Genomic DNA, 72,089 nt, shown 5'->3' with positions numbered 1-72,089 from the left:
CTTTGTAATCATTCATTTTCTTCTGAATATCAGAATACAACTTTCTATAATGCTCAACATCAACATCCAAGGGATCAAGAAGCATGGTTTTGGGCAAAGGTGGCAATGGAAATCCAAATCTGCATACAGATCTACCACCTTTTTTGCAAGTTTTTGAGTGCTTATGTACTTGAAGCTCTACGAGCTGCTTCATTTGAGAATCATTTTCCTGCAAACCACATGTGACATATTTATCTACGAAAGCTTCAATTTCCTCATTGCTATTTTCCTTATGCTTTGGAGCATCACTTGTCCATACCAGCATATGAATATGTGGTGATCCTCGATTTTGGAATTCTACCCTTCGAAACACGTCAGTGACAACACCCAGAGGATTGTGAGGACTCTTAAGAACAGTATTAATGAAAAGTTGAACTCTGTTATCAAAGAATCTTGCACATGTCACTGGATCTTGTTTTACTAGTTTTGATTTTTCATTCCAGCTCATAGCCTCTAATTCCTCTTGTGACATGGATTTTCCATCTAGCATTGCCAGTGTTTTAAGCAAATCTTGCCATCTGGTATCAGCTGATGAAAGAGAAATAAACCAGGTTGGAAGACCTAACTGCCTTATCATGGCAAATACATCCTTTTTCTTTGATGAAAGATATGCAGGAGAATTTCTAAGTGTTCTGAATATATAATACCCTTCATTTAATCTTACAATTTTTTCTGCAGAGGCTGGATTTAAAACTTGTTCTGCAGTGATTCTTTTGCCCTCTGATTTACATCTTCTTAGTGCCAAGTTTACTTTGTCACTAACTTGCTTAATTTGAATTTTCTTCAATTTAAAAAAGATGTTCGGTACAGATTGTGCTGCTCGTCTATCAACACTGCGCAACTCCCATTTTGCAATATCACTGTAGTGTACTGGAACTACTCTTTCCTCACTTTCAGTTCTACGATGACCACAAAATATTGTCGGAAAACAGAGATATTCTGCATCTTTATCTGTAAATAAACTTACTGGTTTCTGATTTTCACCAGGAGCAAACACATAAAGTTTATTTGTATCAATGTCTGCTTCATCAACAAGTGTATCAGAATTGCCCTGGATACAGTCATCTGAAGCAACTTCACAAAAACCATCATCATTACCTTCAGTTTCACGATCATCACTATCATTTGAAGATCCTATCAGTTCTTGTACTGTTTCCTCATTACTTTTTTCAATTTCATCTCTCCACGAATGGTCTATCACTATACCTGAATTCTTATACAATTCAGAATTTGTCATAAGCCATTGTAAGGCATTTAACACAACATTTGGACGAACATTTTCTGTGAAGCATGCTGACTTGTGAGATAATCTCTTCTTCAGTTTTACAGCTATGGTTACATGCTCATCCATTTGTCGTGGAAGGGCATTCACAGTTGGCTGAATATCAACTGGTACATTTACAATATTTCCTTTGACTGACATCTGACCTCCTCTTGGTAATTCTCTTATTTGCATAAAAGGTATCCGTTGAGATACTAATCTCTCTTCCAGTGGGTGTAAATTTAAAGCATCAGGTTTTTCAGGCCATTTCATACCATTTTTAACTGAAAGTTTTGGAATTTTCTCATCTTTCAGAGCTGAACAGCAGGTTAAGCATAGCCATTCTATACCATTCACGGATCTAAATCCAGTACAGATACTTTTACTACTAGCACTTAGACAAGTTGAATCTAGCTTTACAACACTTTTCAAAAACCAAGTCTGATGACAACATGTGCACACATAAATTGGACCAAATTTCACTTGTTCATGAAATTTCTCTATGCAATCTTCTAAAGAATTACCATAACACCTTTTTTTCAATAATTTGTTTTCATGGTCTTTAAATTCTGCATCAAGTCTCTTTTTACCTTTAGAAACTCTTTCATTTTCTCTTTCTTTATCTCGGTAATTTCTTCTACTTTGCTGTTTACATAGTCGTTCCTTCTCCAGCTCCTCTACATTGTCTCTTTTCCTTTTCTTTGCTTCTCTTTCTTTTGAACAAAATTCTGTATTTAGTCTTGCTTTACTTTTACTTTTCAAAGAACTTTCTTTGTCTTTCTGCTTTGTCTCTGGATTTTCTCTGGATTTTTTTTTGGAAGCAAGTTCTTTCTCTCTGAACTCTTTACTTTGTCTTGCTTTACTTATACTTTTCAAAGAACGTTCTTTGTCTTTCTGCTTTGTCTCTGGATTTTCTCTGGTTTTTTGTTTGGAAGCTAGTTCTTTCTCTCTGAACTCTTTACTTTGTCTTGCTTTACTTTTACTTTTCACTGAACTTTCTTTGTCTTTCTGCTTTGTCTCTGGATTATCTCTTGATTTTTGTTTGGAAGCAAGTTCTTTCTCTCTGAACTCTTTACTTTGTCTTGCTTTACTTTTACTTTTCAAAGAACTTTCTTTGTCTTTCTGCTTTGTCTCTGGATTATCTCTTGATTTTTGTTTGGAAGCAAGTTCTTTCTCTCTGAACTCTTTACTTTGTCTTGCTTTACTTACACTTTTCAAAGAACTTTCTTTGTCTTTCTGCTTTGTCTCTGGATTTTCTCTGGTTTTTTGTTTGGAAGCAAGTTCTTTCTCTCTGAACTCTTTACTTTGTCTTGCTCTACTTTTACTTTTCAAAGAACTTTCTCTGTCTTTCTGCTTTCTCTCTGGATTTTCTCTGACTATTTTCTTTGAGGCAAGTTCCTTCTCTTTAAATTCTTTACTCTGCCTTGCTTTGGTCATACTTCTAAGGTTACTTTCTCTGTCCTTCTGTTTTATCTGTGATTTTTCTCTCCTTTTTCGCATATAATTTCTCATATATTCATTTCGATTTCCTTGTGATGATTCAGAAATGATACACTTTCTTGACATGTTCTCTTGGAACTCAAAGTACTTATCCATTAAAGCAAGTCTTTGGCTTCCTGAATTGGACACACTTGTTTTTTGTGTAATAGACATTGGTTGAATCTCAAACTGGCTTATCATTGAAATATTGCAACTTTGATAAAATGCAAACATGTAGTCCACAAGTTGATGAATATCACTAAAAGTGATTCTAACAGCCCTACCATCTGCACATGAAAGACCGTCCTCTCCATGGGAATGCGAATCAAAAAATACAGGACAGTTCTTGTCATCCACATATATTGCTGAGCAAATTCCTCCAACTATAATTAATCCTTGTTTGTATCTTGCAAAAAGCAGCTCGACACCTTCCTTCAAATTATTACTTTGACATGACTGTTCCCAATCTATGTGAGTCATTGTTCCATAGATCTGTTCAAAATAGCTTATTTCATACTGGTTATCATGAACAAAAACAGACTTGGGAAGTTCTTGAAATTGTAGCATTTTCGATACAAATTGAACAGTTGACTGTAATTCTGCAACTCTGACTCTAAATAAATCATCCCCGGCAAAGAGCACCTCATCAAGTTCTGCTGAAGTAGATGCATTTTGCAAAATGGTGGACATCAAAGCATTACATGTGCACTGAACACCTCTAGAAAAAGATGGAAATAAATTACTAGCTTGATTAATTGTTCCAAATAATTTTGTCACAAACAAAGGCATTTTGGCAGAGTTCAAAGCGCCCAAAGGCAAATTTTCAATGTTACTGACGCCCGAAGGCAAATTTTCAATGTTTCTGGTGCCCGTTTCTGGCAAAAATGTTTCTAGCGCCCGAAGGCAAATCTGCAATGTTACTAGCGCCCGAAGGCAAATCTGCACTGTTATTCGTGCCCGAAGGCAAATCTTGTACTCTTTTTAAGGAGGCAGTATCCCCCCGGTCTTTAGCACTATTTTTTACGTGGCTAGCTTCCACGAGTCTAAAAGGTCCGTCAACTGTTGCGTTAATCGTTGGGTCTTTCGTACTATTTTTTACGTGGCTAGTATCCACGAGTCTACTGTCAGTGCTGCCACGACTCTGGTTCCCCATCTTGGCCGCTGCAACCCGCCAGTTCTTCTTACGTGGCATTCTCAAGTTTCTACAAAACATAAAAAAAAATTATTCAGTATTCCGTAGGGAATACTGACTTACTTACCTGGTATTTTAGCTATATCTCTAAAATAACATAAGATAGTTGAGATTTAGGACTTAAGTTGAGAAGTGAATTTAAGTTCTAAATATTAAACTAGAAGTACGTTTATAGGACACGAATGCACCGCTGAGTATATATCAGTAATACAACATTAAAATTTGTATTTGATTATGAAGTTTGATTAGAATATCTTAAATAGTTTTGTTTAAACTGAATTAAAAGTAGAACTAAACTGTCCAAAAGGGACAAAATATCCCCCAGTGGTTTTTTTTAGAGGTGCCAAATCATAAATATTTTACAGATCTAAGAGACAAAAGAAATGCTAAAACATTTTAAGGGCAAATGTAATTGATCATTATATTTTTTATGAATAAAACCAATGCAGCCTAATGAAAAAAATAAAGACTAAAGATATAGACCAGAGAAGAATTATAATTTTTTTCTGTCAGTGACCTTGCATTGATGACCTTGGTTCAAAATCATGACACACCCTCTGGTATTAAGCAATCTTTGTGTAAATGAGGATCCCTCAAAGATTATCCATATGAAAGATATGAACCAGGCACAAATTATGAACTTTTTTCTTTCATTGCCCTTAAACTTGCACAAATGACCTTGGGTCAAGGTCATGACTTACCCTCAAGACATATGAAATCTTTGTGTAAATCAGGAACTTACCATGTGTATCAAACATAAATTTTTTCGGTGACCTTGAACTTGCAGAGATGACGTTGCGTCGAAGTCATGACACACCCTTATGTCATTGAGGAATCTATGTGTGAAATTGGAACTTACCAAGTTTATCCATAAGCAAGGTATGGACTGTATACGGATTATGAATTTTTTTTCTTTCAATAACCTTAACCTTAAATGACCTTGGCTCAAGGTCATAACACACCCTAAGGTCATGAGCCAGCTTTGTGGTAAGTTGTAGATTTGAGTTTTTCTATGATAAAGATATATACCAAACATGAATTATGAAATTTTCGTTCAGTGACCTTGAACTTTCACAGATGACCTTAGGTTAAGGTCATGACACACCAAAAGGTCATGACCAATCTTTGCATGAAGTAGTTGATTCCAATGTTCCTCTGTATAAATGATATGGACCAGTCACGTTTGCACAGACAGACAAACAGACAAGCTGATTCCTATATACCCCCCCCCCCCCAAACTTCGTTTGCAGGGGGTATAATGATACATGCATAGATAATAAAATCTCATCAAATCATGAACAAGTGCATAAACTTACATAAATATATTTTAAAACTAAGTGAAATGCAAATTAAAGAAAATTGAGCTCAAGGTCACAGAAAAGTGCAGGGTCAAAAGTTTTTTTAAGCTATTGAACAACTCTCACTAAAACCTATCAGCATGTGTAATAGAAGTATCACCCATACAATTTTGGTCCAGGTAGGGGCAATAGTTAGGTACCTGCTCCAAAAAATTTAACCTGGTCATTTATCTTGAAAACCCTAGGCAGATTTTATCATCTGAAGCAAGTGTGGTAGTATAATTCATCCTTAGGTGTATAAAGTTTGGTCCAGGTAGGCTTAAAGTTACATGGGAATCCAAAAAGTTTGACCTGGTCTTTCATCTGGAAAAACTAGGTCAGATCCAGCATCCAAAGCAAGTGTGGTAGTGTCCATATCTAGATGTGTCACTTGTGCAAGTTTGGCCCAGTCGGCACTTATTATTACTTGGAAATGGACCTGCTCCTAAAACTTTAACCTGGATACTTACACTGACAATTCATCATAAAGGTATAGCAAAAAGCTTATCTCGACTTCCTGGAGGTGAGCCAAAGAAATCATCATTATGATGTAAACTGTTGCCAAGGAAAGGTCAAGGTAAAAAAAAATGTTGGTGCAGTTGATTAACTCTAATCAACATATAAAGTTTAATGAAAATAACTTGGATGATTTCTTTAAAATTGAACTAAACACTAATTTAAGAAAATGAGGTCAAGGTCAAAGTAAAGGTCTAGGTAAAAATCAAAACCGTGAATGGCTTCAAAGGCGTCGAACAAGAAATACAATTTCAAACAAGATGTGTTTGTGAAACACTATGCGCCCAGCGTCAACAAAGTTCGAAAAAGCTATTTTTAGTATATAGGTCACAGTCAAGGTCACAAGGTCATTGACCTTGGTGTTGTTTGTAACAACTTAATTAGTCGGGTATGCATACTAAATATGAAGTCCCTTTCTCCTATGGTTCAAAAGTTATGGCAAAAAGTGGAAAAAGCTATTTTTAGCATATAGGTCACAGTCAAGGTCACATGGTCATTGACCTTGGTGTTGTTTGAAAGAACTTTATTAGTGGAGTATGCATACTAAATATGAAGCCCCTATCTCCTATGGTTCAAAAGTTATGGCAAAAAGTGGAAAAAGCTATTTTTAGCATATACCATAGGTCACAGTCAAGGTCACAAGGTCATTGACCTTGATGTCATTTGAAGGAACTTTATTAGTGGAGTATGCATACTAAATATGAAGTTTCTATGTCTTATGGTTCAAAAGTTATGACAAACAGTTGAAAAAGCTATTTTTAGCATATAGGTCACAGTCAAGGTCACAAGGTCATTGACCTTGATGTCATTTGAAAGAACTTAATTAGTGGAGTATGCATACCAAATATGAAGTCTCTATCTCTTATGATTCAAAAGTTATTACAAACAGTTGAAAAAGCTATTTTTAGCATATAGCTCAGTCAAGGTCACAAGGTCATTGACCTTGATGTCATTTGAAAGAACTTTATTAGAGGAGTATGCATACCAAATATGAAGTCTCTATCTCTTACGGTTCAAAAGTTTTGGTGAAGGTTAAAGTTGACAACAGACAGACAGACAAACAGACAAACAGACAGGACAAACAATATGCGCCCCGAAAAAATTTCGGGCGCATTGGATACAATTTGACGTAATCTTATATTCAAGCTATTATTCACTGTGAGCGTTTTCAAAGAAATTGATTTACAGCTGTTGCTATTTTCTATTGCGGATGCATATGCATCCACTGACACATTCGATAGCGTAAATCTTACCGATCACTAGATCATGCTTGAGCTTCGCTCGACGCCATAAAAATGTTGATACAGTTGAATAGCTCTCATTAGTATGTATCAACATATGAAGTTTGATAACACCACCTTAAATATTGGATGTCACATTCCAGCAAATCAATGTAATCTATTTGCATACATATGAAAAAGTTCAACAAATAGTATTTTTCCCATAAATGATCAAAATTCCAAATCCAATTGGCAAGTACCATGCGAATCTCTGATATATGTACAATTGATTTGTCTAATATATACTACTTAAAAAATTGTAGAAGTTATCTGGACAATGGTGTTCTCTATATGCAATATTTTGCAATAATGACTGTCAACAACTGGTAATTTTCTCATAATTAAACACAATATCAGAATCCAAGTACAGTGGAGTCGCAAATTCCGGGTTGTCTCCTATTCTGGGTCACTCATGTGCATTTAATGCCATATTGTTAAAATTAAAGCGTAAAAACTTAATAAATACATTGGTCATGTAGAATTGCCTTTCTGTCTGTAATTAATTACAAAATTTTAAAAATCAACTTAAAGAGAGCATTCCACCAACAAAATTATGAAACGCGCACATTGAAGTCGGCGATGTTTCTGCATTGTTGACAGGCTACTTTCTTTTTGCTCGGTACAGCAAAGCTGACATAAGAGTTCTAGATAAACAATAATAGCACGAAAGTATATCACACACATTTAGTTCTAAATTCAGAAATCAATCATAATGATCACTGCTAAAATAAAATTACACCGATCATGCTGATTAATAAATCAAATTGTAGTAGTTTCTCCAATTGCAGTTCATGTGATCAATACTTTTGGATGACTCACTATTTGTACTTTCAATGCATATATTGCATAAAATATAAATCTGACGTTACAAAATATTAATGAAACACCTTGATGTGACCCGGAATTGGCGACTTCACTGTAGTAGTCAAATCTTTTCATATATGTGCAACTCATCTTTAAAATGAAAAACATTGAAAATTTAAGTGATCTGGATTGAGTGGTCATGTTGATGGCCGGCTGGTCTGGGGCCAATGAATTTTTAATCTACCTAATATGTATCTAAAATTACCTAGGGTAGCTTTATTTATCCCATGTTTACCCCTTTATCCCATGGATATAGCTCATTGGATATCGTTTTCATATCCCACACTCAAGTGCAGTTATGATGTCACAATGGTTTTTGCGTTAGCGTGATGAAGTAAAAAATATATCCGAGTCCTACATAAAGGGAATAAAAATCACACAACTCGTTGGATAAAATCAGTTCTACAAACCATGGGAGATCCTATATTTACCTACCCCAGGTAGATTTATTCCCCAGGTAGATTTATTTAGCTATGTAAAGCAACTTTTTACAATTTCGCTTTTTATCTTAAAAAGGCAAAAATTCACAAGTAAATGTCTACTAATATTTATTTATGCACAGAAAAAGAAACATCACCAAGTATTATTTTTTTCATGAATTGTTTTCAGATGAGTTCAAAGTTAAAAATTATCACTGAATCAAAGTACATTCTCCTGTTGTTTCTGGATAAAAATGCTTAATACTGTAGGCCTAATACAAGCTACCAGGTACGTATCTAAATCTAGTGATTGAACCAAACCTGCCTCTCATTGTGCCTATAAACTAATCAACGCCATTGTTTTCTCTAGAGAAAATTCGAACTTAACATTTCATAACATTGCAACTTCTTTATACATTTTCGACATAATTATACAAAAACAAAATATAAATACACAGTAAGATAGTTTATTAGAACATTCACATATTGCTCGAACCAACTTTCCTTCATTATCGTTCATGTGAAACCAAGCTAAAATCCAAAAAGATATTCGCAATAGCACGTTATATATTCCATGCTGTTTAAACTAAAAAAAACTGCAACAATCATACCCACCGTTCGTTATACAAACTCTAAGACCTAAAAAAAAAAGACTAAATCGTATTATGACAACTTGAAAGTTGAATGTTCCCAAGACTAGACTTCTCGACTTGTCGGAAGATGCTGGATTGTTCTACGCATGCGCGAGCCTCCATTAGATATTCTAATGCACGAAGTGAATATAGTAAGCAAGCAAATTTCCGAATTTATTTTAAATCGATTGAAAAAAAGTTTTCTTCTCCCGAGTGCATAAATTTCATAATTTTTTTTATAAACAACAATATTACACACATATTTCTCAGTGCAAGTTTAATAGGTATTTTTTTTTTTAAAGATTCTCAATGCTTAATTGCATTTTCAACAATGACAAGTATTAACTGCCCCACCCCCTCCAACAGACAGAACCTCTCACCCCAGGGCCACAAATTTCACAATTTGGGAAGGGGCATCCTTGATCATCATAACCATGCACAAAGTTTGTCTGTTTCATACACAGAAGAATAGAAGAAGATTTCTAAAGAATTTATGTAATTTTGTCTATGATCAACAGAGCCCCACCCTAACTCCAGAACCCCTGACCCTGGGGCCATGAATTTCACAATTTTGGTTGAGGACTCAATGCTGATTACAATCATGCCAACATTTTGACTGCTTGATGTCCAGGAGTAAAAAAGAAGATTTTTAAAGATTGCATTAAATTTAGTGGTTTTGGCCCCACCCCTCAGGCCCCAGGGGGGCAGGGATCATGAAATTCACAATTTTTGTCCCCCTTCACCCATAAATGTTTTGTGCCAAATTTGGTTGAAATTGGTTCAGTGGTTGCAGAGAAGAAGCTGAAAATGTTCAAATGTTAACACACGACGGACGACGAACGACGGACGACGGACGACAAACGACGGACGACGACGGACGAAAACAGATAGCAATAGGTCACCTGAGTTTACTCAGGTGACCTAAAAAGATAATAAATGCATACAAGAATAAATATATAATAAATATGAAAATAAATATAAGGTGAATAGCAAATAATGTTGCAAAATGATAATTACCATACCACCCAGACCAATACAGAGGTCAGAAGCATCTGTTTATTCCTGAAAATATCTGATACAGACAACTTCTCTTCCGTTTTATAGGAGTTAAACCGCACAGTTCCGGGTCCGGTTGGTTCGCCATTAGCCTCAGGTATACATGTAGTTAGCTCATTGTTTTCATCAACTAGCATCTGCCGTTCCCTACTCTGCAGTTCCGAGTCAAACCCGGCTAGTATTTGGGAGGGGTCCATCCTGTTCCACCTGGCAGCTCGTTGGATCCACTCCTTTGCTTCTTTATTTCTGCCATTCACGATGAGCCAACGCAGGGACTCTTGTAGAATCCTTAAAAAAATAAGTTGAATTCAATAGAGGACTCAATTTGGAAGGCGTAGTAAAATGTAGGAAAATGTAGAAAATATTTGACAATCATTCCTGAAGTAATAAAAATAAATATAAATCATACAGAGAAATGTTAAGAAAGAATCTGGGTGGATTAGGCGAGTCATATGCCTACACAAGGGCAGGTAAAATATCGATTAAAAAAATTCTTGCAAATTCCACTTTTTGTTAGATTTGGGAGTTATTTATAACCATATGCATACAGTAAAGATAAAACCTGAATCAAATTACTTACAAATTAATTGTAATTAACCTACCAAAATGGTAACACGCTTTAGTAACCGTAAAAATGATAGAAATTGAATGTTAAAATTCTGTTTTTTATGTAGAGTGGGTCTTCGTACCATTTTTTTGTAAACAAATATTGAAAGTGTATTGAGGAATGTATCTTTCGCCATTTTAAAAAAAATGGTACGAAGACCCACTCTATATAAAAAAGTTAGGTTTCCTACTTAAGTTTCGCAACATATTCTCAAAAACTCCAAGTCAAATTGTGCGTTCACTATACATATAGAACTATATGCTATTTAAAGGGCAATGTATGTGCGACTTCGTGGCTCAGTAGTCATAGCGGCGGTGTTGAAGCACCCAGTTATTTGTCGCGAGTGTTCGAATCACAATTTCTTTAAAGTTTAGGTTGAAATTTACATAAATTTATTTTTTCATTAAAAACAGAATGAAAAGATAAGATGATGAATTTATTTACGGTCAATTAATATATTTCCTTTAATAAACAAGTTTTCTAGCTACATGTGTTTATAACATTTTGAATGCATTCAGTTCAAGACTACATTACACGATTGAAATGTAAACTGTCATGGGTAGACCAGCGCGCTATGGCTGTTCTGTATGCAAAAAAACAGTTATTACGAAAGGTAGAGCGTACTATCTCCCAAACCCTAAAACATATTTGATAGAATAACTAACATGCATATGAAAAGCATCAAGTAACGATAACCGTAAGGTTTTAAAAATAGATACTAGTATTGTCATTTGGACAGCGCTGTACAAAGTTTAAATGTCTAGGTAAATCGTACAACTGTGAAAATCCGAAATGCTTACAGAGCGACAAAATCCGTGTGGGCATATGACTCGCCTTATCCCCCCAGATTCTTTAAATAAACCTTGTACAAGAGAAGGAAATGCCGCTTATAACTGAATACATTTTTTATGTTATGCAATGTCTACATACATCATTCCAAAAACATTACATAGCTAAATGAAATTATAATAATGCACATACCAGCGTGAAGCCAGGCTATGGGAGCCTATTATTCCGGCAGCAAGCATAGTGTATCTCCAGGATAGGTTCCTGAGAAGGTAGGCTACTAGAGATATTGACGTGATAGAAAAAGTAAAAACAATGCTAGCCGCAAAGAGGATAAAACCACGTGACTCAGCAGGGAACAACTCTAAGGCCAATGTTCCGGTCGTCATTAATGCACCCTAAAGCGAAAGTAACAAGATACGGGTAATTCAGAGAGTTTGTGTCCCTTACATAGGGATAAAATACACCATACGCAGTTAGGGGGAAGGGGGGGTATCGGATCCCCCTGACTGACTTTGTAGAATTGTTAAATGTATACTTGTATACTGAAGCAAACAAAATAAGCCAATATGGATATAAAGATTTGATTGCTTATTCTTTATTATGTGGATAGAAGATTCTTTTTAGATGGAATATTTATCAGACTGTAATGATGATTTTATGAGTTTGTAAAAGCCAGACCTAATAAATTTTTCATTTCACATGTTGAATACTATCATTAAGTAAAACAAAAAGTATTTCGGAACAAAAAAGAAAAGGATTGATCAAAATTCGAATCCGGGACATCTCGCACTTGAAGCGAGAGACATACCACTACACCACGGAACCGCGTAAATCCGACAAAAATTATATGCAAAGATGAAGTCACATACGTGTACAGTGTATATATTCACGTTCGATATTGTTAAAATGTTATAGATTTGCATGGTGTCTAATTTAACCTTTATTAAACAGTTCCTATTGATGTAATAAGAATATAAGGTCCGTTGAGAACCTGCTTTACACACAATAACTGTTCTAAGAATAGCGACACGTAATATAATAAATACTATTTAAACAAACGGGTGGGACACTTTGAGAGGGGTGAGAGAGATCCTAGGGAGTTTTGGTAAAAAATTATATTGCAAAAGCTCAAAATCTTGAAATATCGCCCGGAAAGGATACTGTTACACAAAGACATAATTTATAAATTTACAACCTTAAACTTTGAACCTTTGACCTCAATAGGGGTCTTTCTTAGGCCACAGGGAGTTGTTATGTAAAATTTCATCGCAAAAGCTCAAAGGGTTCTCGAGATATCGCGCGGAAACGGAAGTGTTATAACAAACACAATTTGCGAATTTATGACCCTGACCTTTGACCTCAAAATCAATAGGGTTCTTTAATATTCCATAGGAAGTTGCTATGCAAAATTTCATTGCCAAAGCTCAAGGGGTTCTTGGAGATATCGTATGGAAACGAAAGCGTTACAGACAGACAGAAAGACGGACGGACGGAAGAATAGACGGACGGATAGGCCCATATTAATATCCCCCACTTTTTCAAGTGGGGATCAAAAATAGATATATTACATGTAAATTACTACCTTTATTTACTTTCGACAAATTTTCATCTTTGTGTTTACTGTTGAAAAACTCCTCAAAAATTTTAAAACGAATTTCAATAACACTTCTACTAGATGTATTTTAGACGAGAATTGGGGGATTGGGTGCAGATGTAGATTTATCATTCAATTCATTTATAAATAATTTAATAAGTTTTAGCCTTTCATAATTATTAATTGATTTCTGAGAATGGCCAAAATTTGTAATTTTACGTTTGATCTTTGTAACTCACAACCTTTGATTCAAAATAAACAAATACATAAGTTTTATTTTTTAGATCGTGGGCTGTGCTCATATTTTAATTCTTTACTGAAGGAAGTCAAATACACGTTTTCTTCAAATTTCAAGAACATTGTAATTTCTCGAGGCCTGTTTTGCAATATCTAGATTCTCAAAAAGAAATTAATTATACGATATAAAGGCACCAAGTGTCTACTTTATATTTATATATGAAACGGAAAAGAGGGTGATAGTTAATTAATTTATAAGTAAAGGGCCATTTTTGCACAAAGTAAACCTAGCTCTTTAGACCTTTACTAGGCACTCAGGGCCTTTTAACAGTGAGGGATTTTTTTTTAATAATCATGTTTTCATATTAAATTTGAGTTCGGAATTATGTTTTGTCTACCTAATCAATACCAAGGTCTCAGGGTTACAGAATGTTATATATCTGTCTGATCCATACCTAGGGTTCACGGCGGTTTTGACCTAAGGAGAGGATGCTGAGTCCCCCTAGGCAGCTAATTGGAACTTTGAAAAAAATCCTGGGCTTCTGTTATTTGCTCTGTTTTCAGATTTTAAATTTGAGGGTTTTTATACATCGATCCCTGTTTGTTATCCTTCATTTTTGCCACGTTCTTTGCACTTTGATTTTTCAGCTTCTGTTACAGGCATATTAATAAATATTATCTAGAAATAACCTCAGAAAAAGCGCCAATGAGTAATCTAAGGAAGACGAAGGCACTGAACCAAGGAACAGCAGCCGCTAAGATGTAACACAAAGCCGCTGCGATTAGGTTCGTGTAGGTTATCAGCAGACGACCGTATTTATCTGCCAGGGCGGGAATCAATGCAGCCCCTATCATCTGACCAATCACTGACATTGTGGTGGACATGCTTCCTAGACCCTCGGCTCCACAAACAAGATTCCACTAAAATAGGTTTTGAGAAAAAAAAATCAGTTTTATTTACCATTTGCTTGCTTTCATTATTATTTCAGGAAATCTTTGCCTTTTTTTTTTTTTTACCTCTGATGCAGTAGTTTCCTGTCCAAAAAATTCATATCCATCTTGACATGGAATAGTCTCTTGTGTTAGAATACTGGATATGTTAGTTTCTAGGATGACGTCACATTGTTTCGAATGCATTGTGACGTTATATGACCGATGGGTGTTGTTGAAATAACTCGAGACGTTTTCGCCTGAAATCTTGCACAAGAACTCAGGAACGTGACCTGAAGAAAAAAACAAACAACATTTAACTGTATTGACAATATTGCAATGACCTGACAAAAATTGCTTTGTTTTATTAGGTCATCTGAGTAAACTCAGGTGACCTATTGCTATCACTTTTCGTTCGTCGTCGTGCGTTAACATTTGAACATTTTCAGCTTCTTCTCTGAAACCACTGAACCAATTTCAACCAAATTTGGCATATAGCATCTATGGGTGAAGGGGAAAAAATTGTGAATTTCACGGTCCCTGCCCCCCTGGGGCCTTGGGGGTGGGACAAAAACCACTAAAATTAGTGCAATATTTAAAAATCTTCTTCTTTACACCTGGGCATCAAGCAGTCAAACTGTTTGCATGATTGTAATCAGCATTGAGTCTTCTACCCAAGTTGTGAAATTCATGGCCCCAGGGTCACGGGTTCTAGAGCTAGGGCGGGGCTAAATTAGTATATAGTGAAAATGCATTATTTCTTTGAAAATCTTCTCCTCTGCTACTGGGTATTAAATAAACCTACTAAGTACATAGTTATGATGAGCAAGAGTGCCTCTACCAAAATTGTGAATTTTATGGCCCCAGGGTCAGGGGTTCTGGTGTTAGAGTGGGGCTCTATAGATTATATTGTGAAATTACATGAATTCTTTGAAAATCTTCTTCTCTGCTCCTGGGTATTAAATAAACTAGATAAGTGCATAGTTATGATGAGCAAGAGTGCCTCTACCAAAATTGTGAATTTTATGGCCCCAGGGTCAGGGGTTCTGGTGTAAGGGGGGGGGGGCTCTATAGATTATATAGTAAAATTACTTGAATTCTTTGAAAATCTTCTTCTCTGCTCCTGGGTATTAAATAAACTAACTAAGTTCTTAGTTATGATGAGCAAGAGTGCCTCTTCCAAAATTGTGAATTTTATGGCCCCAGGGTCAGGGGTTCTGGTGTAAGGGGGAGGGGGCTCTATATATTATATATAGTGAAATTACATGAATTCTTTGAAAATCTTCTTCTCTGCTCCTGGGTATTAAATAAACTAACTAAGTGCATAGTTATGATGAGCAAGAGTGCCTCTACCAAAATTGTGAATTTTATGTCCCCAGGGGTTCTGGTGTTAGGGCAGGGCTCTATTGATTATATATTGAAAATACATGAATTCTTTGAAAAAATTCTTTTCTGCTCCCAGGAATGAAATAAACTAATTACATAGTTATGATGAGCAAGAATACCTCTTCCAAAATTGTGAATTTTATGGCCCTAGGGTCAGGGGTTCTAGTGATAGGGCGGGGCTCTATTGGTTACATTGTGAAAATACATTAAATCTTTGAAAGTTTTCTTCTCTGCTCCTTGGTATTAAGCAGATAAACTACCTATATAGTTTTGATGAGCAAGGGTCCTAATCTTCCAGAATTGTAAATTTATGTCCATAAAGGAGGGGGGCTGTACTTATATACTGAAACTGGATGAATTGTTTGAAAACTGCTCCTTGGTATTAATCAAATATTTTTGAAAAACAAAAATTGTGCAATGTGTGGATCTAGGCCTAAGGGTCAGAGGTTCATATGTGATTGGGGCATTACTGATCATGCTGAATATTACTGATTACTTGAAATGCATTTTTCCCCTACCCTGCCTATGGGTATTAAGTAAACAAACTAAGCAACTGCTAAGTGTATTTTTATGATGATCAATGGTGCCTCTTTCAAAATTGTGAATGCCATAGCATCTTGATTAAAACATGAATCAAATTCAATCACTGGAAAGTTGATGCATAATGCTCAGGTGACCTATAAGGCCCATGGGCCTCTTGTTTTCTAATAAATATTCTTAAGATCCTGCGTAAACTCGATATTCCATTTTTTTTTCATTTTGATGATAAAAGGAGATCTCCATTCATTTTGTTATTTGTTAAACTCTCTGTCGGGGATATATGGGTATATCTTGATGTCATCCACAGTTGATAACTCTTGACGCTGGCTTTGATTTACAACAACATGCAACTATAATGAACGATACTGTCTTAAAAGATTTAGGTAGATTACATAAACAGCTCGTACTGGTCCCTGCTGAAAAAGCAGGTAATAACATTGTCTTTGTATGTAAGACACATTATGTAAAATCTTATTTAGGGGAACTTGGATTTAATTTTACATATGATAATCAAACTGATACTCATATTTCCTTTTCTAGGGGATAATTCTTCAAAATTCTTCAAAATCATATGTCAGATTTGAATATCCTTAATATTCCAAACAACCAAAATAAATTTGAATTACCATATCTATATTGTTTATTGAAGCTTCATCAAAATCCTTACAAGCAAATAAACATAGCTGGTTCCAGTAAATGAACAATCAAGCTTCTTTCTTTTCTCCGCACTAAGATATTAACAGAAGTGAAGGAGAAACTTCAAGAGTAATGTTCAACCATATATTGGACAAGAGGCCCACGGGCCTTATAGGTAACCTGAGTATTGTGTAACAACTTTCAAACAATTAAATTTGGTTCGTGTTTAAACCGGAGGCCATGAAAGTCACAATTTACAATTTTGAAAGAGGCACCATTGCTTATCTTCTGTAGTTTTAACGAGTGTAAAATGTTAACATCACCACGAAATAAAATAACAGAAAACCTATGGTTTAATAGTTTCATTACACAAAATAACAAACCATTATACTTAAAAAATTGGGCAAAAAGTGGTATTTTATATGTAAAAGATATGTTTACAACAGAAGGTATGAAAAATGTTATGGAAGTAAAAGAGATCATTGAATCAAAGAGTAATTACTTGTGTGAATATCTTATCATGAAAAAAGCGATTAAAAAACTACATATAGATTATTGTAATGTAAAGAACACTAATATACAAAACCCGTATTTTTATTTTCAAGGGAAAAGTATAAACCCAAAATTTGAAAAATCGGGATTTTATTATAAAATTTTACTTTCTAAAAAGAAACAAAAACCAATAATGGAAGCTAAATGGTCAAAAGAATTCAATATAATGAATGGTCAATGGAAAGATATCTATACAGCTAAGATATTAAATATTTTTGATAAACAGATAGCAGAATTCAATTTTAAACTTTTACACAACCAACTGAATTGTAATTATCATGTTAGTAAATGGAATAAAGAAGTGGCAAAAAATTGTACATCTTGCAGACAAGTAGAATATATTAAACACTTAATTTTTGAATGTACGGACTCAAAAGGAGTATGGGAAAAAATATCTCAAATATTGAATTTAAATCTATCCTGGAAACATATTGTTGTAGGATTTTATAATGAGTTCAATAACAAAACATTGATTTTTAATAATGTCATATCAATTGTGGGATACAAAATATATAAATATAAAATGAAATGTAGGTTGCAAAACGAAATAGTAAATCAAAATGCAATGTTATTTTTTTTTAAATCGTCTTTATATCAGTATTATGTAATAGCAAAGAGTGCAAAAAGTGTTAAATCTAACTACTATCTTTTGAAAAAGTTAGCAGACGAATTATAATCTTTATTTTTCTATATACGTTGTAATTAAATTGATATTTTATCTATATATCTATTAAATATGAATTTTTTTTTTTACTGAAATATTTATGTCTTTTTGAAATGAAATATTAGTTCTTCTCTATTGTAAACTTTTGTAAATTGAAAATTGAAAAATATACCGATCCAGGGAGCTCCTGGCACCCCAGGTGAGGTATTAACCGAGGGCTTCTGAGGAAGTTTTACCTCAAAATATGTTGTTTGTTATTGGAAATAAATGTATATATAAAAAAAAAAAAAAAAAAAAAAAACTTAGCATGCTTACTCTATTTTCTTAATACCCAGAGGTAGATCAGAGTAACAAAGAGAAAATGCACTTCCACTTTATAACCAGTTGTGCACCTCATCCCAAAGGAACCACTGACCCAGGGCCATATATTTCAAAATTTTGCAAATTTTATCATAAAATGATTGATTAATAACAAAGAGCAGACTTCAAAGCATTAATTTATTTTCAGGCTATATAACCACCCCCCCCTTTGACCCTGGGGGCATTAAAAACCACTTCGCTAGATGCACCTTTCTTCATCATAAATATATATATACTTGGACCATTGGCTTAGAACCCAGAAGCAAAGAAAAATATTTACAAAGAATAAATGTATTTTTACTATATAATCAAAAGAGCCCCGACTTAACACCAGAACCCCTGACCCTGGGGCCATAAAATTCACAATTTTGGAAGAGGCACTCTTGCTCATCATAACTATGTGCTTATTTAGTTAATCTAATACCCAGGAGCAGAGAAGAAGATTTTCAAAGAAATAATGCATTTTCACTATATAATCTATAGAGCCCCGCCCTAACACCAGAACCCCTGACCCTGGGGCCATAAAATTCACAATTTTGGAAGAGGCACTCTTGCTCATCATAACTATGTGCTTAGTTAGTTTATCTAATACCCAGGAGCAGAGAAGAAGATTTTCAAAGAAATAATGCATTTTCACTATATAATCTATAGAGCCCCGCCATATCACTAGAATCCCTGACCCTGGGGCTATAAAATTCACAAATCTGGAAGAGGCACTCTTGCTCATCATAACTATGTACATATTTAGTGTATTTAATACCCAGGAGCACAGAAGAAGATTTTAAAGAAATAATGCATCTTCACAATATAATATATAGAGCCCCGCCCTAACACCAGAACCCCTGACCCTGGGGCCATAAAATTCACAATTTTGGAAGAGGCACTCTTGCTCATCATAACTATGTGCTTAGTTAGTGTATGTAATACCCAGGAGCAGAGAAGAAGATTTTCAAAGAAATAATGCATTTTCACTATATAATCTATAGAGCCCCGCCCTAACACCAGAACCCCCTGACCCTGGAGCCATAAACTTCAAAAATCTGGAAGAGGCGCTCTTGCTCATCATAACTATGTGCTTAGTTAGTTTATCTAATACCCAGGAGCAGAGAAGAAGATTTTCAAAGAAATAATGCATTTTCACTAGTATATAATCTATAGAGCCCCGCCCTAACACCAGAACCCCTGACCCTGGGGCCATAAAATTCACAATTTTGGAAGAGGCACTCTTGCTCATCATAACTATGTGCTTAGTTAGTGTATTTAATACCCAGGAGCACAGAAGAAGATTTTCAAAGAAATAGTTCATTTTCACTATATAATCTATAGAGCCCCGCCCTAACACCAGAACCCCTGACCCTGGGGCCATAAAATTCACAAATCTGGAAGAGGCACTCTTGCTCATCATAAGTATTTGCTTAATTTGTTTATTAAATACCCAGGAGCAGATAAGAAGATTTTCAAAGAAATCATGCATTTTCACTATATAATCTATAGGGCCCCGCCCTAACACCAGAACCCCTGACCCTGGGGCCATGAAATTCACAAATCTGGAAGAGGCACTCTTGCTCTTCATAACTATGTGCTTAGTTAGTGTATCTAATACCCAGGAGCAGAGAAGAAGATTTTCAAAGAAATAATGCATTTTCACTATATGATCTATAGAGCCCCACCCTAGCACTAGAACCCCTGACTCTGGGGCCATGAATTTCACAATTTTGATAGAGGACTCAATGCTCATTACATTCATGCCAATAGTTTGCCTGCTTGATGTCCAGGAGTAAAGAAGAAGATTTTTAAAGATTTCATTAATTTTAGTGGTTTTGGCCCCACCCCTCAGGCCCCAGGGGGGCGGAGACCACGAAATTCACAATTTATGTTCCCCTCCACCCATAGATGCTGTATACCAAATTTGGTTGAAATTGGTTCAGTGGTTTCAGAGAAGAAGCTGAAAATGTTCAAATGTTAACACACGACGCACGACGGACGAAAACATATAGCAATAGGTCACCTGAGTTACTCAGGTGACCTAAAAAGTGGTGTAAATCAGATGTGCATGCTAGACCATTTCAAGGAAGTTTTTGAAAAGTTGAAATCATTAGATTTTACCAAAATCAGCAGCTTAAAGATTTACGTCTTTTCACCTTTATACACCACTATTCCCCATGATAAGTAGAATTTACTTGCATTGTTATTGGTCATTTGCTAAATTACTTTGTTAAAAACATTCTGATTGCACACACACTGAAGTTGACATTAAAAAGATGCTTGAGCTTCTGTTTGACAATATTTATGTGGTTTTGGAGACCAGGTCTTCCAACATCTCGTTAATAGCAGACCTACGTACATTGTAGCATTGTTAAGACTAGAAAAAAAGGGGCGGGGCTTAATATATTCGGGAATTGTTTATTATGAAATCAAACAGAAGGTTGTCCTCATAATATCAGGAAATGAAATAATTTGCAACTATAAACTATATAAGCATAATAAACACAATAAAAACTCATCAATGCATTTAAAAAAGTTGCAGTTAAATCCCACATAGCAGGTTATAAACAATCACATGGAACTTGTCGACAAGATGTCATTTTGATAAAAATGACGTACTAGTATTTCATGTGCTGTGAGAGGCAGATAAAATATTTTTTTTACATTTGAAAAATGCATTTCCATATTAAACTAAATATGTATTAAAGATTTGAAATGGGCTATTAATACGAATGTAAAACATTTGTTTTGTGTGATTACTCATTAATTGTCGAGAGGATGTATTTAATTAATTTTTCCGTGTTTTCTTCTTCCAATAAAGTGAAGGGCCGCTGCTGCGGCATATTCTTTTTTTGTGTACAGGATTGACATGTTGAACAGCGAGGTGTCAAATTAAATCGCCTTTTCGCAAGGGCATACACTTAATAGATCTCAACCATTTTTTGAATATATAGATAAAGGATATATTCCTTAACTTGAAAAGTGCTTCTGCTTTCTTAAAATCCAGAGTGTTTCTTAATGAGGACATAAAATACTTGGTAAAGGTTAAGCATATTTTTCAATATGAGCCCACTTACATGAAATTTTAACTCATAAAACGCGAATTCTATTTAAAGCAGCTGTACTTTCCAGTAAGTACAAAGAATGTAGAAAAGATTAATAACCTAATCTTTTAATCTTAATGAGGGTATACCCTAGTGATTTGAAATTTGTTCATGACCTCCATTAAGTACACATACCATGCATAAAGCACGTGACTGTCCATCGATTGGACCAAACTTTTAAAAACAAAGTGGGTTGTTCAATGATATTTCCATAAAAATAAGTTATTTGATAATAAAAGAGCTTTTTAGAAATTAATTCAGTTTTTAAAAAAGTCACGTTTTTGCACACCTAATATTCCGTTGTTTTTCCATAAGCCTTAACAGTGCTGCGTATTTCTGTATTCATATGAAGCTGAATTTGTCCAAATTATTGTACGTGAAAAGAAAGAAAACATTTGCTGTGGCCTTCAACTCGACATTTAGATTAATCGACGAATATTGTCAATTAACAACGGTAATTTCCATTCCTATGTGGATACGATATATCCTGGTGAGTTTGAGATAAAAGATACCAATTTTTGAATAAAAATTCAGAAAAGGCGATTTATTTCTTTTCATAACCATTTGCTTCATTTGTTTGAAAAAAATAAACAGGATCGGAGAAGAAGATTTTGAAAGAATTTATGCATTTTCTCTAAATAATCAATAGAGCCCACCTTGAAACCAGAACCCTTGACCCAGGGATCATGGAGTTCTCAATATTTGAAGAGAAAACCAAGCTAATCTGCAAATAATAGCTTATTTTAAATCCAAGAGCAGAGAAGATTATCCAAGAACTAATGGAATTTTACTATATTTAAATAGAGCTCCGTCCTAATACTAAAACCTCTAATCCAGGGGCTATAAAATTTCTGAAAGGCAGTCATTCTCATCATAACTTTGTCTTAAAGTAAGTTTATTTAATACCCATACATACATAATGTTCACTGCCAAGTTTTTATAAGCAGTTTCTTTGTAACTGCCATAGAGATTTATAAACTATGATAAAGGACAACTGTCTCAACATAAATAAATGATAAATCAATGCTCTTTCACTAAATTTGGACTTATATGAGAAAATTTCAACTTTAAAGCGAGAGACATAAAGATTTATAAATTACGATAAACAACATCTGTCTGAACATAATGATAAACAAACGTTATTTTACAAAATCCGGACTTTTCTGAGAATTTTCAATTTTAAAGATACAAAGAGATTTATAGATTATGATAAAGAATATCTGTTTAAAGTTCTCAACATAATGATAAATCAGTTTTTTTCTTTTACTCTTTTAGACTCTTATGAGATATAAACAATTAAGCAATATAATCAAATTTCAGTTTTTGTCCCCCGCTTGAAAAGGCCAAAAGGTCAAAGGTCAAGGTCATAAATAAGTAAATTCTGTCTGTTATACTACTTTCGTTTTCACGATATCTCTAGAACCATTTGAGCTATTGCAATGAAATTATACATAGCAACTCCCTGTGGCCTAAGGAAGACCCCTATTGATTTTGAGATCATAAGGTCAAAGTTCAAGGTCGTAAATTGATACATTCTGTCTGTGTGTAACATTATCATTTTCGAACAATATTTCAAGAAGATTTTGAGATTATGTAAAATAATTTTATACCAAAACTCCCTAGGACCTCTCTCACCCCTCTCAAAGTGCCCGCCTCGTTTGTTTTATTAGTATTTATAGTATTACATGTCGCTATTTTTAGCATAGGGGCATGCAGAGAGTTATTGCGTATAAAACAGGTTCTTGGCGGACTTTATGTTCTTATTACATCTATCAAAACTGTTTAATAAAGGTTAAATAAATCAAACACCATGGATTGTGTTAATTTTTTGACAATACCGAACATGAATATGTACATGTATGTGACTTCACTTCTGCATATACCTGCCAATATTTAAAGCGATTCCGTGGTCTAGTGGTATGTCTCCCGCTTCACATGTAAGAGGCCCCGGGATCGAGTCCCTGACTATCCTTTTTTAAACTTTTTTTTGAAATGATAGTATTCAGCATGTGAAAAGAATAATTTATGAGGTTATAGAATCATCATTACAGTGTGATAAATATTCCATATAAAAAGAATCTTCTAAACACATAATAAAGAATAAGCAATCAAATCTTTATACGCATTTTGACATACATGTATTCTATTTGCTTCAGTATACATGTATACATTTAATAATTCTACAAATTCAGTCAGAGGGATCCCTTCTTCTTCAGACTTTTTCCCTAAGCGGGGGACATGAATTCTCTGAATTAGCTTGATACCTTTACCTTAACACCTGTCGTTACTTGCTTCCAGTTTTTGGAAGTATTACGAGAGTTGATTCAAAAGTAATGGCAATGTGTCATTATGTGTACACACATAATATTCACTGCCAAGTTTTTAAAGCAGTTTCTTTGTAACTGCCATAAAGATTGATAAACACCTGTCTCAACATAATGATGAATCAATGTTCCTTTACTAAATTTGGACTTATAAATTTTTGGAAGTATTACGAGAGTTGAATCGAAAGTAATGTCACTGTGACAATATGATTATCTTTAATATTTGGCTCCTTATTAACAAATATGATATACCAGACTATGCATAAAAATAAATCTAATCAAAATTGAAAATTTCATTTAATAATATTTACTTGAATTAATTTTATAGATGTTTAAAATATTAAACATTGGGGTGTCGTCGCGTCACAACTAAACGTCACGTTTTAAATTTTAATTGTTAAAATGAAAAAAAAAAAAAGCCAAACACATGAAAAAGCCATTATAAAAAAAATTGATCTCCAATATTTTAAAAGACAAAATTTTTCGACATTTTCCAATCTTAAGTTGAAAATAAAATGACTTCATTGCTTTTTGATCATAAAATTTATTTGTTAATGTGCTGGATTGAACAAAATAAACGTGGAAATGGTGAAAATCCGCTGAAACGATCTGTAATGCGTTTTTGCTTCAAAATGGAAATCGCCTTTAGAAACAGTTATGATGATAATAAGACACACAAAAGATAAAATGTAAATAAAAGCCTTGTTACTAGATTGTTTCAGCAATTTTTAGCAGGTCGTGGGTCACTGAATGATCAGCAGAGCACAGAAAGACCGAAAAGTGGAGGTCGGGCGGAAACGTTCTTGAAATGGTGTCTGACGGTTGCCAAAAAGTGACACGATTAGACGGTTAGAGCGATATGAGAAACTTCGCAGCACAGTTAAGGTTACAAATGGAAATATCGGCGACTTTTTAAAATAAAAATGCATACTTTATTCGGATGGGCGATTCTTTTTAGGAATTCGTGGATATAAAAAAATGTAATGTGGTTTGAATCTACATGTTAAAACAAAAATAGAATAAAATAAAATAGAAATCGCATCCAAGTTAACAGCCTTTTATTTAATTGCAAATAATATTTAATTTGAGAACAAAAGACATTTTTCATTGTACAAAATGTCTTTTTTTTTTCTCATAACGAAAATCTTATTCCAACGACTTCACTTCCTGTTTCGCTTTCGTTTTAAAGACAAGAATAAATTATTTTATTTTAAAGAGTTCTTTTAAGCATAGAAAGATATCTCTTTTTGAAAGTTTTTAGAGATATCTCGTCAACTTAGAAAGATATATCTTTTGACCTTGTTAAAGAGATATCTCTCTAAATTTAAGAGGCATCTCTCTCGCTGAAAGATATATCTTTCTAGCTTATTAAGATATTTCTCTAAGTAGAAAAATATCTCTTACAAAAAGAGATATATCTTTTGTTAAAAGAGATATCTCTATAGGGTATAAAGATATCTCTATTAGACAAAGAGATATTTCTATAAGCTAAAAAGATATCTTACCATGTTAGACAGATATTTTTTTTTTAATTGAAAGATTTTTTTTTATTTTACGAATAAATAATAAGAGGGCTTCCCATATGTTAATCCAATTGAAATTACACAGTTAAAACATATGAAAATCTTGAAATATGCAATAAAATTCAACTTATTCGAACAACGTATACTTATATAAGGTTTTAGCCATGATTATTATTTATTAAAAGTACGTTGTAAATTGATATATACAGTTATTGACTGGTTATGAGGTCAACATATGATTAGTTGGACCTGAAGGTGAAAATGTCCAAAAAAACATACGTTACCTGAATCCCAGTCTGTAAATGTTTTGTGATACCCTTCACTGCTCACTTAAGATTGATCAATTTAATCAATACATATACACGCTATATTATCGATTATTTCATATGGAAAATTATGGCTTCTTCAGTAAATATAAAACATCAAGCTGAGAAAGAACAAAATCAATTATATATCTATTGTATCACAAACATTATTTATCACAAAACATACTCTTCCCTTCTTCCTTACCTTGCTGCCAGCAATAACTCTTGTAGCTTTTAACTTCGGCTATTTTCGCGTCGCCGATATTGGACGATGATTAATTACTTGTGACGTAACAGACGAGTGACGTTGCGGTCTAAGAATTCTTATGTAAGTCAGGTCAATATAGTGAAATTGTTAGACCGATGTTATAAACAGTTCTTTTGTTGGAGTTTCTATTAGTAATAAGTATATAGAATGATTTTCATAAGTATATATAATAATATCTTTTGTAAACGAAGTATTCTTCTCCATAGCGCTAAACAGCGGCTGGGTGCTTACTGACGTCATGAACAAAATGAGATAAGCTGCATCAATTGAAAATAAAAATTTATCTAGTAATTTTGTTCGACTTCGCCAAAATTCTAAATATATTTTCGAGCTGATTAAAAAAAATACAGATAAGCCGATTTCTGTATCTAACTCAATGTGCTCAGGACATCATTTCGTATGATTTTAACATAATTTTTATCATGTCACCACGTGGCGATTATTCATAATTTTTCCAAATGTTTCACATAGACCACTTTAGTGAAGCCGATTAACACAGTAATAATTAACATGTTGTTATATAAATAAATATAAGTAATTTGCTTAAGAAAAGTTAACTCATAGTGTCTCTTTGTACAAATATTCTTTGAGAATTTCAACTTAATGTCAAAGAGCTAAGTTCACGGACCATCAAAAATAGCCTAAAAAATTAATGTTTCTCGAATAAATATTATTCTATTATTACAGTAAAACACCTTTAGTACGAACACGGATATAGCGAATTCACGGATATAACGAAGTTTTTCTGGGTCCCCGGCAAAATTCTTAACAAATCTTTGTAAAATTTTACGGTTATCACGAACTCTAATATAACGAATTTACGGATATAGTGAACTGATTTTGAGTCCCGTTGAGGTTAAATATAATGAATTTTATATCTGTTATAACGAACTTTCAAAGATTTCAAATTTGAATAATTGAACTGACTTTATTTTCTCTCAGCATTTGTATATAAAATTCAATTCATAATAAAACCTTAGTTATCTAAGGTATGTTTTGTTATATTTGCTTCCCTAACATATTTGATAGTAACACTTGAAGGAAAACATGCATATTGCGGATTCACTATATATGGTTATACGAATTCGTTATACGGATATAACGAATTACGGATATAGCGATTTAAATTCACAGGTCCCCAGGACTTCGCTATAACTGTGTTTTACTGAATATTATTTATTATAATATTAAATATTATTTTTCTCTTTTTATATTTTGCGGTAACAAATGTGCTGTATGTGTAAATCACTAAATCATTAATTTTGTTAATATTGGTATTTTTTAGGATAACCTCGAATTAGGGTGAGGTTTAGGATTTAGTTTGACATAATAAATACTGGGTTTTAACAGAAATGTTGTATATGTAAAATGTCTTAATGTTTTAGGGTGAGAATTATCCAAAACATATTCTGAAGCATTGTTATATTTTTTTTTTCATATTTACTAAATAAGGCATTTTGTATGTCGAGTTCTTTGACGGTATTTTCCGAACAATGTCATAATCTGTATCGACACAAACAAATCACTCATTTCCCAAGCAAGATTCAGTTAGAGAAAACCCCTTCTTACATATTTTAACCAAAGTCAGAGTAATCTTCATCGGTCGCCTGTGAAAGACACTTTTATACACACAAAATAAACTCTTCCTCCCACCACGGATTTCAAAAGAGTAAATTTCAAAACTTTTTTTTGAAAGCATTCTGATCAATTAATTTCAATCATGGTTACGTTTGCGATGTATGACTACAAAAAGACGTACATTTAAGTTTTTTGTAAAAATACTGTATGACCCGTGAGTTTTTGCAATAACACTCTTACATAAAACATGAAGTTTGAAATAAGTTGTAAAGATCATAACACCTTAGGCTGGCAGTGGTTTGACATAATTTTACATTATGACGTTATAATATTAAATGTACTCAATAAAAACAAAAATAACTTAATATGTGAGGAGAGACATACTGAACAAAATAAATATTCTTACCAATAAAAACATAGATAACATATTGTACTCACCAATAAAAACATAGATAACAACACAATAGGTCAGTAGAGGCATACAGAACAGATTATATGTTAACTGTAATACTTGGTATCGGCCATACTTTCCTAAGGCCCGGAGAATATTGTCTACATCCATTTTGTTACCAACAAATGCCTAGGATCTAGAATAAATGTGCTTGTGATATAGTTTAAATAAAGCTTAGATATAAGCTTACTGCATCGATAGTTCAACGAGAACAGACATGGATCGTTAACAAATCTTGTCAATACATATGATACAATAAAAAATGCAAAATAGTTTTATTTTTGTAATTTATTGCAATTGATAATGCCCATTAAAAAACAATATTTCGTTTTCTCTTTTTGTTTTCAACATCATCTCAATGAAATTTCATGGTTCATTCATAAAAGTATGTCTCATTTTTGTTATTAATGAAGACTTTAATCTATTTCTTTTAAAAATTCATTCCTTTTGTGACTGAATGCAGAGACAAAATTTATTTCCTAAAATCAGAATTTTTTTTTACTCAATCAAAAGTTACTTCCATTCTTATGTCAACTCTGTTTATCTCGATGAACTTAAACTAAAAGACAAAATAGTCTGACACATCATATTTAGATATACATCAGGAAAAAAAAACATCAAAGCATTATGATAACCATATTGACCTCATCTTTTCTATTGTCAACATCCTTTTTTATTAAGTAATAGACCCCTATCACCTCCATGTTGAGTTAATGACTTCCAATTTAGTTCTAATTTATAAAATACACATACTCTGCATACAAACAATGTATAAAAAGAGGTAAACTATAAACAAACAAGTTGATAAAACAAGGATATCAACAGTCTCGTTTAATGTCAACATTTCGCAAATTCTATGATCTATTCAATGACCTTGTCAGTAAATACAATCTACTATAAATTCGAATGCTGACATGTTTTGAAACTAATTTTTAAACCATTAATTAAACACTGAACGGGTTTTTCCATTAGGCCGATCGTGACAAGGGGCACGCAGCGGATGAGTGACAGGGAATGGGTTCCCCTTCATGGCACCGGATACAACTTCTGATGTTTTAGAGATCATTGTATGTCCTGCTCCCAGTCTGTATTGCTTCAATGGAATAGGTGATTGATAACTTTCATTATCTCATTTCATTTATCTCTCAAATAAGTACTAACTTATCAAGGAATCAATATTCTTCTGTGAATGAAAATGTCATCCTCCAGAGTGATTTTTTTACCTGCACGATATAGCTCCTGTTCCGTAGCTAAAAGAAAATAATTCAAGGAATTGAATTGCAACGCAATTGAGTTAAGAATTCTTATAGGGCTTCTAGGGTGATTAAAAAACACACAAAGAAGGATATTGAGATGACGAAATGTATTTAATATCAAAGTCTATAAAACAATACAAAATAGGAGCAGAGCAAACACAGACCTCCGAAACATCAGAGGTAGTATCAGGAGTCATGAAGGAGTGAGCATCCCCTGCTGACCGGTCACACCAGTGGTGTGCTCCTTGTCATGATCGGGAAATAACGGAAAAATCCGTCATCAATTCAGTATATAAATAATGGACTAACAATTAGTATGAAAAACGTCAGTCAGCATTCGACTCAATTATAAATAGAACTTCATCACCTGCATACGGAGTATATATATTTCAGTTGATTCGATACGCAAGAGCATGCTCTACGTATAAACAATTTCTAAAATGAGGTAAAATATTGACAAGCAAGTTGATGAAACAAGAATATCAGCAGTCTCGTTTAAAGTCATCAATTCGTAAGTTCTATGGTCGATACAATGACCTTGTCAGCAAATACAATTTATCATTAAGTCAAATGCTGACTTTGCTTTGCAGGCGATACGAAAATTAAAATTATAACCAGTTCTGAAATAAGTCTTTTAGTTTATATCCAAGGATGCATCATACAGCAAGTCTGTTCAACAAGAGCCTAAAACTGCATTTTAACTTAAACATGCCTTTTTAAAATACGTTTACTTGGAAAGTCTTCAACTGAAAATGCAGCATCTGTAACTAGACCGGTACCAAGAACATACACTTGGTAAGGAAATTCTGGTTAATATTGGGCATGGATATACTTGTAAAAATAGCTTCTCCAAAACTTTTATAAGTTTAATGATTAATATGCTGCTGAGCGGCTTTATTGATGTATGACCCTTATTATTCATGAGGCCTGACATTCATCGAAAGTAGAGTCAACTACATCTTGAAAATTGCTAAATTTGTCATTGGTGACATCTTGTGGAATAATAAATGCATTATTTATGACATTTGGTATTGACATTAAATACTTTTGATGGCACTTAAAAGAGAATACAGATATTTTAGGTAATGAGCTTTTATTACTTTTAGCTCAGGGCTGATTTCTCCCTTAGCATTAAAATGTAAAGTAAATCTTTCATTTTATTTGAGGTCTTTTTTGTTCCTTTGGACTTTATTTGTTTTCAAATATCAATCAGAAAAAAGGCACAAGAATTTGATCATAACTTAAGATTGCAATAAGAAATACCACAAAGTCTTATGCATCTGTTTGATATTGCTATATTTTACCGAAAAAAGATGTCAATCGAACATAACAACTTCAACTTTTCAATCGTCAGCTTTCCTTTCTTATGAAAAAAAAATACATTCTTATCATCTGAATATTGGCCTTCTGTCTCTTGGCTGATTCCATACACCTGAACATATTGTAAGTACGAACAATTTGGAAAACGAAGCAAGCTTCTGAAAAACAAGTCTTTGAATCAAGAATATGAACAGTTTCTTTTAAAGTAATAATTTTTTAAGTTCCGTGATCGCTTTGGTGACCTTGGCAAATTCAATCTATCATTTGTCATGTTTGTAAAATACTGATTGGAGTTTTTTTTATACGAATTAGATTTCTTGAATATTATTTACACACTGAATTTTTCATGGATAAAAATACATTTGGGGATGTAATGATAATAATAGTAAAAGTAAAATAAATTTATATGGAAAAAAACCAAACTAAACATACACAAACCAAGTAAGAAAATACATCAAAAATTTGTTTGTTTGTTTTGTTATTTAACGTCCCTCTCGAAAAATCACTCAAATAAAGTCACAAAAACTCATAAATAAAATTCAGAATTATTTAAATACTGTGGTTTCATCATTATTCGTGGAACACCAATTTTCGTGGATTTCGTTGTTGAGTTGATCCACGAAATCAAATGTTCAACGAAGTTTGGTGCCTCCATTTTGATTTACGATAAACCTTTTAAAAGCCCATTCCGACTTTCGTTTTAATATATATTAAATACCCCTACCCCTTTTTTCCTCAACAGATCGACTTTAACGATGTATTTTTCCTTTTTTTTAATAATCATTTTAAAGATGAGGAAATAATTATAAATAATTATTATAATTTTTTTCAGTAAAACGTTTTGCACGGAGATAAACAAACAACACGTAGATCTGTCAACGCAGTGCATATACCAATCAGCGATATACCCCCCAAAGCCATAGGATGATAATCAGGCGTAAATGTGTTTAATTGTTTACTTAAACAATTTAAGTGTCCAAACCCCAATTATCACCTGTACAGTGAAAACAACAAATTACCGTTATTGGTTATATAGAAAATCTGATAGAAATAATTTCTCTCTGCCGTTAAAAACATGCTAAATTTATACAAATTATCAACACAATTTAAAGCTATTTGAATTTTATCTGTTTGCTTAGAAACATATTTTTGTTATACGAGGTAATGGGTATACATGTATGCTGCGAAAGTCCTGTCATTCATGGCTGAATTATTTTCGTTCATATTACTTGTTCAAACGGATGTTGTACCCATCGTGCATGATCGCACGTGAATGTGCTTTGTTCCGAGATCTTCAAACAAGGGGTCTGGATGTCTCTGTCAAGTCCCAAAACACGCCGTGCATGTGAAAATGAGTAACTAACGCCATTTTGTGAATTGATTAATTAACTAATTGTTGTTACTTTTAATATCCTGTTGCAACTCAATTACCGTCCATATTCCACACTTGCGATCATAATTTTTGTCCGTATTCCACACTTGCGAATTAAAGAAATAATTCACTGTTGAAGGTTCCGACTTTTGAAAAGCCAATGGAGATAAATATATACTTAAAGAGTTTTCTCCTGATAATAATATTCTTAAAAGATATTGTAACGAGACCGAGGGTATCGTGTAATAAACTCGTGGGCCGCTATTGGTCTTCTGGTCACTTGGTCGAGGTTTGATGGTTCCGTTGGTCACAGTTTATATTATGGTTAATGAGCAATTTTGGTCACTTAATTGGTTAATGGAATTACCAACTTTTAGTCACTTGTTTGGTTGACGTTATGACCAACTTTTGGTCACTTCTTTGGTTGACGTAATGACCAACTTTTGGTCACTTATTTAGTTGACGTTATGACCAACTTTTGGTCACTTCTTTGGTTGACGTAATGACCAATTTTTGGTCACTTTAAATAATGTTTGTTAGGAATAACACTTGTTTAAAGTTTATAACATTTATTAAGACGATCAAATGGTTCACTTATAAACACACAAAATGGTACACTGTAACTTGGTTGGTACAACGCTATTTGGTTAAGAAAAAGGTGACCAACCGATGGTCAATACAGGACGTTCCTACTAACTTGGTCCCCTTAATGGTTTCGTATACATAGACTTGGTACCGTCTTATAACCGAAGTATACGGAGTCGTTCCCCAAAGTGACTTAGGTCACTTTTCCCTTACCAGGGAAGGCTGTGTGCTCCGAGTCGCTCCCCACAGCCGACTGAAGTCTAAACCCAAAACAGCTGGTTTATATAGACAAAAGTTGTTATGATGACGTAAGAGACAATCAGATACCTATATTACGTCACAATCAATAAGTTAGCGGGTTTTAGCCAACAAAATTACTTACTAAATTAATAACGTTGTACCCATATAAAACATACAAAATACATCACTTTCTCATTAAATTATACATGTTAAATTAATAAAGTCATTAAATCAATTATTGTTCATTTCTTTCGTTAACTGTTCATTGACAATTATTTACGGAGTTTATAAACATCGGGTTCAAGTTCCATATATTCCAAACTTGTAAACAAGAATTAACCCGAATTTCACAGGTACACTTCGTGAAACGTAACATTACCCCCTTCTTAAGTCGAAACGTCCTCGTTTCGGGGTATTTTATCAATGACTAATACAAGTCCACTGGTAATATCTTTCGAGATACGCATTACACGGATATAATGTCATCTGCTTCAACACTTTCTCACTTTGAATACCGAATTTGACACGGCGCGTAACACTGTGTAAGGTCCATTCCAATGAACCTTAAGTTTAAGACATCTTCCTTTGGTCCTTGACTTTGACGCAATCCACACATACTGCCCTGGGATGTACTGAATCTGGTATGACTTGGTGCCATACTTTCGTTTCTGGTTATCGGTTGCTTCTATCCATCGGGTGCAATCATCTGAACTGGTAACAACGTCCTTGTTACCCTTCTTGGTCCGTGGTAAAGGACCAAGGATGTCGTTGGCCACTTGTTCCAGTGGTTCCCTAGATAAACATTGACCCGGTTTTCCTCTGACTTCCCTTGGTTGATTCTTCTTTGAGTCACCGACGGTACAGTTTGTCTCCTTCTCGTCATGAGGTTCACATAGTCGCCGGTCATCATTATCATGGTGTAAAGCTTCTTGTACGCAAATTTTGAACACCGGATTGTGTTCACTCTTAAGGTCACATGGTAATTTATTCTTTCCCAATGTAAGAGTTCCTTCACCCAAATTCAATTGACAATTATGCTGTTTCAGAAAATCAAGACCTAAAATCATATGTGACTCAACGTCAGCGACGACCACTTTATGTTCCGTAACTTCACCATTAATACCAATTTGAAGTTCAGTCTGACCTTCTGGTACAACTAAATCGCCGTTTGCCATTTGTAAGTTACTATGGTTTGGAAATAATTTAGGTCTCACGCATCTTTCTATCTCGTAATATTTCTTTGGGTGGATAACTGTTATTACTGAACCCGTGTCAATGACACAATTAATTTTTACATTGTTAACAAGCACATCAATTGTAAATAAGTTGGTACTGCGAGTATTTGAGTTCTTTATCCCAAAAACATGTGGCCTTTTCTGTTTTGTAGTTGACGTTTGGCCGCCGACGTAAACTACTGTGCGTTTCCCTGGTTCTCAGGTTCTCTGGTTGTCACGTCTTTTACGTACTCTGGTTTTCTTTGGTTTCTGTATGTTTCATTTTTTAGGTGCCGTTGTAGTAACCTGCATTCTCTTTTGATGTGACCGTCTTTCTTGCAGTAGAAACAGGGACCTTTCTTGTAAAACTTCTTTTCTGTGTTTTGACTGATCATAGCTATTTGATATGAGTTTTCATCGTTTTCGGTTATGTACGTTGGTTCCTCTGTCTGCATACGCACTGCAACTGTATTTCGTCTCCCCCGCGCTTGTTGAAAGGCCTCATATTCCAATGCCAGTCGCACTGCATCTTCTAGGTCTGTAGGTTTTCCTTGAAATACTGCCCATTCCATTTCTTGGTCATTTTAACTTCCGATGAACGAATCTTTGGTTATCTGGTCGCGGAAACTTAGGGGTGCGTTCGGGTATGACATTCTCGTAAGTCGCTTTATGTCTTGCATTAATTCTGTGATCGTTTCGTTTTTCTTCCGTATTCTGCTCTTTAGTTGCGTCTTGTAGATTTCTGTTTGGTTTTCTGGGTCAAATCGTGCTGCTAGTGTGGTAACAAGGTGACGAAAATTATACCGATATTCTGGTTGTAGGTCACTCAAAACGCTTAGTGCCGGGCCGCGTAGACTGGTTGCTAACTCTAATGCCTTTGTTTCCTCATTCCAGTGGTTCAATTGGGCGATCATGTCGAAATGAACTATATAGTCGTTCCAGTTCATGGTACCATCGAATGTTGCTGGTTTTCTCCCTTTAGGTTCCGTGGTACGCCTGAATCCGTGGTCATAGGCTTGTCTTGTGTGACCATAATTTGGTACATCATAATCGACGCTGCGCATGGTCGGCTGAAATTGGTTGGTCTCATCATTGGTAGTGTAACTTCGTGGTACCGTCGGGTTTGACCAACTTGTCCTTGAAGGTTCATGATACCGAAATTCTTCACATAAATTTTGTAGAGGTGTATTTCTGTATGGTCGATGCTCACTGCGTATTTGTTCATCTTCAGACGTAGTTCTGGTACCGGACTGCACGCAATTTTGGTCTACATATTGGTTGTTAGCACTCGTTGGTCTCACTTGAGATTGTAATTGGTTCATCTGGGACTTCAACATTTTTAATTCTTGTAGAATTATGTGTAGACTGTTGTTGGTACATGTATTGACTGCGCTGCCGTCTCCTATCTGGTCGTTGTTATTAACCCGCAAAAGAACTTCTTTGCTTGGAGTACCGTCGATAAATCGTGGTTCTTTTGGTTCTGTATTATGGTCACTTTCCTCAACCAATTTTTCGTTCCTCGACATCTTTGTAATGGTTTAGGTTCACAATTCACAGGAAAGCGGATCCCACCGCTGCCACCAATGTAACGAGACCGAGGGTATCGTGTAATAAACTCGTGGGCCGCTATTGGTCTTCTGGTCACTTGGTCGAGGTTTGATGGTTCCGTTGGTCACAGTTTATATTATGGTTAATGAGCAATTTTGGTCACTTAATTGGTTAATGGAATTACCAACTTTTAGTCACTTGTTTGGTTGACGTTATGACCAACTTTTGGTCACTTCTTTGGTTGACGTAATGACCAACTTTTGGTCACTTATTTAGTTGACATTATGACCAACTTTTGGTCACTTCTTTGGTTGACGTAATGACCAATTTTTGGTCACTTTAAATAATGTTTGTTAGGAATAACACTTGTTTAAAGTTTATAACATTTATTAAGACGATCAAATGGTTCACTTATAAACACACAAAATGGTACACTGTAACTTGGTTGGTACAACGTTATTTGGTTAAGAAAAAGGTGACCAACCGATGGTCAATACAGGACGTTCCTACTAACTTGGTCCCCTTAATGGTTTCGTATACATAGACTTGGTACCGTCTTATAACCGAAGTATACGGAGTCGTTCCCCAAAGTGACTTAGGTCACTTTTCCCTTACCAGGGAAGGCTGTGTGCTCCGAGTCGCTCCCCACAGCCGACTGAAGTCTAAACCCAAAACAGCTGGTTTATATAGACAAAAGTTGTTATGATGACGTAAGAGACAATCAGATACCTATATTACGTCACAATCAATAAGTTAGCGGGTTTTAGCCAACAAAATTACCTACTAAATTAATAACGTTGTACCCATATAAAACATACAAAATACATCACTTTCTCATTAAATTATACATGTTAAATTAATAAAGTCATTAAATCAATTATTGTTCATTTCTTTCGTTAACTGTTCATTGACAATTATTTACGGAGTTTATAAACATCGGGTTCAAGTTCCATATATTCCAAACTTGTAAACAAGAATTAACCCGAATTTCACAGGTACACTTCGTGAAACGTAACAATATCAACGTACCCTAACATTGTAAATGGCACAATGATCCGTTCAAATCATAACGACGAAAGAAAAAATGAAAAGATAGAAAAAAATTCTCTGTTAGGACCATTATCCACGAATTTACGTATCCACGAAACTGTGAATTTTACTAAATCCACGAAAATTGATGCCCACGAATATTAATGAAACCACAGTAATAATAATTAAAGATAAATTAATCAACCAAAGTTTCTCATTCCCGACGCTTAAGAACAACGTTCAAACAGCACTCCACTTGAGTTTCCTGTCCTTTTAAAATAATACTTATATTTCCTAAACCTTGACAAAACAACATGAATACGCTGGATATGATTGAATAATTATTTTCGAAGGAGAGATATTTAGCTAAGTAACAGAGAAAACTTGGTACAGTGTATACACATGAGTCAGAAGAAAGATATGGTATAAGTTTTGTAAGTTCTATGGTCAATACAATGACCGTGTCAGCAAGTGAAGGGTATGAAGATAACGCACAGTATTCAAAGCGGTACTTAGGGATCACTTTATATGCAGTCTATCTGTCCGTCCGTCTGTCACACATTATATCTCAAGAACTGTAAGAGATAATTGGAAATTTTACACATTGTTGCTTGGCACTATAACTTTTGTAAATTACTAGAGCTACAGACCTCCTGAGCTTGGACTTGACCTACTTTTCAAGATAGTTCATAGTGCCGATATAAAACAAATATATATGTTTTTTCAGGTAAGAAATGTGTCCCTGCAATTAAGTATATGTGCACCATTTGTCATAATAAATTATGAAAAAAAATTCAAGTATTACACTCGACCTTGACGTCAGACCTACTTTACAAACCATTCCCCCCGAGAGGCGGGATTTTGATCATTATTAGAATTTATATATGTTTATGAACTCATTATACTGCACTTTGATATTCTGTTACCACACAGACTTATTGTCAAATATTTTGAAATGCATTGGATCTGTACTCCACAATGTAGACTGACTGTTGCAGTGAAGATAAACTGAAATGTGTTGGAGGACTGTTGGAAACAAACATTACTTTGAAAATGTAAATATTAAAATACTATGAATATACTTATTCCATAATTGATCGTGTAGACCTACAATTGCAGTAGAGACAGACTGAAATATCTTTTGAAGTATTGTTGTTAACATATATTAATGATATGAGAATAAATAGTTATCTCTAATATTAAAACTTCAATTCATTTATTCATCTGAGGGTTAGGGAAAAAGATTGTTTTGAACTGTAAGATTCTTTTGCAGTTTTATAATATTCATTGTTTCTTTGCAGGAAAATACACGAATAATCATGCAAATAGTATTTATAAGAAGGTAACCACTCTTAGATTTATTTACATCTTTAATGAATCTACAACGTGCAGGTGACACGTGCCTCCATTTTGAACTTTCTAGTCTTGATAAGTGAAAAGCATAAAGGTTATGGAGGGGATCTAATTCTTATGTAACTATATGCTCTATCGTGACCAAACATGCACCGGTGTTTCATTTTGGATTTCAAACCAAATGACAAGGGTCAGATGCTGGATCTACCTCACGTTTTCCGAAAGTTTTGTAGGAAGTGATATGAGATTTTCTTTTAAATATCAATCCTCTCTCCAACATGCAACAGAACAACCGCTTAATCGAATAAGCTATTGTTACGGTGCGTTCGTTCAAAAAATGAACATTTTATCTTCTGCTTCAAATAACCAAAACCTACGAATACGATGTCAAACATGGAAGGTCACCTCTTCTCTTCATTAGGAATGCATATTGACTATGATGTATGATAAATACAAAAAAGCTCGTTTCTCCTGTATAATGTGTACACTTTTGTAATTTACAATTAGAAACGTGTAGAGTCTTGTCAATTTTTTGCTAGAAATCTCCGTTTAAAGCATTCATTGTGGTCTTTTTCTTGTTGTCCTTCAGTACATAGAAATTCTTGGCTTCTTCTAGGGTATCTGGCAGTTCCTTCCCAGTTGTTTCGGGTAACCATAGAAACAGAACTGTTACCACGAGTGACAGAGAGCCAAACACCACACCTGGACCCCATGGGATATAGGCGCCCTATATGATAAATAGGGCTTATATAATTATTATTAAGGTATCAATAAAGTATAACCTTGAAGTTTGATTTACTTTTTAAAAAAAACATTAAGTTTGGTCATAACCTTTAAACAGTTAGTGCGAGTGCTATTTCACAAGTGTATTTCTTGTGAGAAGCCTTTACTTCTCCAAACGTACTTGATTTGTATTTGAAAAGATTTGAACTTTTGCTATAAGTTACAAACACGGGGCATCAGTGTTTCACAAACACGTCTTTATTTTATTGAAATAAGGTACGAAAGCTAATGTATGAAACGTAAAGATAACGAAGTGAAATCAAGCTCAAACGTCCATTAAAGCAAGAACAAATAGAAAACAGAGTAAATACGAACCTTTGAAAACATCAGTAGATACTGTAAACAAACTTTTATTCGCGAGCGAGAAATTTTCGCGACGTTCGCAAGAGCCTTGTCAACGCGAATATTTCTCGCCGCGCACGCATCCTTAAAGTCTCTTTTTCTACTAAAACAGTTCTAAAAAGGCTTGATCGCGAAAATAAATCGTAGCAAATAAAAGTTGCTTACTAGCTCTGGGTAAATCGCGAAATAAAGATGTCGGGAATATAAGTTGTTTTACAGTATCGCGTGCCATTGATTAGCATTCCTTGTTTATGGGTCACACAAAAAAAACGATAGGCAAATAAGTGTACATGAAATATATGGAGAAAACGAACAGTATTAAGGATCAAATGTCCATAAAACAATACGAAACAGAAGCAGAGCAAACACTGGACCTTCAAAACATCAGAGGTAGTATCAGGAGTCATGGAGGAGTGAGCATCCCTTGCCGACCGGTCACACCCGCTGTGTGCTCCTTGTCATGATCGGGAAATAACGGAAAAAATCCATCTTCAATTTAGATTGATTGATTGATTGTATATTGTTTAACGTCCCTCTTGAGAATTTTTCACTCATATGGAGACGTCACCGATGCCGGTGAAGGGCTTCAAATTTAGACCTATACTCGGCACTCAGGGCCATTGAGCAGTGAGGGTTCTTTATCATGCCAACGCCTACCGTGACACGGGACCTACGTTTTTAAGGTCATATCCGAAAGACTCGTGACTTTCACTTCTAGTGCCGAGCGCTTGGCGAAGGAACAGTCACTACCTATAGCTATGTTTACGTCTAAGGTATGACGCGGCGCCGCGATCGAGAATCGAACCCGGGCCTCCCGATCACGAATCGAACGCTCTACCACTAGGCTACCGTGACCGGTATCTTCAATTTAGTGTATAAATAATGGACTTACAATTAGTATGAAAAACATCAGTCAGCATTTGACTCAATGATAAACTGCATTTGCTGACAAGGTCATGGTATCAACTATATTACGAAATTAATTCATTTACATTTGTATCACGTACATCAGTATTGGCACTATTTCATAAAAAGTACTACTAATGACCACGGAGTTGGATTTGAACAGAAGCAAGTACAGTTTTATGTTGGGGTGGATCAGTTTGTCCTTTTGATTGTTACAGAAGTAACGTAATTTCAGGTTTATAAAATAATAACATTTTTCCTTCAATTTTTAGAACTTTGATTGGAATATCGGGGCCAAGTGAGCATTATTTTATTTTCTGTTGAAAATCCCAGGTCGGGTTTCATTCCAAAGATATAAAATTGAAGATCATCCTCAATTTAAGTTGTAGTAGAGTGCAGTTATTTTTAGGGAATGTGTCACAAATAATGCTTACTCCGCCATGGCGTATGATCAACTTCTGATGTTTTTATAGTTTCGACTTTACTCTGCTTGTAGGTAGAGCAAGTTACACGTTTGAAAGTGTTGTTTCAATGGACTTTGTAGTCGGATTGTTGTTCGTTATCTTTATATATTTACATTTGCAAATGTTTTTCTTTATATATCACAACTGAAAGCAAGCGTTATAAAGCGTGTATAAATACATATACGGGGTCAAGAGGTCATAGATGTTCGTATGGAGAAACGTTCGACGTAATTTCTCAGTGACGTCATAAAGGGTCGACGCGCGTTTAGTGGATTACATACATGCCTTTGGGTTTGAAAAAAAACGCATTTCACACGTTAAAAGTCACAATCAGGCAAATTTAAAGTATGGATAAGTCACAAATTTTGAGTTTTATTGGTTGTAAAACGGGTTGGCACATGATCAAATCTTCCATAAAGCCCTTCGGACTTTATGGAATTTGATCACGTGACCAACCCGTTTTACATCTTAATAAAACTCAAAAAATGATACCTTATTTCTTAAACATAAATTACAAATATGATGATAACAAATATTTATAAAACCCCAGTACAAAAAAATATCCCATAAGTCTGTATTAATGAAAGTAAAATGAAATTATTAATTGGACTTAATTTAAAAAAAACTTACGAACAAGGCTGCATAAGGAGAGATCATCCCTCCTATTCTAGCCGCAGCAGATGCCAGACCCATACCTAAAGCTCTAAAACAAGGGAAACAAGTAGGAAGGAAAAAAAAAGAAAAATCAATGAAAGGGTTTTTTTTCTAAAAAATGACACTCTAGTGCGTTAAACATTTAAATATGCATAAGCATACAAAATGGAAAACAAACAACAGTGTACTTAAAAAATACATATATTTGTGCGTAAAAAAATAGGATAACTAAAAGACCATAAAATGTTGATTTTATACTGTACATTGAACGGAAGTCAATTAAATAAAATAACAATTATTGAAACATTTAAAAAACAAAAGAACCTGTACTTTATCAGTAGAGCACAAATTAAAATCTTAAAAGAACTTTAGATCAGTTCCGTGACTCACTTAAAATACATAAGAGCAAGAGCCACGTTGGGCCTTATTAAATTGGCTCTGAGAATTTCTGAAAAATCAAAACCGCTCAGTTTAGGTTGCAAATGCATTATTTATCACTTGCAGTGTTGGTGACCACGTATCTATTGATCATGACGTAATTTTCCCTCTAGTCAATCCATTATGACATCATCAAATGCGTCATTTTCCTCATATCCTGTAAATTTCTTTGAAAATGGCCTAAAATTGAAGTATTTTTTTCAATATTTAATATAGAGCACAACCTCTGGTCCAAAATATGCAAATAGATAGTGAAAGACCTGTTTCTGAAGATCACAAAACATGTTTTATTTTTTGGATCGTGGGCTGTGCTCATATTTTATTTCTTTGTTGAAGGTGGTCAAATAAGCATGATTTCTGTAAATTTCAAAAACATTATAATTTCTCAAAGCCTATTTTCCAATATCTGGATTCTCAAAAAGAAATTTTATTATAGGAAATGAAAGCTCAAAGTGTCTACTCTATTTTGGTATATGAAATGGGACAGAGGGTGATAGTTAAGTAATTGATATATATAAGTACAGGGCCTTTTTATGCATAAAGTGAACTTAGATCTTTATATTGATGTAATTCGTTGATTATTGTATCCACATACTAGTAGTTCTATGCAGCTGTAGCTGCAAAAATGAAAATCTATGCTTTTTCGCATAAACTTCAAATAAAAGGATCTTTTCTGAGACCCTTTTTTTCAAACTGAAATCACAACGATTCTTTGTCTAAGTAAAAGTACATATAAATCTTATTTTTTTTTAAATATTTGCAAATTTTGTCCTAAAATTTACAGAATGAATACACGTGTAGAAAAGGCATACCTTAAATTTGTAGGATATATTTCTGGTGTGTATAGGAAAATCGTCATGAATGAACCAGATATTCCAAACTTTCCGGCAAAACTCAGAGCCGAGGCCAACCCCTTCAACGCTGGTGTATCTAGTGTTAAAATAGATCGAAGAGAAAAAAAAAAGAATGAATTAGCATAGAGAAATTAAAAAGATGGATTTTCATGATTATCACACGATGTTTATGATTTCTCTTAACACATTGTAGGTAATAAAGTACAGTTTTTTATTTAGTTTTGATATTATGGTTTTATTGCCAATCCTATTACATGTAACAATTAAGACAAATTGCTGTTACTGATGTAGTCTTATCAGACGTAGAGAATATACATTTAAGCTGAAATCAACACAAATTTTTCAAGTTATTTTTTTTCCATCTGTAAAATTGGCAGAACTGTGACTTTTATGAAAATGGTGATCAGGATTAATGATGATTATCTTAAAAATTCTATTAACATAAACAAATCTGTGAGGGGGTAGAAAACACAGACCCCTGTAAAGGTGGGATCAGGTACCTAGGATAAGTAAGCATCCCCGGTCACACCCGCCGTAAACCCTATGTACAGGCTAAAAAGGTGGATTCCTTTAATTAAGCCTTACGTATCGATCAAAAGACCGGAACATTCCTTTAATTAAGCCCTACGTGTTGATCAAAAGACCGGAATATTCCTTCAATTAAGCCCAACGTGTTGATCAAAAGATCAGAACATTTCTTCAATTCAGCCCTACGTATTGATCAAAAGACCGGAATATTACGTCAATTATCTTCCAAGTGTTGATCAAAAGACTAGAACATTCTCTTATTAATGCCCTACGTATTAATCAAACGACCGGAACAGACGGCGCAATAGGCAAAGGGTTAATTAAGCCCCATGTATTGATTAATAGGAAGGAACATTCCTTTAATTAAGCCCTATGTGTTGATTAAAAGGGGGAACATTCCTTTAAATAAGCCCTATGTGTTGATCAAATAACCAGAACATTCCTTCAATTAAAAGACTGGAGCATTCCTTTAGTAAAGCCTTACTAATTGATCTAATGACCGAAACAAGTAAAGCCCTACGTTTTGATCAAAACACCTGGTCATTCCTTTAAGGATGACGTTTATTCAGGTTTCAGAAATCAGAGAGGAAATTTTGTAAAGTATAATATATCAAATTAAAAATTGTTCTAAATGGATAAAATAAAAAAAAAGTTTTAACTCAATATCAATTTAAAAATTTTATATGTAAGTAGTTGTAGAAAATATACAGGAACAAAACTCAGTGTAAGGCTCTGCAGAGGAAATTCAGACTAATTTTTTTTATTTTTTCATTTTTTGCCAAAATTTCTATTTCTTGCAATATTAATCACAAAGTAAAGGTAAGATGTATTTGAAGACATCATTTTGCAAATTTTATATGTGTTTAAGCTCATAAATTATTTCAAATAAATGAATGCTATGAAATAAAGAAATTCAAAAACATGTACAAAAACCACTGCAGTCAACAAATCTGAATAATTTGATCATTGACCCCATATAACGTTAATACCATGAGAATGGGGGTAACAAAAGTAACCTAAGGCTATAAATAATTAAGAGTTATTATCAGTCAGGTTTTTGCAATATTTGATTAAAAATAGGCAAAAAATATTAATATGGCAGAGGAAATTCTGTAATAATTATCACGTTTATGGCCCAAACTCTACTCATTTCTTTATGTGAAGAAACCCTGTTCCATTGCTATAATATTTCATTATTCAAAGAGTTTTATTGCTTGTAATATTTTGTGAGGGAAGAAAAAATTGGTCATAGTGTGAAAATTCAGGTATTTCCCGAGAAATGCTCAGGGCCCCTAGCATGAAAACGAGATCATCGACCTAGTTATTTGAAATTGAAATTTAACACAAGAATTATAGGTGTACAATGTGCTATAGGTTTTTTCGATTTCATTATAAATTTTTACACAAGTAAAGGTATACCTAAGGTAGTATAATTTACCTGCCGTAAAGTTTTTGATCACAGTCAGACTAACACCAGCGATGGCATGAAACATGACACAGGTCTTCTTCCTACCATATCTACAAGGAGATTTTTACTTTATTTTTTTTTTATATTATTTTTCAGTTAATCTTTGATTTTGCAATCTTATATAAGTGTGGATTGTAATAAATGAAAATACCTGTTGATTGTAAACATATAGAGAAAAATGCTTGGGATCTCAACGATGCCATTTAAGAAGAAATTAAGATACACATTTCCACTCAGCTGAAATTAACACAGATTTTTTACAAACCTTAATAGAAAGATACATTCAAATAATTAATCTCATTGAAAACTCTGGCTTTCTTTCGTTTTAATGTTACAGTAAAAAATATATTTCATATGGATCACTTATCTTGTTCAAAATTTTATATTATGGAATTAAAATCTGATTATGACGTCATAATTGATCTTGTACAAATTGAAAATAAACAGATTATTACCATACTATCCAGACTATGACGGATGTCAGTAGAATGTGTTTATGCCTGAAGATATCCAAAACAGACAACCTCTCCTCCTTTCTCTTTTTCCCGGTCTGTTCATCGTTTGTCCCGGGTTTGTTATACACAGTGGTTTCATCTACAAGCAACTGTAATTCCTTTGTAATTAAGCCCTACGTGTTGATCAAAAGAAGGATCTATTTTGTTCCATTGGCAGCTCGTTTTATCCATTGTTTTGCCTCCTCGTATCTACCATTTGCTACAATTAAACCTTAGTATCCTGGAGAAAATTGAGTGAGATATATGTTAGAAATGTAAAACAAAATGGTTGATGCTTGAGTTGAGAGAGATAGAGAGAAAGAGAGAGAGTAAATGCATGCTACGTTTCTCTTGCATTTTGGGTAAACAGTTACATGTTGTTGCAATGAAATATACGAAGCAAAAACATGAAAGATTCGGTCTTAAATTACAGAGGCAAACATGATCAGGTTGTTCTCATCACAAGAAGCATACCACGATAGCAAATGTTTTTGTGCTTGATTATATCGGACGACCTATAGCTACTGTGTATAGCAATTTTGCAAAAGGTTTCATCAAAGCTTAACATTTTTTTAATTAAACCCTAAAGTATGTGTGGTAAAAGGTCAAGGAACATTTACAGTTTATAAATATATGTGTTGATAAAAGGGGGAAAGTATTACTTTAATTAAAAAGAATTTTTTTTTGTTGAAAATTGTACCAGAAAATTCCTTCAATTAAAAAAAATGCATTCCTTTAGTAAAGCCTTACTTATTGATCAAAAGACCGAAACAAGAGAAGCCCTGCGTTTTGATCAAAACACCGGATCATTCCTTTAAGGTAGTACTAGTATTTACCTGCTGTAAAGTTAAGGACGGCAGTCAAGGTCAGACTAACACCAGCGATGGCGTGAAACATGACACAGGTCTTCTTCCTACCATATCTAGAAGGAGATTTTTACATTATTTTGTTTGATATTCTTTTTCAGTTAATCTTTGATTTTGCGATCTTAAATCAGTGTGGATTGGAATAAATGAAAATACCTGTTGATTGTAAACAAATAGAGAAAAATGCTTGGGATCTCAACGATGCCATTTAGGAAGAAATTAAGATACACATTTCCACTCATGGTACCGGAGGTCAGAAAAAGTCCATAATACGTGATACTGTTTACAAACCTTCATAGAAAGATACATTCAAATAATTTATCTCATAGAAAAGGCTTTTTTTCGTTTTAATGTTATAGCAAGAAAGATATTTCATATGGATCACTTATCTTGTTCAATTATATTATGGAATTTAAATCTGATTATGACGTCATAATAGATCTTGTACAAATTGAAAATAAACAGATTATTACCATACTATCCACACTATGACGGACGTCAGTAGAATGTGTTTATGCCTGAAAATATCCAAAACAGACAACCTCTCCTCCTTTCTCTTTTTCCCGGTCTGTTCATCGTTTGTCCCGGGTTTGTTATACACAGTGGTTTCATCTACAAGCAACTGTAATTCACTACTCTGTAATTCAGAGTCAAACTCGTCTATTATAATAGAAGGATCTATTTTGTTCCACTTGGCAGCTCGTTTTATCCATTGTTTTGCCTCCTCGTATCTACCATTTGCTACAAGCCATCGAGGAGATTCTTGAAGGATCCTGGAGAAAATTGAGTGAGATATATGATATGTTAGAAATGTTAAACAAAATGGTTGAGGTTGAGTTGAGAGAGATAGAGAGAGGGGAAGAGAGAGTGAGAGAGTAAATGCATGATACGTTTCTCTTGCATTTTGGGTAAACAGTTACATATTGTTGCAATGAAATATACGAAGCAAATCATGAAGATTCAGTCTTAAATTACAGAGGCAAACATGATCAGGTTGTTCTCTTCACAAGAAGCATACCACGATGTAGCAAATGTTTTGGTGCTTGATTATATCGGACGACACTATAGCTACTGCATGTATAGCAATTTTGCAAGTTCCGGATTAAATGGGCAGTCACATAATATTATAGAAACTTAATGAGTTGTGTGATGTCAATAAAGCTTACAAACTTATTATGAACGGCTGTTGAATACAATGAATGATAGGACTATTTCAGTTGTTCATACCGACAGATACACAGACAGTAAAGGGCAAGTAGCTTAGAAATTATTGCTACATACCAGCGTGTAGCCAGGCTGTGTGAGCCTATTATACCGGCTGATATAGAGATATAGTGGTACATACCAGCGTGTAGCCAGGCTGTGTGAGCCTATTATACCGGCTGATATAGAGATATAGTGGTACATACCAGCGTGTAGCCAGGCTGTGTGAGCCTATGATACCGACAGATTTAGAGATATAGTGGTACATACCAGCGTGAAGCCAGGCTATGGGAGCCTATGATACCGGCAGCCAGCATGGTGTATCTCCAGGATACGTTACGGAGGAGGTAGGCTACTAGAGATATGGAAGAAATGGAGAGAGACCAGGCTACACTTCCGATAGAGACAACATTGCCACGTGACTCAGCGGGAAAAATCTCCAAAAGCAGGGTTGCCAACGTCAATCCAGCTCCCTGAAACGGAAGAAAAGAATTTGTTCACATGCAGCTTTGAGTTCTCACCGGAAAAAAAAACATCTAGATTTACTTCTAATGCTTAGCGAAGGAATATGGCTACCTGTTTTTGCCAGATTTGATATGCAGCGGTCGGGGTTTGAATCAACCACCGATAGCGAGTGCTCTATCGAGAGAGATTGTAACAGTGACTTATAGTGACCTACCTGGCCAAAGGCCCCCATTAGTAATCTTAAGATGACGAAGGCACTGAACCAAGGAACAAAAGCTGCCAACACATAACACAGAGCCATGGCGATAAAGTTTGTGTAGGAGATCAGCAGACGACCGTATTTATCTGCCAGGGCGGGAAACAGTGCAGCTCCTATCATCTGTCCAATCACCGTCATTGTGGTTGACATACTTCCTAGGCCCTCGGCTCCACAAACAAGATTCCACTGAAAATTGTATCATACATGTATTGATAATGTGAATGTAATCCATCATTAAAAATTCAAAAGCTGACTGACGTTTTTCATACAATTTACATGTACTGTGAAATCACTAATTATCGTGGGGGTTAGTTTTCGTTGTTTTCGAGGTGTGAAGAGACCCGAGAATTCATGTCCACCACCAAAGTTAACTACTCAACAATTCTTCATCCACAAATTCGAAATCCCCACGATCCAAGAATTTTTACTCAAACCAAGAAAATTTGACCCCAAGAAAATATGTGATTTTACAGTACTTATTAAGTTATTTTTAATGCACTGAACGGTGTACGATTTTTTCCTATTTCTCCGATCATGACGAAGAGCACACGATGGTCGACGAGTATGACCAGTCGACAGGAGATGCTTTTCTCTCCATGGCACCTGATTCCACTACTGATGTTCTTAAAAGTCCTTTATTGTTCTTCTCTCCAGGTGTATAGTTTTAATGGAACATGATTACTGTTTTTATCTCTATATTTAATGTTTACTTAGTTTCGTACCTCTGACGCAGTGGTCTCCTGGCCAAAATATTCGTATCCATCCCGACATGGAATAGTCTCCCGTGTGAGAACCCCAGACCTGTTTGTCTCATAGATGACGTCACATTGAATCGAATGGATTGTGACGTTATATGACGTATTGATGTCGGCGTAGTAATTTGTCACGTGTTTTTCTGGTATCTTACATTTAAAGTCTGGAATGTAACCTGGAAATAAAAAAAAAGTATTTCGTTGTTGAATTACATATTTTTTACATTTGTTTTATTTAATAAAACTAACTTTCATTGTTTAAAATTAATCCATGAGGAAAAGCAAAACCGATATGATTATATAAATACGAGGGTCATTCAAAATACGTAGACAATGCTTCTCATCGTCATATAATTATTACAAGATTATAGATCAACACATTTTCGTAAACATAAACATTTATTTTGTCGAAGTGTGAAGTTTCATTCCATTTGATGATTATCCAAAATTTAGACCAACATGTTTTGTTACTACGGAGCACGGTTAACCAACATTGTAATGCCAAAGACAACGTTGAGAAAGTTTGTCAAAATTATACTAATTTTCGTAATTTAAAACACGGTTTGTAGCGTCTTCTCCATTCAAAAAAAAATATCCATAACACTTAACACCTAGTTTGCGAACAATTGTACAAATATGACTTGAATAAGAATGTCATTGTTTTCAAATTCTTTAATTTTCCATGTAACTCTATTAATTCTGCAACAGTGAAGCACACATCACGTTCAATGACGTTCTTAACTCTTTCGACAATATTTTTTAAACATTATCCTGTTTCTTTGCAGACAATCCATCGTCCGATTCAAACTCGCTACCACTCAAAAGAGGTAGGGGCTCCATTGGCGAAAATCGGCCCCAGCTCAAAAATAAATTTTATTTTTTTGATTATATGTTGTGGATGTCTATTTTTTAAAAATAACACCAATTTGTCCGAAAAACTTAATTTAAGGAGAAAATTAAGCCATTGATTGACCGCCGTTAATAGTTAACGTTAACGTTAAAAAGTAGCGTCATTACGTTATACACACACAGTTACTCGGTACCCTCCTCAGAGAACACTGAGTTAACCATACTCACTAATACTGATAAGAACAACAAAACTTTTTTGATAGTTTACAACGGCTAAATTTCTTTTGTCAGGGTATGATGATGATAATCTGATGGTTGTCATAGCAACGAACTTTCTTCATAAATATGTCTCTGACTACATTAATAACAGAAAGGAAATATCTCAAAAACTTGACAATTTTGGTCACTTTCAAAACGTTGATATGTTTTCAATTTGTTGCAATATAGAGGTCATCAGTAAATTGATATGAAGACTTCTGTTCAGTATATAATTCCTCTTAATAAAACAATTTTTCTAATGGTAGCTAAACGCAGTTTAGTATAAAATCCAGGGGGGGGGGGGGGGGGTTCCCAAAGAGAAGCATGCTGGGTAGGGATTTTCCTGCTATTTATAGGAGTCTAGATGAAAACTGCATCTTTTTTGTTTTTTTTTTTTTTTGCATAAAGTAGAGTCTTCTCTTAATATTTAAAGAAAAAAAATGTGCATTCATTTTTAGAAAAAAAAAATTGTGAGACTTTTTAATAGGGGGAGATAACTCCCCAAACATCTTGTTTTCACATGTGCAGAATTGCATGAGTCAATTAACAGGTAATGTAGCTCTTTCAAGAGGTGGAAAATGTACCCTAAAAGCACATTAAAAGAAAACCTTAGGACTTGTTCTGTGAAATGCACATAACTTATTTTGTCAGATTTTTTCTGTTTTTGTTGAGCAGGGGGGGGGGGGTTTAAAAATGCTGAAAATGGATACATAAACAACCCAATATCCCCCATATTTCAGGTGTCAAATACTCCCTAGTAGTAATTGATGAATGTATTATAGTTGGATATTTATTAAATTCACAATTTTATCTTTCCATTGATATGCAGAAGTATATGTAATAAGCCTCCATTTTATTTCTTTACAGGGGCCAGTTTTGCTCGTCCCTCACCAAGTAACGTCCTGATAACGTCATACATAAAACTGTGTTTTGCACCCAATATCGTCCATGAAATATGACTTTTGAACGTCATTTAGGATTTTTAAGTACTAGTCTTGTTAATATCTTAATATGGATATTAAAAGATGCACAGGTCTAATTACTTCTTTACAATAGAGTTTTAGGGGATATTGGAAGGCAGTTGTGTGTGTTTGTATTTAAGGACTAATTCTGTGTTAATTCTGTGCAAAACGGAGGTGACGTAATTTGCATCGGGATCGATGTCCAATGCTTCCTTAAGCTTGATCAATATAATTGCAAGGGGATGCTCAGCCTTAATTCTATCGTCCCTGTTATTCTTTTGTTTTACATAATACACGTATTGTTGTGTGGACATTACTAAACCTTTTTCATTTTGATAATCCGAAAAAAATGTATATTAAAATCAAGCACGTAAGACTGGGAATAGGTGATGTTTTTAAAATATTTTATTTCTGATTTTATACGTGTTATCATTTAAAAAATATTTTACTGAACTACTAAAAAAATAACGTCTCTAATACAACCACAAATAGATCGGCCGCTACTGCGGCCGAAAATAATGGTATAAAATGGACCCCTCGAAATCAAATTGCTTTAAATATATAGTGATTTTTTTTTTCATTATTTTTTTGAGTAAACATTTAACTATAACATTTTTTCATGTGATCAAGACAAACCCCTTCCTATTCAGACCTTATCATTAGATACGTCGTGGGATTAAATTAACTGCGGGACGTTGAGACTGTTCGGATGAGATCATATAAATCGGTGTCCCCTGTTGTTTTTTCACGAAAAAGATCCCTCACTGTTCAAAGTCTCTTTTATTTGGTTTAGTATATGAATTTGCTAACTCTGCAAATTCCGGGGCGGGGGGGGGGGGGGGGGACCAAACTACCCCTATCCCTTTTAGATCTGCAAATGAGCAAGTTGTGTTTCCATGAGTGAAGGATTCTCAAAGGGGGTCAATAATTAACAATTAATCCCCCCCTTACGAGTTGAAACAACTTAGCTTCAGCATATGAAATTAATAGCTATCTGATTTACATAAAATTTTTCATCCTTGGAAAAGAATGTCTCTGATTTTCTTTTTAAATACAACATTCCATTTATTCATATCATACGAAAGCCCAATGAGCTCATTTTCGTAGGTAAGAAAAATAATTTTTTTCGCGTTATAACGCCTACCTTTCGCGAATAAACGCGTAACTTTCGAGATATAACGCGAAACTTTCGCGAATAAACGCGTAACTTTCGCGTTATAACGCGAAACTTTCGCGATATAACGCGTAACTTTCGCGATATAACGCGAAACTTTCGCGAATAAACGCGTAACTTTCGCATTATAACGCGAACCTTTCGCGATATAACGCGTAACTTTCGCGTTATAACGCGAACCTTTCGAGATATAACGCGTAACTTTCCCGTTATAACGCGAAATTTTCGCGAATAAACGCGTAACTTTCACGATATAACGCGAAACTTTCGCGAATAAACGCGTAACTTTCGCGTTATTTTGCGAAAAAATATTATGCTAGAATAGGATAGATTAGTCATCAGAATATTTTATTTTATTTTAAAAATCTTACTATTGAATTAATAAAATGAATTTTACTTTCTTGTACATGTTTTTCAATTGTTAAATTCTTTAGACTGATTATTTCTTAAGGAAAATCTCCATTTGACATTTTTTCTAGCTGTTTTTTAATCAGTAACATTTACTTCAACTGTACCACTAGTAAATTAAGCAATCAATCATTTTGGACAAAAAATTATACACTGTAGAAACATAACTTAAAACTTGAAACTTGTTTATTTAATTAAACGCCTATTTTTACATAAAACGTATTCAATGGCGTTGTACATTAAGAAAATAAAAGATATTAACATATACACATAAATTATACATATTCATAAAGTCCTTTTTTTTTTACACATAATACTACATACATACGAAGAATTAAAACAAGGAATTGAAGTCTCTGAAGAAGTAATTTTTTAATTTGTTTTTGAAAATGTCAATTGATCCTGAGTTTTGAACACTGGTTGGCAGTTCATTCCACAGTTTGGGGCCGATGGTACTAAAACTTCTGTCACTAAAGGTTTTTCTCTTATTAAATGGAACATTATAATGACTTTCAGAATTTCTTGAAGAGCGTAAATTGACATTTGATGTTTTTTTCGTTAACAGTTCTTTTAAATACTCCGGTGCTTGGCCAACAGAACAATTGTACATGAATGTTAGAATTTTAAAAGATATTCTGCATTTGATTGGTAGCCAATGAAGATCAGAAAGGGCTTTCTTAGAACTGTCATATTTTTTGCGGTTTAAAACTAGTTTTGCGCACATATTTTGAATTCTTTGCATTTTGACGATTTCTCCTTGCGATATACCATACAGAATCACATTGCAATAGTCCAAATGGGATATAACTAAAGATAAAACTAAGACTTCTGTTGCTTCGGTCGTTAAATATTTTCGAATACATTTGATTTTTTGGTAATTAAACATAGCTGTGCGGCATTTTTTGTTGACATGATCTTTAAAATTTAAGTTCTCGTCCAGAAAAGCACCTAAATATCGTATACATTTAACAGATTCGATCTCATTTTCGTTAATGATTATAGATTTTGTTGTACATTTTTCTAGTTGCCGTTTGCTTCCAAAGAGGATGAATTCTGTTTTTGATGAATTCATTTTAAGCTTGTTTGCATTCATCCAATTGTTAATATCGATAGCACATTCCTCTAGCTCGCGAATGGCGTTAATTTCATTGCGTTTTGACGTTGGGTTAAACCGTTTATTTGCGGTATGGTCGTCTGCAAAGCCATACACCGATATGGTTGAAGGAATGACATCAAATAAGGTCCCTGCGTATGTTAAATAAAGCCAGGGTCCCAGGCAGCTGCCCTGAGGAACGCTGCACTGCAGTTGACGTACCGATGATGTCACGGAGTTAACGCACACCGTGCAGCCACGAGGCCGCAGATAAGAATCTATCCACTTTAATGCCGAACCACATATTCCATACTGTTTTTGAAGTACATTCAGCAAAATTTCGTGATCTACCGTGTCAAATGCAGCACTTAGATCTATTGCAATTAAAGCAGTAACTTCTTGTTTTTCCATCGCGTCAAGAAGGTCATTTACAAGTCGTAGTAGAGCTGTTTCGCATGAATGAAAACGTCTGTATGCAGACTGATTTTTGGGGAGTAGATCATATTTTTCCACGTGCACATTGAGTCTATAAAGGGCTGATTTTTCGATGAGTTTAGAGAGAAACGACAGGTTGCTAACAGGTCTGTAATTTGACAACTCGAGTTCCAATCCTACTTTCTTTAACAGGGGTCTTACAATCGCCTGCTTCCAAGTTGAGGGAAATACACCATGCTTCAATGAAAGGTTTACAATTTTTGTAATGTTTGGTAAAAGTTCGTTTAGAAAAGATTTTAGAATATTGGTAGGTAGAATGTCCAATTCACAAGATTTGGTTTGTAATTCCATGATCAAATTTGTTACTTCAGCTTGGGAAAGTTCCTGAAATTCGCTAAGTAAGGGTACGTTTTTATGTTTTGGTTCAAAATTTTCGAACGTTTTCAATGATTTTCTAATTTTGTCTATTTTGTCCATGAAAAAGTCGGCGAATTTTTCAAAAGTGAATGAACAATGTATAATTTCATTGTCTCCAATATTGGGTTATAGAGAAGTTCGTGGACTAGCCATAAATAAAAACTATGAAAGTATACAGCAGAGTTTGTACACTTTGAATTGTCAATGTTTTCGTAAGCAAAGGAATGAAAACGTGGTGCAACCTCAAAATAGGATATCTAATTTCCACAGTGAATGTAAAGGAGACGAATGAAAATCTGCTATCCAATTTTCACAAATGCGGTGGAACACAATTGACAAATTTACCTCATTTTGACAATTTTCTGAAATCTTGATCTCTATAGAATAAAATTATTTCAAATTCTCTAGAGAGTGCATAAAAAAAACGGAAAAGGGGTGATTTTCCCCGAAATTAATAAGCTTGAAGTTTTAACTTTTGGAACTCGCATAAACTTTGAATTGTTTGAACAGCGTTGAGAAAGACAAATTGTGACGGTTAAGATGGATTCAATAGCAAGAAAGCTTAAAATTTAACTTGTGATAGTCCAAGATCAAAATAGCCTTTTGATTATCATTGTATTAAATGAATAAAATTGATGACAAAATCAAAACAACGTTGAGACTAAAGCAAATGTCTCGTTAAACAGCAAAAGTTTCTCGTTATGACGCGAAAGTTACGCGTTATATCGCGAAGGTTTCGCGTTATAACGCGAAAGTAACGCGTTTATTCGCGAAAGTTTCGCGTTATAACGCGAAAATTTTATTTTTTTTACCTACGAAAATGAGCTCACTGGGCTTTCGTAATATCATGTAATGTACAAGTGAGTTGAAATTTCACTGTTATCTTTTATTTTAAGTATAAACTATTTCCAAATGGTTAATGTAAACAACATTCAATCAACAATCACTTATACCACATTCAATGATTGACTTTTCATAGTCATTTCACATAGAGGTTTATCTGTTTTCGAGGAGGGTTCCACGGCATCCAATTTATTTCCGCTCAAATTACTTTTTTAATTTCTTTTTTATAAACAGAAAAGCAGATGCTGATTAACTATCATTTTGTTTTAATTGTGTTCAATTGTTGCGCTGTTTACTTAAGTTTTTTTTTTATGAAAGACTAATTACACGCAGAATTGTAATGTGGTGTGTGGATCAAATATTTACAGGTACATTCATTTTATTTCGAATCATCTTTTTTATTTTAACTGTGAATGTTATATAATACTTATTAAGATGCAGAATTCAGTATATTTAATATATGAAAGCCAGTTGTCCCAGTTGACAAAAAAATCATATTCATATAATAGAACAAGATATCTTCGACAAATCGGCGCAGTAGAAAGAAGGGGGGGTGGGGGGACGGTGGTATTTACATGACTGACGCTGACCGATATTAACCCGGTTTTGACTTTGGAATAGTTTTCGCTTTGTTTTATGAAGACGTTGCTTACATACCCTTTAAGTTGCATTTAAAGAAACCAATATTGATTTATTACACGTATAGAACATTGTATATAAATAAATTGTGTGTGAAGAATGAGCAATTAATTCAGCTGCAGTCTTGTACACGTGAGTCGAAAATAGATAATACCAAACTGTAGGGAGTGGGGTACAATAGCAGTCATAACTTTGTATATTTTTAGGTGTTATCAAGCAGATAATGTTCTTGGAAGTTCATTCTATCGTAACCTAATTCATTATGTTTTATCCATCAACAATTCACAACTGATTAGGCAAAAACGTCACGACTTCGATGGGAAGTCCAATGCATCGTTTTCATACGAGTTGATTTTCGAAAAGGGTAGCAAATTATGAATGATATCCTTGAAGCTAGAGTTTAATTAATACATTATGCCTTTTTATTTCTGCATGTAATATTCACAAACCATTCTGTTTAAAAATAAAGGTTGGATTGACACAGGTGTGCATGTGTAATGCGAGGTACAGCGGTATATAAGGTAAATGACTGCGTGAGTGTAGCAAAATTCGGACTGATTTGGAATTATTATACCCAAAATCACAGCATATTTCAGCTACCATGTCCTAAATTGATAACAATTTCTTACATTTATTAGTAGATATATTAAAACATTAAAATATGTACGGTGATATAAAAACACAATATCATATCTATTGGAAATTATATTGATGTAAATTATGATAATTGATTACTTGGAATGACAGGAAAGCTTTTCGTTCATCGATCGATTTTTCATGCTCCGCAGGCCTCCACCAATACGATACTTCAATTGTTGATAGATTTGTTAATAATGAACATTTACAAGAAATTTTGTTTTGGTGGGTGTGTGCGGAGGTTTTTTTTTTAATCAATTTATGGCAAAAATTATGAGATTTTGATGATTTTTGCCAAATTACGTCAGGTTTACGTCACAAATATGACGTCATAAGTAGTCAATCTCCCGAACTTTTGCTATTTGTGGAATGCAATGATGGTAAACTGTGAAATATAAGTAAAGTCGATTTTATTAACTAGCTTTGAAAATTCGAAAAATTTGGGGCCGATTTTCGCACATGGAGCCCCTACCTCTTTGTATTTCCCGTTTAATACAAATACACAGATTATTTTTCATACAGATCCTGCTTTATACGGATTTTTTCAGTTCCCGAATGTAAAGTACAATTTTATTGCTACTTGCTGCTCCGTGACGTCCTCCAACGTCATGGTTTTTTGCTTTTTAAATCAAGTCTATATGTATTTAGAAACTGATATCTTTTAAATGGAGAGACATATTACATAACCTGATTTCATTTTAATTAATACAGCAATACTGTATTTAAACAAGTAAATTTTATTTCGTTTCAGCTCCATTTATTAGAGGTATATATATGGCTGTAAACACTATAAAGTGAAAATAAGTAAATTACTCAATTTTGACCGTGCTCCGTGACCCCATTTTTCCTGTTCTAAATCCTTGGTAATTTTAATAAATATGAAGATACATTCCATTTTTTTAATTCAAATTATTTGAATCTGTTGTTAAGATATTTGTACCATATTTGGATATAATATGACGTTAAATAAAAAAGTTAGGACAAAAGTCTACGAACTTTTTGAATGACCCTCGTATATAGAAAAAACGAACATTGTTCAAGATCAAAAGTCCAATAAACAATCAGGAGCATTTTATAAATATGGACCTCCAAAGCATTATGATCAGAGGTAGGATCATGTTACATTGAGGAGTGAGCATCCCCTGCCGACAAGTCACACCCGCCGTGTGCTCCTTGTCATGATTGGGAAAGTACGAAAACATCCTTTAACAACTCGATGTTTATACAATGACTTAACAATAAATATAAAAAAAACGTCAGTCAGCATATGACTTAATGTCAAATTGTACTTGCTGACACGGTTATTATATCGACCATAGAACTTACGAAATGGTGACTTTAAACGAGACTGCTGTTATTCTTAATGTTTAGGCAAATATTTGGCAATATCTTAATTGCCATTTTAGAAATTTCTCGTAGATGTTTTTGTGTGTATTGAATCAATTGAGGGATATAAACTCCATATGCAGGTGATAGAGGTAAATTGCTGCATAAGTAAGGGAAGTTTACAAAGGAAAAGTTTGTCATCACGTTATCATAGAGCTTGGTTATAAGATGTATTTCACCATTAATGTCTCTTTCACGTAAATATCTGAATATGAAACAGATGCGTCAGGGTACTAAGTTTGTGGTATATTTTATCTCACGCTTGCTGTGGTATACCGTATCGAAACAAGAATGGAAATAATCATAAGGGGTCCGTTTTACAAAAGAACTTACAACTGAGAACAAAATTTAATTCTGCTTAAAACTTTATTTTTTACATTAAATAGAAAATGGTTTTAATATTTTGAAAAGGTTTGTTGAAAGATACTTTTACTCTAGCAATTTTAAACAGAATAATTAATTTTGCAAAATTTTACAATCAACTGAAGTTTTTCGTCTTAGTCGTAAGTTCTTTTGTAAAACGGGACCAAGATTGTTATTGACAGTACGTCATGTATATATCTAAATGCTGAGTTGGAGGCCTGGTGTTTTCTTCTTTTCATGCATAAGATTTTGAACAAATTCTGCTTTTTATGAATATAAAATTAGGTTCGGCAATAACAGGGCGCAATTAGTACCCATGGGTATTCCAATAGACTGCTGTAAAATTGGTCTCAAAGGTCCATAGATATTGTCAATCAGAGTCTCTGGAATCTATTAAATATTAACTTCAGAGTAATTTAATGTGCAGTTGTACAATCAGACTGTTTTAACAAAATAAATATTGCAAATGAACAATTACAAGTCAGCAAATTTACGAGTTCCATTTTTATTAAGCGGTTAGCTTCGCTAACCGCTTTATGGCATGTGTCCGATTTTTATCGACACCGGAAACTTCCATAAGGCGCTACCTATCGACAACGGAAACTTCAACAAAGCCTCTACCTAGTACCTATGATTTGTTTCTAACACATATAACATATGTTAAATAAAATCAAGACTATCAAAACAACATAATCTTTCGGTTTTTTAATTTTTTTCTGATTTTGTTTGTCAATGAAATAAATTTATAATTGTTGTATTAAAAAAAGTTTATGTATAGGAGCATTTGGTGTCGAGATTAAATTTCCGTGACATCAGCTGATGGCGATCGGGCCCTGTGACGAAATTCGAAGTCAGCATGAAGTTTAGCTGATAACATTATCAACGCGTTAGATTTAAACTTTAGGAAGAAATGTATAGCGAGAAATATCATATTTGAACCCAATGTTACACGAAAACCAGTAGGCATTTCCGATTTATGTGTTAAATTGAAGCCTGAATCGAACAGGTGGTCAAAATGGCGTTGGACACCTTGTGTATTTATATATAGAGGGGGTAGAATGTTTCGATATTTAGCTAATTTAGAGACTTACTGATAAAAATTCAGGTGCCTGTGATTAATTATAAGGCACCCCTCATGAACAATAAATATTTGACCGAATTATGCTACTGGACACAGGGAGGACGGGTTAATTACTGGCTAAAGGGGTTGAAGGTTATTACCGACTGCAAAACATCGGAGAATCTCTCGATCGAGTTTCATTTTCCAAAATATTTAGGCATCCCTTTAATTAACTTAAGTAATACTAGTACACAAAGAAAACCTTTATATAAAAATACTGAATACATCTGTAAGTTGTACAGTTACATGTATGGATTACTTCCATAATGAAACGTTTGTTTTCTTCTCCTTTTTTTCTCAGTTGAAATTATTTAAAAGATGATTAAAGCTTTGTTTCCAGGGATAAATTTTGTACCCAGTCTAATTATTACAAACGATTTTAAACGATCACATTTTAAAAAAAAAAAAAAATAAAATGGGGGCCTGAAAATACTAAAATTAATTTTAAAAAATTGGAGAAAAAAATTTAATCGGCATTCGATCCTTTTCTAAAAATCAGTCGATATAAAATATGCACAGAAAAAAGAGGCATGAAAAATCTTGACGATAAGCACAAATTGAAAATTATATCTAATGAATGATTATTTTTGAAAGTTTGCTAAATTCCTATGCAAGGTATAAGTTGTAAAAATACTTTTTAAATTTGAATTTATCCAATTCGTTAATTATCATTTTGAGCCTTTGAGAAAAAATAAAAATAAAAATACAGATGCTTACAGACATATTGATAGAAATTCGCATACTTGTTTTTACTAAAAAAAAAAAACAATGTATTGCTTATGCGACATATTGAAGAAAGTGACAATGATACCTAGGTAATTCTTGCAATGGACAATGAAATTGTTTGTTATACACTGACTTCTAGTGAACCTTTGAATTTTTAAAATACTAGTAATGATGGATCAAACAACAACTTACCTTTTCACACGTTTTTTTTTTTTTTTTTTTTTTTTTTTTACAATATTTCATGAAAAATATTTGCCAAATACTCAGTATATGTTCGTTTATACATATCGTGCAAGACTCTTTTTTTAAATAATTGTCATATACCATTTACTTATTCGAACATTTGATTGTATGAAAAGTCAATAATGTACATTTCTTAAAACTTTATTATCTTGTTTACTTGTCTTTCTTCCTGTGAGAGAAATAGTTCATAATATTAATAAACAGATGTACTCAGTATCTGTATCAAAATACAGAATGAACAGTGATCGGTCTCAAAAGAAAAACGGATCCTTGAAAGTTCCGGTGCCTAGGAGAAGTAAGCATCCCCCATGACAGGTCACACCTGCTGACCCGCAGTGAGCCTACGAAACTGAAGCTCTCTGAAATTAATCAATTCTCTGCTCGTTCATCCGTTTTTCTCAGACTAGCCAGCTATAAGATCTATGTACAGTACTCCAAATCAATTAATCTAAAGAATTTGAATTATCATTTTATTTTCTTTTTGAGTTGTTTGCTATAGTAGCCTTTACAGTTACCTAATTTCAGAATCAATAGAGCATGAAAGCCAATTAAATAGGCAACATCAACATAATTTTTTTTTTGTTCTGAGCACTTTTGGACGCCACCAATGGAGACAATTAGGGAGAAATTTTTGAAATTGAACTTCCTGTCTTTCAAACTGAAAATCTCAGGTTGATATTTTGAAACAAAAATTTGTGACATCAGTCTGGGATGTTATTGGTTATACCATTTAGTTAAGCACTACAAAATTCAGTGTGTCTGCTTCTTCGCTGATGACACTGGAAAAAGATATGCATGCCTACTTTAATATCATGATTCAATGCATTTTTTGTTATTGTACACTGTACATATTCGATGAAAGCATGCTAACCGCTTTTCAGTACTTTCAGTACTTTGATTGAATGGGCAGTTGTCAGTAAAATCAAAAAGCTTAGACTCTAATGTATCGTGGGGAATGACTGTGTATGAAGTTGAAAAGTCGTAAGCTTTAATGCTGTTGATTTTGGGAAAATTCTATGATTAATTTCAATGCCATATTGAATTGCTCATTGGGGTATGAAGAAATGATTTGAAATGATAGAGGAAATTGCTTATTATATTTCAGTTTCAGGTTTCTGTTGAAATGATAGAAAGAAGTATATTATACACATATCCACAGGTTGTGAGTGGGGTAGCTCTTATATATATCACACCTGAGACAGGAAAATATTCCCCGAGGTCATGTTACTAAAATCGATATATAGCTACTTTAACATGTTTAAGAGTCAACGTAATTTCTCAGTAACATCAACCAATTGAAACGGAAACGGTTATTGTTTAGTTTCGTATAAACGTTAGACCTACGTTTTCACTTAATTCTTAAACACTAAAAAATATTAATTTTCAGATCATACAAGTAGTATGAAATTGCAAATTTACGGGGTCTGCTCTGAAGTAATACACGCTGTAATGGAGTGCTTTGATATCTCTCTGGAGACGGTGATTGGTACAGATTTCAGATGTGTGTCGTCTTATATATTGTAGTAAGACCTGAATAAGGCAAACAGTTGCGAAGAGCACAGAGCTGAGAATTTACAATAACCACAACATAAGACCTGAATAAGGCAGCTGGTTGGCTATAGAGAGAGGTGGCATACCACAGATAAAGGTGGGGGAAGTGCCAAGAGGCAGCACTATTGTGGAGTGGCAGGATAAGAAGATTTACTTACGGGAGACACCCGTTGACCACTGTTGGTGGTTGTCCAATCAAGTATTAATATTTTATTGTATTTGTATATATTTGATTGTAATTTTATTTGGTCAACAAAAACCTGAGTTATCAGGTTAACGAACCTGAGTGTAACGCCTGGTGATACAAGCCATTTGACAAAACACTAAGCTCGGCCGCGTTGCACGTTACACAATCATCGTATTCTACTTAATTTATAAATATATTTTTAAACTGAATTATATATCAAAAAGTGTGCATTAAAATTTAAAGACAATTTTCACGCCCCAACAGTGTGATATTACGACATTATATTGTGACGTCACTTTAAATAAATGTACTCACCAACAAATACATAAATGACTACTGGATATGTCAGAATCGGTAAACAGAACAGATTGTAAGCAAACTGTAGAACTTGATATCGCCCATAAGTTCCTAACGACCGTAAAATATTGTCTACATCCATTGTTATAAACTATTAAACCATATTGATGTGCCCCAGACTTTGATTTTATAAATATATTCAGCAACATGTCCGAGTTTGTGAGAGAGAATAAATTTAACAACAGCGTGTACAAGGTAGAGATTCTGTTGTGTCCTGTCTTATGGACAGTATTATAATAAACACCTTTACTCGGTTTTGACCTAGACTGGGATGACTTACGGACTGTGTTGAAATCAATTATATAATTATATTTTCCATTCAGATCTTATCAATGTATGGAGACTCGCACATCTCGTCTACAAGCTAAAATAATCCTACACGTTCATAAATTGAAGGAATACTGGGTTTTTTTTACGGATTTTCTTTTAAAATGAAGGAAGGCAATTGATTTATGAAAATGAGGTTTTTTCCTAAAAACTAAGGATTTTAAATCATACTAATCGAACAAATTTTTTAACCTTTCCGTCTTAGACCCATTACAGATTGTTGGTTGTTTTACGTCGCCTATGATATTTTTCATTCAAAAGAGGCATCGCCATCTACCTGGAATGGTGTCAAATTAAGGACATACGTAACATACCTTACCTACTGATAATTTTTCAAGATATTTTAAATCTAAACTCATAATACCATTACATGTTCTTAGACAAAAAATCAGCATGCGTTACCAGGGGTTTTGAAAAGATATCAAATTATGAAAAATTTTGCATTATTCAAAGAAAAATGTATAAAAATTACAAAACATAAATTCCAGATTTTTTTTTCATCAATATTTGTTTAAGAATGGGTGTAAAAATCCATACATAGACATTAAAAGTATTGCACACATGTCCTTCATTTAGTGGAACTCTTCAACTCCAGGTAAGATCCTAGTAAGGTCCAAACTACGTTGTGTATGACCTTAAGACCTATATGATAAGTGCCTTTAAGCAGTGAGGGTTTTTACTGTGCCAACCCCTACCCTGACTCAGTATTTAAGGCCTCGTATAGAGAGATTGTGTCATTCACTCAAAATGCTAAAGGGATGAAGAGCATTACGTATATTAAACAGCTATGGGAAAGTGAACAAAAATTGAACATAGTGTCCATGAACAAGCAAGAGTTCTACTACAACACTACTGCGCGCAATTTTCCTCCATATTAGGGAAATATTTTGTCCCACGTTTACCCCTTTATCCCGTGGATATACATGTAGCTCAAGTGGTATCGTTTTCATATCCCACAGTTGTAATGTCACAATGTTTTGCGTTAACGTAATGAAGTAAAATAAAGTGAAGTCCTATATGAAATAATGTGTATTACTGGTTGATTTGTATAAAACAAAATGTAAAACATAGGATAAAACGAATCTCACATAATTTGTAGTTGAATACGATTTTTATCCAAATCGTTGCGTGATTTTATCCCATTGCCAAGGCTGGAAGATATTAAAAAAAAAAAAAAAAAGAACTCGTTAGATAAAAATATCAAACTTCAATTCATTTGAAGTCCTGTATTTATTCATTTGTCTTTATTTTTATAGCTATATACCTTTTATTGATTAAGTCAGAGACAAGAAGTGAATCCTGGCATCTTTATTTTTAAACATGCATCCAAAGTTCCTATAATATGTCTGTTCCACATTTTCAAGTTCTTCAAGGATCAAAAACTGAATTCCAATTTCTTTGAAAACTTTCTCCATCATAATATCATGTCAGTGCAAATATAACAAACATTGGTACTACTTGTTCCAAACTTATAACATGTAATGTCAAATAAAAAATAAATCCATCAGCTATCAACATGTTTGTCATACATATACACATTTAAAAGAAAGAGAAAGTCTTCTGATAATTTCTTTATCTGTTACCCCTTAAAACATAACAAAATACTCTTTACATTAATTAATATAAGTGTATGTATTTCAAACTTGTAAATTTACTTGGTACCTTATGACAAAGAAAAAGTCCTTCATAACCATGATAATGAAGTACATCATTAATTATCATATCAGGTGTCAGAACCAGGGGGAGGGGGGCTAAGCCCCCTTTTTTGCTATTTTGCTAAAATAAACATATCAAAGGCATTGAAAATTGGGGATTAGTTCCTACAGGGTATTTTTGTTGGTCCCCCCCTTTCAATTTGCACATGTTTGTAAATGTCCATCTAGGGTGATAAATGAACAGCATTGATGAGAATTGGTGTATACAAGATTTTAAAGATAATCTGAGAAAACTGGACAATTTCATTCAATATGCATTGATCATCATTACTCATATTATGCAGAATTATTATCTGTGTTGAAATAATTACAAGATATGAAAAATCAATATGTTCCCAAACTCCGTTTGGGGAACATAATAAGAACATGGACTTAAAATGAAAGAAAATTTTCTTGCATTGAAAGATCATTTAAGGGCCACAGAAAAGCAGATGCTCTAGCATAGTTATGACAGGATGGTACTACAAAATACGAAATGCCATATTAATGTACATAAACTTTACAACATAAAGCAGAATATTTTTATGTATAATTAAGGATACTGCTACAACATAAAGCAGACGTTTTATATGTATCAAAGGAATACTGCATCGAATATCAATATCCAGTTATACAGCAAAACTTGTTTAGAACATGGATATAGCAAATATACGGTTATAGCGAAGTTATTTTGGATCCCCAGCTATATAAATTTAACGTATTCCTTATATGGATATAACAAATTACAGATATAGTGAAGTAAATTCATAGGTCCCCGTGACTTCGTTATAACCGAGTTTTACTGTACATCTGAAATGCACAAACTTAAACAAAGAAGTGAGATGAAATGCAATCTTAGAATGTGACAAGTCTTTTTTTTCTAAATGCGGGTGTTACAACTTTTTCTTCATGTTAGTAATTCAACAAAATGATGAACCTTGAATGAGAACAATAACATTTTTATCACTGACTTCCTTTGCCATATCTCAGGTGTCTGCAATAATGTTGTTAAAAAAAAACAGATATACAGAATTTCATGTAAATGATAAAGTGTACAACTGAGCAATATATTTACTTTAAAACCTATTGAGGACATTTGCATAAAGTGTTATAATCAATGGAAATGAATGATGAAATACTAGGTCTTGTGATTTACACATTGAACATGCACCTTCAAATGCAAGCAAAAAATTGGTGATATTTAAAAAGTGAGAAGTAGACATTGTTATCATAAAAAAATGTTTTATGATACTCTCATTTACAATTTCCTATGAATTGAACAAACATGATGAATATCTTTAAATAATGAAAAGTTCTGTCGTCCAATCAGATTTCACTGATATTCACCTCACAGCATTCAGCCAATGAAATTTAATCTTTCACACCCTTTCTCCACAAAACACTCTGTCAGGATATCCCATGATGCAACATCAACATATTCCATGATGCTACAATCACGTCCTGACTACTTCCTTTCCAGCCATGACTTGTTTTATTTCCTCCATATCCAGAGTTTCGTACTTCATTAAGTTTTCAGCAAGTTTCTTTAGTTTGTCTTTTTTATTTGTCAGAACTGTTTTGGCTCGACAATATGACTCCTGTTAAAATAAAATGACAATGAAATAAATAACTGCAAAACATTTGTCCAAAGTGATTGGCAAACAACTCCTTTTTCAATAATTTAATAACAAGGTATTCTTATTACTTTTAAAAATCTCAATAATATTCTACTACCTTTAAATAAATAATTCCAAGATTACAAGCCCTCTATACCTGTAGACAGGAATAGTGTTTGCTGTCTTACCTGTAAAAGTTGATTGACCTCGTCGTCAATTTCTTTCCTCATGTGAGAACTCAGTAACTGTAAGTCTTCTTCACTGTAAACACGGGCCCCAAGCTACAATACACAGAGATAGGTAAACTATCGTATGTAACTGCAGTCAGTGTAGTGACACAATACTTCAAACTAACTTTATATGTGTACAAGTGTGGGAAATATCCACAAGTTCTGTGAACTTTTTATTGGACCATGTTTATTTTTGCCCATTACCATTTAATTCATAGTGTATCTAAGTAAAATAATTCCTCGATCATGAGAAATTAGCTGTCAGAGATAAATTTCAAACTAACAAATCATGAATAAAAGTTGCTTTGAATAAAAGCCGATTTACAGCCATTTACTATAAAATATAATCCTGTACACCATCAGACATAACTTATCATAAATAACTTGTTGACATGCCGTACATTTCAAACTGACAAATCATGAATAAAAGTTTCTTCAAATAAAAGTCGATTTCCCTAAATTATATCATCCTATCCAGTACACCACGTGACATAACCTACCGACTCAGACATTCCGTACATCATCACCATACTCTTGGCTATCTTTGTCGCCTGACTGAAGTCGGAGGCAGCTCCTGTAGAACAGAAAAATAAAACCTCAGAATGGGCTACAGAACAATTTTTGTTATGTCACAATGATAACAGCTTATTATTTTTCATATCAAACTTCAATGACTATTTTTTTCCATGAAAAAGGTAAAGGTATAATGACCCTAACCTGTGGTGACTTTATCCGTTCCAAACATGATTTCCTCGGCTACACGTCCCCCCATCGCTATGTCCATCTGAGCCATCAGCTGGGCCCGACTGTGTGTATACTCCTCCTTCTCTGGCAGAAACTGGGTCTGTAAAAACACAGTTATAACGGGTCTGTAAAATCACAGATATTTTACAGTAAAACTCAGTAAAAACAAATGACAGAAACTGGGTCTGTATTATCAAAAAGTTATTATACAATATTTACATTCAGTGTAATTTTCTTTATGTTATGCATTAGAAATCTACGACATTCAAATCTCTATAACACATGTTAAACTGTGTCACTGCCCATTAGAATACACAGTAGGAACTTTATGCATTTTCAATACTCTAGGAACACCTAATTGCACAATGTTTTAGGCCATAATAAAAATATTCCTAGATTCTCATCCCCGCCCGCCCTGATTTTATACCCCCGCCTCGATTTTTTAAATTTCTGTTTTCTTCGTCCTAATTCTGATCCGGATAGGTATTCATCTACCATTCTGCTTTTGTTTTAAATCCTGCAAGAGTCAAAATAAGTTTGACAGCTGAAAAGATGGTAATTGCGGTAACACGTGTACATGTGTATATATTTTAAACAAGGGTCATTGGTTAAAAAAGATTGGTAATGATGTGAAGTAAGAGATGATTGAACCTTTTACTGTGACTTTTATTCGAGTATTGTAAATAAACTTACACCGATTGACCAGATCAATAAAAAATCTGCAAAATTGAAAAAATTAAAAAAATATAAAATAAAAGCCGACCGCCCGCCTCGACTTTCAAAAAAAATTTGGATGAGAATCTAGCAATTTATTTATTAATGGCCTTAACTCAATTCGATAAAGAAAATAACCCTGTTAAAAAGATGCAAAAATACTATAAATACACGTTTTAAAATATGTTGTCATTTTTTTTCCTCGCACTGTTTGTTTGCATTATTTATCTTTACATTGTCACTAACAGATCTTGCGTCTTTTAAACAAAACAGATTTGAAGGATGCTAATTCTCACTAAAGATAAGGGAAATAAAAAATTATGAAGAGGGAAAATTAGAGAATGTAAATATAAGCATTGAATTCATATTTTGGGACATCTTCAGTCCAATAACACGTCTGGCCCTGACAACAAATTATCATACCGTGCTATGACTTTATTATATATTGTAAATTTGAAAAATTAACAAATTATACTTATAATAAAGCAAAATTGTGCATTGCTGGCACTTCGTTAAATCATGTTTTACTGTGTTAAAGATTAGGGAGGAGGATAACTTACATGACCCAGGGCCTGTCCACGTTTATGGTAGCTTTATACACTAGAGAGGACGAACTCTTACTTACATGACCTAACGCCTGTCCACGCTTCATTATGGTAGCTTTATACACCAGAGAGGACGAGGTCTTGGACTCTAGCCCCACTATAGCATGACCAGCCTCATGAATCGCTGTCACCCAGTTAGCCTCCTCATCGGGGGTCCGCGTCTTTTTTTCAGCACCTGTAAAGAAAATTCACACAAGAAAAATAAATATCTTTGACCTTTTCTCAACACAGAAGTGACATCTTTTAAAGAGATCCATTCAGTGCTAATTATGCTACTATCTCATCCCATACACACAGTGTGGTCAATAATCACTGATATAGTCACTTTTTTTCTTCAGAGTAAATATAGTTGTTAGCCCTTACAGAAAACAATATAATTATTGAATCTTTACACGTGTAACTGGAAGATTTGTCTATAAATGTACACAACTCATTTCTATTAAGTCCACAATATATTGACAGCCACATACATACACATGTAGCTTACAGGAGAGATGTAACTATGAACATTTTTTTTCCTTTGCCCACTCTGCCTTACTCATCAGTAACCTTCTTTCGGCTTACCCATAAGTATCTTATCCTTGGCCCACTCTAGGTGACTCATACACACAATGTTGGCTCCGTCTTTTGCCGCCTTCAGTGCCGCCTGGTTCACCAAGTTACTGATGTCGGCACCTAAATAAACAAAGTCTTAAAGTCTCAAAAAAAAAAAAATGCAATCTGATGAAATGTTTTCAGATGCAACTCTCAACAAATCTAATAAAATCTAATAAAAGCTTGTTTTCATACTGATTTAATTCATAAAGGAGGAAGAATCATTACAAAAATGAAAATCAAGTCATAAGCTATTATTGATAAAATGTGACCAGTACAGTTTTAGATAATTATGTTAAAAAAAATATTTACCTGTTAAACCAACAACACCTTTTGCTAAATTCTCCACATTTATAGCTGAAAGTGAGAGGAAATATAAAGTTATATTGTACATATACATGTATAAAACCTGTCTTGTAAAACAGCCCTTTAAAAATTTAGAAATGAATTGTTTTACATACAGCTGAACTCTGGTATCATTCCAAGTTCTCTTTCTTTAAGTATTTTACCCTCAATATTCCTTGGATATTTAAGTTTCTTATCAGTCCCATGGAGTTCATGATAATGAAATGTATATAAATATAGTTCGCCAGAGCTCATTTTTACCTATTACTGTAAACCAACTTTTATTCGCGACGCGATTTACCAGGGACAAACTAGTTCGCGACGTTTAATTTTCGCGATCAAGCCTTTTTTCATATGTTTGTAATAGACAAATATACTATAAGGACCGGTTCGCGGCGAGAAATATTCGCGATGACGAGGCTCTCGCGAACTTCGCGAAAATTTCTCGCACGCGAATAAAAGTTGGTTTACAGTAAACAGGTACAATTGAACAGATTGATCCCTCAATACTTACTTGGGTCACTCCTGACTTTGCCCAGATAAAGCTTGAACAGTTTCTCTCGTCCTTTCTGGTCTGGTCCCTCTACAGAAATGTGCATGTCAAAACGTCCAGGCCGGAGCATGGCTCTGTGATAAATACAAGGATTAGAACACTGTGAAATTCTGGTTCCTTAATTCTCTATTGCATATTCCATTTTTCAAAGTTGCACACAGAAAAACATCCCTACGACATACTTTGAAAGTATTGAAATTTGTTTTGTAGCCTTCTTATGACTCAGGGTAAAATTATGGCAAGTGGGAAAAATTTTTTCAAAGAAATTTCAACATATTTATTGATGACATAAGAGGAATAAAAAGAGAAAAAATATCTTGTTTTGGAAATTTAAAAAAAAAGGTTTTAGTCAGGTCATTTCTAGACAGTCGGGAGAGGGCAGCCAAACAATTTATAAAAGATGGCCTTGGATATAACATTTTACATTATGATTGACATTCTACATCTGACATAAACTTACGGATCAATGACATCTTTTCTGTTTGTGGCTCCAATCAAAATGATTCCTGATGACTGCTCAAAGCTAAAATAAACAACAATATGAACCCAAAGTATTTCAGATCTTACATTTATCATGTCTGAAAAAAATCAAACTACCATAAATTCTTAAACATCGATTTGAGGAATTAATTATTACGCAATCTCACAGGAAATATCAATTACAGCAAAATAAAATAACTTGATTTCATTTTCATGGTTCTGAATAATGTTAAATCTTTATACCAATTGTCCACTCATGAATTATAATTATTGCTCCTGTGATATGTTTAAAGGTTATTTTGCAATATTAAGTACTTTGTAACATAAGAAATCTACAGTAGGAGTGGTCCGTACCCGTCTAATTCTGTCAATAGCTGGTTTATACACTGATTGGCCGCAGGGTGTACAAAAGGACTAGAGGTTCGCTTAGCAGCCAAACTGTCAATCTCATCAATAAACACAATACAGGGGGCGTTCCTCTTAGCCGTCACTGAAATCAAAACAGATACGTCATCACTGATTATCTATGAAGCTTATACCTAATGCTAGTTAATATTAGTTACACAGTCAGTTAGTGACTGTGAACTAATACGGATTCATACAGGGTGTGAAATGGAAATCCGTATTGGGCAAGCAAAGCCGAGTCCCAATATGGATTTCCATTTCACTTCCTGTAGAAAAAATAATTGTGCATATTATGAAAATATTAAGTTTTATTCCAATAACAGTCAACATAAAATATCCTTACGGTAACAAGAAATTTAACTAAACTACCTACGCAAACCGTTTCTTAGCCGCCATTTTTATTTACAAAAGCAACACTTCGAACGGAATCACGTGCCCAATTTTCACATTATTCCTTGACAGAGACGTAATATGGAAAATTGCAGGGCGTCACGTGATTAGCTTTTATCCAATCAGCAATCTACAGATTTGTCTGAAGCGGGATAATGTTGTTTACAATGGATTTGTGATGATTCAGCCCAACCATCCTTTTTGTATTTGCAATTATAAATAACATACAGGTTATTTTTTTTTTTGTTTTAAATTCACAAATCTATAGAATGAAGGGTATTGCTTACCAAATAGCTCTCTGACTCTCTTAGCTCCCACACCCACAAAAACCTCCTCAAACTCTGACCCTGCAGCAAAAATAAACGGCACTCCAGCCTCCCCTGAAAAGGAAACATCACATCAGAAATCAATTTTACCCCAAAACTTTCATAAAATGTGATTCAACATGAGATAAAGGTTTTACATGAAAGGTTCCAATACTGTTAATATTGACTGCAATGAATTCATCCTTACCTGCTACGGCTCTGGCTAACAGAGTTTTCCCCACGCCCGGAGGCCCGTCCAATAAAATTCCTATAAAAAATACAACAAATCATCACTTCAGAGACAAGAAGGAGTCAAGTATCTGTTTATCTACAACTCACTTCATGTGTCTTTCTGTCCTATTAGGCAATTTTTCAGTTTGCTGTTTTAAAGAAGATTTTATTGTTTTTCTATATTTTCCTATGTAAAACTTTGATCACCCATCCAGGTTGATATGTTTATTTGAAATTGATCATGCTTGTTACCTTTACCTTTTTGAACTCAAGGATTTGTGGATCAAACATTGTTTATTTGAGATTGATAACTGTTCATTACCTTCATTTTTTCCATCAAATAAAGTTTTGTGCATCAAACAAATGTTTACCTTTTGGTATCTTGGCACTGACTTCTGTAAAACTTCTGGGATTTTGCAGGAATTTAACCACATCCATCATGTCTTCTTTGGCTTCATCCATCTGTACAATATTTGGTAATTTATGAATATGATAATATATGCAGATTTTATGATAATTCATGCAGAATTTACGAAAATTTAGAAATATTTTTGCATATCGAGTTATTTCCTCTTGGATTTAATATTTTTTATTAGTCATTTATCAATTAATTATATATCTAAGAAGGCAGACCTTGAAGTATTGACATCTTAACTTACTCCCTGCACATCCTCAAATTTTTCTTTGATGCTTTCCTTGTCTACAATGGTGAATGTCTTGGTGTTGTTCAACAACTTTGCTACAAACAAAAGGAAAAATTTAATCATCATGCATAACTTACCATTATGGCTTGTGAGGACTGTTTATCTCTTTTTCTTCACGAGAACTTAATTTTGGGGTAATAACCCTGGACAGTGTGTTAGCATAAATTCATTTTCATGCTTATTAGACTTTTGTTTTTTAAAAAG

General features: G+C 33.9%; 3 protein-coding genes across 3 annotated transcripts in view; all 3 read right to left on the bottom strand.

Moving 5' to 3' along the window:
• Positions 1-28,042, bottom strand: part of LOC134270193 (organic cation transporter protein-like) — a 43,114-nt gene extending 15,072 nt beyond the window's left edge. Inside the window, exons 1-5 of the mRNA XM_062752382.1 lie at positions 27,896-28,042; positions 14,320-14,525; positions 13,993-14,223; positions 11,664-11,866; positions 10,037-10,363 (exon numbers count right to left, since the gene is read on the bottom strand). Coding sequence (XP_062608366.1) covers positions 10,037-10,363; positions 11,664-11,866; positions 13,993-14,223; positions 14,320-14,525; positions 27,896-28,019 — 1,091 coding nt within the window. The 5' untranslated portion in view covers positions 28,020-28,042. The remainder of the gene's footprint in view (positions 1-10,036; positions 10,364-11,663; positions 11,867-13,992; positions 14,224-14,319; positions 14,526-27,895) is intronic.
• A 9,782-nt stretch (positions 28,043-37,824) lies between these two features.
• On the bottom strand, positions 37,825-62,045 carry LOC134270192 (organic cation transporter protein-like). The gene is made up of 10 exons (XM_062752381.1): positions 61,907-62,045; positions 48,272-48,477; positions 47,505-47,735; positions 47,096-47,298; positions 46,096-46,395; positions 45,779-45,913; positions 45,593-45,678; positions 42,225-42,342; positions 40,951-41,023; positions 37,825-38,552 (listed from the first exon to the last, which is right to left on the bottom strand). The coding sequence occupies exons 1-10, from the start codon at positions 62,028-62,030 to the stop codon at positions 38,361-38,363; spliced, it is 1,668 nt and encodes a 555-aa protein (XP_062608365.1). The 5' UTR covers positions 62,031-62,045; the 3' UTR covers positions 37,825-38,360.
• Positions 62,046-64,744: 2,699 nt separating this feature from the next.
• Positions 64,745-71,920, bottom strand: LOC134270191 (ATP-dependent zinc metalloprotease YME1L-like; the record flags this gene model as incomplete). The annotated part of the gene is made up of 14 exons (XM_062752380.1): positions 64,745-65,567; positions 65,774-65,866; positions 66,316-66,389; positions 66,533-66,659; positions 67,899-68,053; positions 68,443-68,553; positions 68,785-68,829; positions 69,332-69,444; positions 69,831-69,893; positions 70,205-70,340; positions 70,933-71,025; positions 71,159-71,218; positions 71,553-71,643; positions 71,841-71,920. Coding segments are annotated over 14 exons (1,385 nt in total), but the record flags the coding sequence as incomplete, so codon positions are not given.
• Between the last annotated feature and the right edge of the window lie 169 nt (positions 71,921-72,089).

This window comes from Saccostrea cucullata, unplaced genomic scaffold, assembly GCF_032062105.1.
Source record: "Saccostrea cucullata isolate Sc308-1 unplaced genomic scaffold, CSIRO_AGI_Scuc_v1 ctg1251, whole genome shotgun sequence".
In the NCBI taxonomy this organism is placed as follows: Eukaryota; Metazoa; Mollusca; class Bivalvia; order Ostreida; family Ostreidae; genus Saccostrea; species Saccostrea cuccullata.
The sequence above is the reverse complement of the archived record's forward strand: the minus strand, read 5'-3'. Positions and strand labels throughout refer to the sequence as shown.

Bases quoted from the DNA above. Each gene is read 5' to 3' on its own strand.
- LOC134270192 (XM_062752381.1), bottom strand. From the start codon at position 62,030: ATGGATGTAGACAATATTTTACGGTCGTTAGGAACTTATGGGCGATAT. The intron at 45,914-46,095 runs GTAATAATCTGT...CTTTCTATGAAG, and splicing joins GTCATAGTGTGGATAGTATG to GTTTGTAAACAGTATCACGT. The intron at 38,553-40,950 runs GTAAGTTTTTTT...TTTATCATATAG, and splicing joins CTCCTTATGCAGCCTTGTTC to GGCGCCTATATCCCATGGGG.